The 69435-nt window shown below is 40.5% G+C and overlaps 1 protein-coding gene across 3 annotated transcripts; it reads right to left on the minus strand.

Annotated features, from left to right (window-relative positions):
* Positions 1-569: 569 nt before the first annotated feature.
* Positions 570-43440, minus strand: Ergic2 (ERGIC and golgi 2). 3 transcript variants are annotated; one of them, XM_059256407.1, is made up of 14 exons: positions 42980-43440; positions 36470-36612; positions 34796-34904; positions 32523-32569; positions 31944-32014; positions 29541-29581; positions 17283-17384; positions 16471-16566; positions 9389-9444; positions 7974-8072; positions 5779-5876; positions 2676-2838; positions 1282-1364; positions 570-1137 (listed from the first exon to the last, which is right to left on the minus strand). In XM_059256407.1, the coding sequence occupies exons 2-14, from the start codon at positions 36573-36575 to the stop codon at positions 1075-1077; spliced, it is 1134 nt and encodes a 377-aa protein (XP_059112390.1). In that variant the 5' UTR covers positions 36576-36612; positions 42980-43440; the 3' UTR covers positions 570-1074. The 3 variants fall into 3 exon arrangements, with proteins under 3 accessions (XP_059112390.1, XP_059112391.1, XP_059112392.1); XM_059256408.1 differs by lacking the exon at positions 42980-43440 and adding an exon at positions 42433-42646; XM_059256409.1 differs by lacking the exon at positions 42980-43440 and adding an exon at positions 37926-38136.
* Between the last annotated feature and the right edge of the window lie 25995 nt (positions 43441-69435).

Below are 69435 nucleotides of genomic sequence, written 5' to 3' on the forward strand. Positions count from 1 at the left end.
AGCCTCTATTGTTAGTATAGTCCTGGGTCTGACAGGGACGGAAACCCAGTCTTCTCCCTCAGTCATTCATCCTCCGGAGACTAACCGATGCTTATGCTTCTGCCCTCAAGCCTCCCAAGAGGAAAACCGGCTGGCACACAAAGCCAGCATTTTCTAACAGCACCGACAGGGCTCCCTCAAGTTACTTTAGCTTCATTAGTTCTGCCCAGAGCCCCAAGGGCAGCACTTTGTTCCTGGTCCAGTTTTACAGTGGTGCCTACGCTGCCTCACCCATCTGCTAGGTATCCTTTTTTCAACTCCTCACAAGCATACTTTTCTTCCCCTCAATATTTTACAAATTAGTAACCTTTATCTTTTTAAACTGTGCTTTCTTCTCCCTGCAGTGTCCCATGTACAGCTGTGAGTGGTACCCGTTACATATCATAGCACTTATATACCTGCCCTTGGGAAACTTCACCTTAATCTCTAAGAATTGACCGTTAACAGTCAGGAAAGTCACCAACTGGAGTTCAAAGGAAAGCAGTCACCTTCACCAGAACCCAGTACTGGACAACATGGTCTTGTCAATATGGCTTAACATTAATATGGCTGTAACACAGGGCCAGCCCCTGTTTCCTTTATTAACCACATGAGCTGATTACAGTTTTTTAAAGTCTAGACTAGTTTTCCATATGTTTTACACATTTTATTCTGACATCTTTTAAAAACAAAAGGACGCACACGTTTGCATTTATCAATGCCCTTTTCTTTAAATACGGTCTCACTTCCGTCCTCTAGGCTCTGCTCTCCATGCTGTCCGTTTGCTGGGAGAGCATCAGAGGTGCCGTCTTCTCCTGGCACTCTGGCTGGGCCTCCAGTTAGCTGCATAATTTCTTCTAGGACATTTGTAACAGACACAACATATACAGGACGACTTCAGTTTGTTTTTTTCCTTGGCTGGTTTTTTTCCTTTTTTTAAATAAGCATGTTTCCCGGTTCTCATATTTTCTTTTCTTTGAATATATTGCACAACATTTTATTATTAGAAAAGGTTTTACGTTTCAGGCAAAAAGTTTCTTTTCCACCCAGGAGGTGCTAATGTGTATTATTTTCTAAAAGAGGTAAGTGGTTGTCTGTGTGGCCATCTTCAAAGGGGACCTAAGGGGAGGAGAAGAGAAGACCAGAGTGTTAGTTCTACTCTATAAGACGTCTCTATCACCAGGCTTTATGGGGGCAATCCTTTCTATTTAGACTTAAGGACAACAACATGACTAAGAGACAAAGACGTGCAGTATCACTTACAGAATGGACGGGCTTGTAGGATCCAAGTCTGAAACGACAGCAAATTATTTCCACTATAAATTTTCCAATTCCATGTAACATGCCTGTAATGAGTACAATAAGTTCAAATTTTTAATTAAACAGCTTTTGAAATTGCTATGTAAGACTAAAATACTGCAGATAACTGTAGAGGAATAGGTCATGGAATGCAGCACAGCAGCCTGCAGCTGCCTCTGAGGCTCAAACCTCGAGAGGGTTGGATTTAAAAACAGATGTTTTATCAAAATTAAGTCACATACATAACTCACAACCCTGACACAACCTTTTCAAGACTTTCTCACATAACTTTGCAAATAACATAGATTTAAATGAACTAAAATAAAGCATAAAGGGACCTGCATAAGAAAAGCTGTTCTCTTGTTCTAGAAATATGAATCAAAACAACACAGGGTTCCAAGAACATAACTTGCTAGCTCAGACTAACCAAGGGTTAAAGATGGATCTCTAAAAAGATTCCAGAATCTTGGGCTAAACCCAAAAGCACTACTGATTTAATCAAAATGCCACAAAATACGACTTCATACAGTATATAGGGAAAGAAATTTATTTACATCTGTGATGCTTTCTGGGCATTTGCTCATTTAACCCCATAGCACACTTACAAACCAGTTACATCTCAGAAAAGGTAGGGCCTGGCGGTAGTGGCGCATGCCTTTAATCCCAGCACTTGGGAGGCAGAGGCAGGAGGATCTCTGTGAGTTTGAGGCCACCCTGGTCTACAGAGCGAGTTCCAGGACAGGCTCTGAAGTTACACAGAGAAGCCCTGTCTCGAAAACAAAACAAAAAAAACCCCAAAAATCAAAAAAAGAGAAGGTAGGTGAACCATCTAAGGACTACCAAGTCAATGGCAGAACACGGATTCCATTCTAGCTGTGTCTGTGAATAACACCCAGGACACATGTGGCTTACCACATTATCTTCCTGTATTACTGAATCTGTGAAATAGGTGTGCTTACAGGATAGGAAATATATTTTAGAGTTTTAGAATTTAAAGAAGTCTCCAAATATTAGAACATGAAAATGTGTATATTTTTTGCTGTCTTTTAATAGAGGCATTACTTTATGTATTTTTTTTTTTTTTTGTGTGTGTGTGTGTGTGTGTGTGTGTGTGTGTGTGTGTGTGTGTGTTAGGCCTTGCAAAAGTGAGGAGGGCCTTCGAACGCTATGGCATACTCCATCAGTGAAATATCTTCCTAACATCTTAAGTTTAATAAACACTTTTAGAAATCAGATAAAGAAAGCAGGGCATGGCCACTAGTGCCTACAATCTCAGTGAGAGACACATAGTAAGAGTTCATCTCAAAACAAAAAAAAAAAAAAATAAAGGGAAATTAGACAAAGAAATGAATGTTAACCTGTTGTTGAAAAAATTCCTCCAATAATACCACAGAGTCTTACAAAAAACTGCCAGAAAGGCATGTGTTCCTCAGTGACTGTCACCATGAGAGAACTGAGATCATATTTCATAAATATTCCGGAGACTCCGTGGCTGCCTGCAGCATGGTTAATGATGCGTTCCTGAGAGGAAGGGGAGAGGAGGAAAGAGAAACAGAACGCATGTCATGTGGGTACTAACATACATGCTTTATCAAGGTACAAATGTACACATAACACCCTACTTTCCTCAGGGTGAACAACCCTAGAATTTAAGCTCTTCAGAGACAACTACCAGTGTTCTTGGTAGGGTATGCTTTTCAAAGAATAACCTTGATCCTGGTGTGGTGTTGCACATCTGTAATCCCACACTAGGAAGCAAAAGCTGGAGGGCCATGCATTCAAGAACAAAGCACTGTTCCGAAAAGAAAACTGAATTCAGAACTATTCTTAACTATGTTTGGAAATGGTCATCTTAAACATACCAGTTTATTCATGTATTTACAACTAACCAAGCAATAAAAACCAAGTTTATATTGCAACATGCTCTTGTATTGTTTCTTTGCAATTACTTCTTGTCATCTTATTTCTACTAAGCTGAAATTAAACTGTAAGCATTAGAAACACATACACTGTGGTAAAATCCCCTCCCTTATTACTAACACAGAGACCTTATAAATGAGCCACCAATCAAGTTTCCAACAGTGAATTCATGCAAAAATTCTGATGTTCATGTCGAAGGCATGGAGATCCTATGACCACCTACAATAAAGCAAGCTATCTTGTGGATCAGGACATCCAATAACATTGGAGAAGACTAGCAATGATTAAACTGGGCTTCCAAAACTGACAGTGGCCAGCTCCTCTCCCTCCCTGCACTGTAAAACTCAATACAATGATTAATACTTTAGTCACATATAGCAAACACCCCTTACACAACAGACTTTTTTTTTCTTTTTTATTTCATTTCATATAAATTCTGGAGATAATTTCACATTCAAATACTATCCTTTTTTATAGTTGCATATCCTGCTGGGTAGATTTATAATTTGAGCTGTTTCTAGTCATCTACCACTATAGCACCACAATGAATAACCTCATACACGCAGTATTTTTCTTTTTTCCCCCACTGTATCTTGGAAAAGGGTTTCTAACACAAGGATAGCTTAACAGAAGCAATGCACACACCAGTTTGAAAATGTAGCCGGATTCTCTATAGCCCACAGCAATTCTATAATCCTATACATCTTCTGGCTTTGCCCAAAGCATTGCCAAACCTATACAATGTTTCTTCCCAGGTGTCTGTCAATACTGCTGGTGAGAAACATCTTCCTACCCTTGTAGAAATGTTGGAAAGTACAACACGTACTTACCTAGTTACTGTGCATGTGTGTACACACACACACACACACACACACACACACACACACACACACACACACATATACTTATAAATACATACCTGTGTTTGTTCCCTGAACCATTTGAAAAGTTAGACACTTAACATTTGCGCTCTGAAATAACGTAATTAAGACAACTAAGGGGAACCTTGTTCCCACTGAGGCCTTAGTTATTATCAACTGCAGCATTATCACATGAAGAAGGATGGAATGGAAAGCTCTCACATGCCCTGGAATTCATTTGGACACCAGCTTCTGAGTATTACCAATTTCTTTTTCTTTTTTTTTTTTTCAGAAGGACAGAGGCTGTGGCAGGCTGGAGAATGGCCTTCAAAGACATCCACACCCTAATTCTGGGACCATGAACATGTGACCTCTGTGGCTAAGGGACATTGCAGGCACGGTTGTCAAGGAAGATTCTAGGTTACTGAGCATAGTTTGCCACAGGGTCTTTGTGAGGAGGAGGCAGCAGGCTCGCGGAAGGGGCTCTGTGACCATGCCTGAGAACTTCCCCAAACTGATTTGCAACAGAACATTATAAATATGATGGCAGGAAGTATAAATGCCTCTAGATTCTGGAAATGGCTGGGGAAGGGCCCTCTAGAATCTGTAGGAAACACAATCCACACGGACCTCCAGAATCACACCCTGGCCTATATGCATTAGGAATTTTACACTGCCGTGATCATCACTATGTTTCCATCAACGTGTCCCAGCAGCAGCACAGAACCAATACACAGGTGCTGGTGCTAGCAGCTGCCCTGGTTTTGATCCGATGGGCTGTTTCTTTGATTGACTGCTGTTCCTCTTTCAGCTGGTGTGGCCCTGGCTAAAGAGTGATTGCTGTAGAAGGAAGGAGGGCTCCTAAGAGTATACAAAATAGAAAGGTAGCCACTTCGGGCGTGGGGGTGGGGAGCCTTTAGTTCCTGGAAGTGAGGCAGTTCCTCTGTTCTCTCCAACCCAGCACACATGTTGCAATGTGGTGTCCTAATCTAGACCTCTGCTGTGGCTTCCACAGTCAGGCTGGCAGGGCAGCAGAGCCACAGATGACCATGACGAAGGCATGAGCCATGGCAGTACCCCTGAATATCAAGTGTATTTAGTGCTTCTCCAAGTCATGGCAGACGAGGGGATAGGAGTATTAACAATTTCAAATTTGATTTATAATAATGAAATACAACCTAGAACAGACACTGTTCAAACCTACTCTTCCTCTCCATGAAACCATTAAGACCCATCTACCTGAGGCTGGAGAGCATCCTTTTAATCAGACCCAGCTGCATTGAGGGACTAGCTGAGGAGCAGAGTTTGTGCACATTCAGCGAGGAACACTTACAAAAAACCATCAAGAAACCAGAAAACCTGACAGTAGAGGCAGATAGGAGCTGCTTACATCAATAAAGAAGAATATACAAATCGAAATTCATAAAGTAACTTCTGCCATCATAGTTTAATTTGTAACAGAGGCATGGCCAATATTTTTTTTTAATCTTTTTAAGCTTTAGAACATGCACACTAATACCCATTTCTGGTACATTTTTGCTTAAAATGTTAACTCATTTCAAAACTTCTATAAATTTTTAAATGGGGGGGATGCCTACTAAATTTCCAATCTTATCTTGCAATTGGGGAACCACAAAAAACATCCCTCCCTCAATTATCTTAGCAATTAGGACTCACTTACCCTTTCTGTCACAGAAAACTGATGGGTGTCAGCTGAAATCTTGTATGTGTGTAGCTTTGTTGGCACAACTGTAATGAAATATTGGAACATCTGGTTGTCTATAATAAAAACAAAATATGTCTTCTCATCAATCTGGTAGCAATAGAATACTATCAAATCTACTCTTCTTTTAAATATGACAAACTTGAAATTTAATATTACCATTTGCTTTAGTATGCAGTAGATAAACAGTTTTAAAAGAAAGAAAAGCTGATAACAATATACTTAGGACACAAGAAGTGAGGGGGTGCCCATGCTTGATGTAATAAGTAATTTTAAAAACTGGCCATCTCCTGTGGCCAGGCAAGACTACCAGTGGAGGGACTGGGACACCAACACAGCCACATAACCTTCGACCTACAGTCTGTCCTGCCTTTGGAATATGCTGGGGTAAGGGTGGCACAGAGATTGTGGGAGTAGCCAATCAATGACTGGTCGAGCCTGAGATCCATGCCATGAGAGTGAGCCCACCTGACATTGCCTGAAGTGCCAGGACCCAGAGGCTGGATGGCCCAGAGAACCAGGATAGAACCAAACCAGACAGGAGGAGAGGAAAAAAGTCAATACAATGATACCTAATGATATTCTACTATACTCATAGATTTGTGCCTAGCCCAACAATCATCAGAGAGGCTTCATCCAGCAACAGGTAGAAACAGATGCGGAGACCCACTGTCAAACATTAGGCCGAGCTTGGGGAATCCTCCTGAAGGGGGAGAGGAAGGATTGTAGGACCCAGAGGAGTCAGACACAAGAAAACCCACAGATCAACTAACCTGGGCTCACAGAGACTGAACTGACAACCAGGGAGCCTGCATGGGATTGATATAGGTCCTCTGCATGTATGTGACAGTTGTGTAGCTTGGACTTCTTGTGGGACTCCTAATAGTGGGAGCAAGGGCTGTCTTTGACTCTTTTGCTGGTTTTGGGGATCCTATTCCTCAGACTGAGTCGCCTTGCCCAGCCTTAATACAAGGCGAGGTGCTTAGTCTTGATATGCTACGTTTTGGTGATATCCATGGGAGGCCTGCCTCTTTCTGAACAGAAACAGAGGAGTGGGTGGGGGAGGAGGCAGAGTGGAGGTGAGGACTGGGAGGAAAGGACAGAGGGCAAACTGCAGTCAGGATGTAAAACAAATAAATATTTTTAAAAAGTGAAGACATTATACTCATATTTGGTAAAACAAAGCCCAAGTTAAAACACACAAGGTGTGCAGGTGCTCATATGCATTAGTTCAGGCACTGACAACCATGAATGGGACTTAAGAAGGCAAAGGCAGCATCTCTTCAGAGTAGAAACATTGCTGAAACCTAGATGTCATTGCAACAGTAACCGTAGTTCTCATGTCTGCTAATCTTAAATATATCAGTAAACTGAAGTCGAATTTGCCAGACACTGAAAGTGACATTAGAGCAAAAAGGTAACTAAACAAACTGTTCAGTGATTGATGTTCAATCAAAGGGTCAGTTTATGGTCACCGGGCATCACCACGGTTAATGTAAGTTACAAAAAAAATAATCAATGTCCAAAACCAAACTCACATGTAACACAAGCTTGTAATCCCAGAAGGATTGCTATGAGTTCAAGGTCATTTTGGACTACATTGCTACTTCCAGGCCAGCCTCATCTGAACGGTAAAACACTATCTCAAAATAACAACAAAGTCACCTGAAAACAAGCTATGCACCACTTGCTATAAAACTAAGAAAATAATCCTCAGTGCTTGAGTAAGTAGAGGCTTAAAAACAAATGTACATGACTGCTGTGACACCACACATCTGATTATACACACAACACCACTCCACTCTGGAGTAACTCTAGGTTTCTTGAGTTGGTGACATTCTGCAGGGAACTTCCTACAAAAGCACACAGCATTCTAGAGCCTTGAACCTGTGACAAGAAAACTTCTTTCTCTGGTGACTGTGGAAAGGACAGTTACACCATTACCACCAACACATCAACCCTCTTGTCCTTTTAATCTTTTCAATCTGTTGTAGGACTTACTTTTTAACATTCTAATCCCATTCACTTCTACCACATACTCAGCAGCCATTTAAAGAATAGCTTCACAAGATAGGAGTAAAAACACATCAATATTAAGGTTTTAAGAGCAACTTCCTGTATGTAAATTCTAAAAGCAATTATTAAATACTCACGATCTACAGCAATCTTTTCAGTTCCATCCAAAGGATTAATAATTCCCGGAACAAGCTCTCCAAAAGACAAATGATCTATTCTGTGAGAAAAGTTGTAAGCTAAGATAAAAAGATAAAGGTGGAGAAATTATATTACTCTTTAGAGTATCATGCTACAGGTGGTTTTATACTCTCACTTACTCTCAAAGTCACCTAAAACTTCAAGCTTAATAATACTTAAAACAGCATGTTAAGAAAAACACACAAAATAAGCAAATCCTGATAAAAATGCTGCCTCAAATCTTATGGTTATATATAAATTAATTTCTATTACATGCTCTATTTAATCCTGATGTCCAAAACATAAACTTTCTTGATTCTAAACATCGTATATAAACAAGGCCATGCCAATAAAACACATAGGATGATGTTAGTCAAATACTGAAAATGATTGCAGATATTTTTAATATACACCATTACTATGACCAACTGATTTTTATAGAATTTATTTTGCTCTAAAAGCAAAGTTTAAAAAAAAAGTCTTGCTTGGTACAGAGGTACAAGCCTGTAATCCCAGCACTTGGAAGGTAGATGCAAAAGGATCAGCTGTTCTAGGTCACCCAAGGCTATCTGCAGTCTTATATTAACCAGGCCACATGAAAATATGTTTCATTCAATTCTACTCTTCAGAAACACTTAAATTTTACAATAATCATTGTACTGAAGTAACTGTAATTGTGTGTGTGTGTGTGTGTGTGTGTGTGTGTGTGTGTGAACACAATTGTATCTGAATCTACAAACTGAGGTCAACTTCAGATATTGTCTCTTTGTTATTGGATGTGTACTGAATGACACAAAGCACTCCTAGGTTCCCTCCTAACTTCAGGGATTTCTGGGCAGTGAACAAAGAGAAGTACACTGAATGTACCGATAGAATAGATTTGAAGCAATACTTTTAATTTTTTTCTCTTCTAGATGGATACCAAGTTTTTGTTTCTTTTTGGATATCAATTTTTAAACAGCTTACTTTATTTGTTTGGCTTTTGCTTTCTGTGACAGGGTCCTTCCGTTCACTGACATGATACTCACTATGTAACACAGGCTAACTTCAAATTCATGGCAATCCCCCTGCTTAAGCCTCCCAAGTGCTGGGGTAACAGGTGCCGACACACTTAGCTAACATTTTTATTTACTTATTTTTGAGACTGAATCTCACTATGTAGTCCTGGTTGGCACAGAACTCACAGAAATCCACCTGCCTCTGTCTCAGGGTTGCTGGGATTAAAGGCAGAAGGCATGTGCCAACACAAGAGTCAAGTTCACCTTTAAAGCTCTACCTTGTGTTTGCACTAAAACAAATGAAAAACATACACACACAAAATTAACTTCTCTTGAAAACTTTTCTACACTGAAACAAAATCTCAGAAATTGCTCACAATCATGGTTGACAAGTGCTGCCAAATGTGCATGCCCTCGAGGATGTGGGATTGCCCTGCAAGGAGGAAAAAACAAACACATAACTAACAAGAAAGCTAACCTTCCCTGCATTTAGCAGCCTGTATCTCAGCAAGGCAATAAGCTGAGAACTGCAAAAAGCCAAATGGAAAACATGTGAAGTATTTATGAGCCCAGATGATAGAAACCAAGGGTATTACATGGTCACATAATGAGAACACCATTTCATAAACAATTATCAATGAAACACAAAACCCTAATAATTGAGTTCATTCTGTAGCTCACGTGTGCTTTCCAGAGAAACTTCTTTGCTCACTGAGGTTTAAAGTTGGTGTTCCTAATTTCAAAAATGATCTCAAATGTGTGTGGTAATGACCTAAAACATTTCACATTTCCTCTCTGAAAACACAAATCCATAAGCATGTTTCAACTGAGCCCATTCATTCCCTTGAAGACATTTCTAGAATACTATTAAGAGTCTTCTCTTTATATTTTGTATATCACAGACCAGTAATTTCCAACTTAAGGCAGTGCCACACCAACTCCAGTGTCGTCCATGTGACATGAACAATTATGTCAATAATAGCAGACGGGAGATACGTGTCCCACGGGACTAAGCTCCCTGGAGGTCCCTGGCAGAGTGCCCGTGTTATGCCTCCTTCTCAAAGGAGACATGCTTCATGGATCATGAGCTCCCTGGGCTATGGGTTCTGTATAACTGCTTTTCTGATAATGTTCTAATTAATCTATGAAGCACAGCCAAAATTAATGAATGCTTGGGTTGTGAACTATGGAGGAAAGGGGAAGCTGGACATGGATCTTAATCAGATATAGCAGAATGAGCTATTTTTTAAGACACCAAGCTGCTAGATAAAGTATAAAGGTTCAGACACTTCTAGGGAATGAACACTCACCCACTAGGAATCCTTTAGGAATCCCAACTAAAGTGATTTATGGCAGAAAACATTATCTCATAGGAGGCAGATGGTGGGCCCCTCTGTTGAGGAAGTTCAGCAGGGGAAACTTAAAGACTACAGCAGAACCCCTTCCCCTTACAGGCGTAAAAGTACAAGAGTCCATATTCCAGCAGGTAAAAAGGTTTTATATTAAAGAGATATGTGGTGGAGAACTGAACAAAGACTTAGAGAGGGTCTGCAGCATCCAAATTGGCTAAGTAGGTCATGAGAACCAGAAAAGTAGAAGTGGATAATAAACTAGCGAGCGGCTGAAATAAAGATGAAGGACACAGCTGCAACCGCAGGAAGTCTACACTAGGGACTATACTAAGTTTAAAACACACAGACTGCTCTTTGGGTCATAAAGTTCTTGTGAGTGAAGGGATATGTCTAGCGCCGATTAGTAATTGTGTGCTTGCTATTTTTTAAAGATGATGTAAATGAATTATTGCCAAGCTCTTGTTGTTCCTTGTATGACTTGATAGTTTTCTTTTCTGTATATAAACTACTGATTTGCAGAAGTAAAATTGCAGCAGATTCAAACCACTTCTGAGTGTGTTGTCTGTCTGTCATTCGCCAAATCCTTGCCTTCCTGACTACCCAAGCCCTGGTTCCCTTACGGTCGTGGTACGCCCGATGGGCCAGTCCGTGGCAAGGCAGAATTTCCTAAACTGCCCAACAGATTTTTAAAACTTCCTTTGTACTTGCTCTGGTATCTGACAACTGGAACCACAGTCTGAGCTGAGACATGCTAGATATGAGACTGGAGGCCTTGATTCCCACAGCAACTTCCGCATCAGTCTACTGAAGCTCCAAAGGCTGGAGGAGCCATGCAGAGCCACCACACGTTACTGCAGCAACTCTGCCACACCACCAGTTTATATGTAAATACTGTTTTCCCTGATGATTTTAGGTTAAATTTATTACAAAACATTCTATCAAGCATTCACAAAGTTTAATATCTAAAGCACTGAGCAAAAACAAAAAATGTAATAAAACTTTGCAACCGCTCAAGCATCCAGCTGCTGCTGTACAGAGGCCAAACTGGAATGCTGAGCTTTTATTTTTAACAAAAGTCACAGAAATGAACAACATTAAGTTCACAAGAGCAAACGGAATGACTGCTAGTTAACAACACATTTCAGCAGATGCTACTTCAGGCTGTGGAACTGGAGGTCTCACTTGTTAAAACAGTCTTCTCTCAGCTATTTAACACAGACTATTTACAGACACTAATTACAGCATTATTTTCAATGAAGCACTGATTCGTCAAATCCACTAAACAACATGCAGCACCTATGCCACACAGGATCACAGGAGGCCCAGCCTGTCACCTCTTTTGCTTTTTTAAAATATATATGTTTGATTTTTAATCATATATGTTTATGTGTCTGTATGTGGGTATATGCATGTGAGTGCAGTACCCTTGGAGACCAGAAGAGGGTGTCAGATCCCCAGGAGCTGAAGCTACAGGTGGAGTGTGAGCTGCCCAATGTGAGTGCAGGAAAAGAAACGCATCTCTCTGTGGCAGCAGTAGGTAGCACTCTGTACCACCGAGCCATGTCTCCAGCCCTATCTTGCTTCTTGATTGACTACTGGGTACTAGGCTCACTGTCCTCAGTTGCTGAAGCACTTTCTCACTGAAGCTAATGGTCCAAGGCCAACCTGCCTATAATGAATGTATGTCTTCAGCTGCTGCCATCAAACACACTTCACTAACCTAGAAGTACAGGATCTTTCTTGCTTGGCTCACCAGTAACACATGCAGACACTTGACTGTAACTTCATTTTTACTTAGAAATTCTACTAGACATTTTACTTTAAACTTTCTAATTTCCTGACGGCTGCTTTTCTATGAAGTTGGGACTACTGTGATGAGTGCTTCGTCAGCCTAATAGTAACAACATACATTGTGTTCTTTAAGTGCAGCCACAGTGTCACTATAGTTATCACAATATTCTGTACCCAACTTAGATGATGATTTAAAAGTATGACAACTATGCCGGGCGGTGGTGGCGCACGCCTTTAATCCCAGCACTTGGGAGGCAGAGCCAGGTGGATCTCTATGAGTTTGAGGCCAGCCTGGTCTACAGATCAAGATCCAGGACAGGCACTAAAACTACACAGAGAAACCCTGTCTCGAAAAACTAAAAAGTATAACAACTGGAGCCTGCTGTGGAATGTTCTGTATGGCAAATGTGTTAATAAACAAAACACTGATTGGCCAGTAGCCAGACAGGAAGCATAGGCGGGACTAACAGAGAGGAGAATTGAGGGAACAGGAAGGGAAGGGAGAGACTGCCTACAGCCGCCACCAGGACAAGGAAGATGTAAGGTACCAGTAAGCCACGAGCCATGTGGCAAAGTATAGATTAATAGAAACGGGCTGAATATAAGAGTAAGAGCTAGACAATGATAGGCCTGAGCTAATGGCCAAGCAGTTTAAATAATATAAGCATCTGTATGTTTATTTTATAAGTGGGCTAAGGAACTGCCAGGGCTTGGCGGGACCGGAAGAGAAAATTCCAGCTACAGGAGCCTGGTTTTTACATGGTAATATAATAACTAAGTGCAGCAGTGTATGACACTGGCACCTGCCCTGTGGTGCACCAAGCAACACCACTGTGCACTAAGACCATTACACAGTCAGGTCAACTGCTCCACCCTCAGTATGACACTGTAACGTAAAAGGGTCCTGTAGAAACAAGTAAGCATGGCTACCTTTCAATAAACTTCATCTCTTGGGCAGTAGGGGAGTGAGACAGAATCTCACAATGTAACTCTGGCTGGCCTGGAACTCACTATGTAGACCACACTGGCCTCAAACACAGAGATCCACCTGAGCATTGGGATTAAAAGTGTGTGCCACCACGCCCAGCTAAAACTTCACTTTTTGAATGCAAATCTGAACTTCTCTCATTAATGAAAAAGGTAGTAGGCTGCATCTGGAATCCATTCTGTCATGTACTTACTTGTGATAAGTCTTTGTTCTCTCTCAATTTTAGCCTGTTCTTTATTCTTTTGGTACTATTAAGAATAACAACTGTCCTTTCCTGCTCTTGTTTAAAAATAAAAAGTGAAACACCACTGTGAGGATTTCCACACGTTATTCTTTATTTGTGCTTTATGCAGTAATTTTAGCAACTAAAACACACACATGAAATTTTCCATAATGCACACATCTTTCCTGATTAGTAATAATGTCATTATCAAGTTCTAGTGTGCCCCAACATGTCTTTTTTTTTTTTTTTTTTTTTTTTTTTTTTTTTTTAGTTTTTCGAGACAGGGTCTCTCTATGTAGCTTTGCGCCTTTCCTGGAACTCACTCGGTAGCCCAGGCTGGCCTCGAACTCACAAAGATCCACCTGGCTCTGCCTCCCGAGTGCTGGGATTAAAGGCGTGCGCCACCACCGCCCGGCGCCCCAACATGTCTTAACTAGTGTCTACCTTGTTCTGCAGAACAGGCACTTTGAAAAGAGGCAATGTAATGGAAATACATTACCACTCTATACAGAGCACGCCCGTATTATGAGAAGGACTACTAGCTCCCTCTGGCAGTTGCCTGTGCTTGGTTGAGTGCACTGAGCAGACACAGTTCTGTCCCACTGATACCATCGCTTTGTGTTCCTACTATAGGCCTCAAATTTAGGGACAGGAACTTTTCTAAATAATCAAGTTACAAACTATAACATTAGGGTTGACGTCAATAGTCTCTCACAAACTAAGATCTGTGAAGAACTCAGAATTGTTTTAGATTATGTCTTCCCCTTTTTTTTAGAAAACATAAATTGAAATTTTATGGATTAGCAGCATAAGCAAGCACCTCCCTTCAAAACCACAAATGTTAAAAATGAAATTCAGTTACCCCAATGCTGATGACACTTACTAAAAATGCTTCCATTTTCCTGCCTGTTTTCTGACATATTATCTAACCCATCGGATGGGACCCAGCAGTAGAAGGAGAACAGTTCTGAACCTCAGTAAGGTTGAAGAAAGGCTTTTGGGTTGTGGCACTTACTGGTTTATGAGGTTAGGGATGCTACTGGCATTCATGAACCACAGACAGGAAATAAAACATCCTGCAGAGAATCATATCTCACACAGAACTCTCAGGTGCCCTCTGAAACAATGCATACATGAGAAACTACTGACCTGAGCCTCAACCCTGTTCTGCTACACAGAGGACCCATGGTTGCTTGAACATATGCTAGAAGCTTAGGAAAGATTCACTATCCTGTGTTGTTCAGTGTTCAAATGCTATCCCATCAAAAAATATGGCACTCATCATCTGAGTAGCCTACACGTTTTACCTGGTCACAACTCTATGCCTAAATGCCAAGTATATTCATCTTTCTTATGCATTCTGGTGTGCACATGTCCAAGCACTTACATACTGAAATTCAAACACCATACTCATGCCCTTTGAACAGCTAGGTCTGTCATTGCACTCAACAGGAAAACAGGATCAATACTGAGCTTGACAAAGTTAACATCAAAAAAATAAAAGGTGAGTCTACGTGAGTTTATGAGACACAAACAACAAAAGCTTTTCCTTTGGGGTCTGTTATATATTAAGTTATCATCTGCTGAAAGGTATGAAATTGGGAGAAAAACAGCCAAAAATAAAATATAGGACATAATACAGATGCTCATATTGTGTTTCCCTCTGAACTAGGGCACTGTTTACATGTAAAGCTATAATGAGCACTCTCCATCAAGTGCTGCCTCATGGTGCCAAGGTTTCAAAGTCCCCAGGACCATGCTGCAGATGGGTAAATGAGCACTAAACAACAAAGTTTGAACCTGCAGGAGAAAAGCACAACAAAGAAAAAATAAAGTTTGATCTGATCATTATAATCAATGATGTCTTTCCTGATAAAAATCTAATGTCCTCTCTATATAAACAAAAAAGCCCAAAGCCACCCTGCTGTGGGATGTTCTGTATGGCAAATGTGTTGCTAATTAGTCAATAAATAAAACACTGCTTGTCCATTGGCTAGGCAGGAAGTGGAGGTGGGACAAGGAGGAGAATAAAGCTGGGAAGTGGAAGGCTGAGTGAGAGAGACACTGCCAGCCGCCACGATGACAAACAGCATGTGAAGATGCCGGTAAGCCACGAGCCATGTGGCAAGGTACAGATTAATGAAAATGGATTAATTTAAGCTGTAAGAACAGTTAGCAAGAAGCCTGCCATGGCCATACAGTTTGTAAACAATATAAGTCTCTGTGTTTACTTGGTTGGGTCTGAGGCTGTGGGACTGGCAGGTGAGAGAGATTTGCCCTGACCGTGGGCCAGGCAGGAAAACTTTAGCTACACCACCCTTTGATCAGGTTCTTTTCTCTGACATGCTCTCCTTTATATATAAATTCCTAACTCCCCATACAATTGCAGACTATGTTACATAATGTTTCTTATTAGCTATAATCTCCTTTAAAGCCTCAATACAACTATAATTAAGTAATACCTAATGTATTTACTGGTCAAAGTTTGAATATTCGAGTAGGACTTGAGCACCCAGGGAGAGTAAAGACTTCCCTATTTTTCCACTGTTTGACCTCCAGACTAGCCCTCTGCATACAGCAAGTATCCAAACACGGCTTAGACAGTGAAGAACTCATCAGCTCTCCATGGAAGGAGGAAGCTGGGGAGGGGGACACTCATCCATGGTGAAATCTACCAAGAGCTTTTTGTGACGCTCGATTATATTCAGAGGAGGTGAAATCTACCAAGAGCTTTTTGTGACACTCGATTATATTCAGAGGAGTAAGTGACACTTTTCCTAAGCTGCTACATAAATTACTTCATTCTAGATATCAGTAACGTTTGACTTTTTCTAGAATTACTTAAGGACTCATTTTGATGAGAATTACCAAAGGGCTAAACAAAACAAAAACCTACTCTGAATAAATGAACACACTGATGGAGCATCTAGGGTCGAGCTCTCTGGCTACAGAAGTTACCATAAGATGTTTTAATTCCTATTTACTCACAGACAACACTTTAAGTGCCCTTTGTGGTTACCTGTGCACTACCTGATCAGGAAAAGATGCAATTTTAATCAAGCTCCAACCCCATCTAAAGAACTTCAGAAAGTGAAAAGAACATACTTGCCCACAGTTATGTGAAAATTCCCTGCTACTTTATTGACATATAGATGACCGTGGATTCTGCACGCATCTGGAGTCAGTGATACATCATCTTCCCTGTAAAGCAAGACACATTCAGGTATCTTAATGCACATCTGATACAAAGACCATGTACCGGTGTGAAAATGGCACACAGGGAAAAAAGACTCCTTAAAGACAAACTTTTAGCTAATGTCCTACATGTCAAGATTAAAGTAGTAGTTTAAATCCACTTGAGTTGCTATACAGCTACTATATTTACATAAATACACATCATTATGTATCTTCAAGTCTACCCAAGGATTAAGTTCAATGCAGGAGAACTCTGAAAATTAAAGAGTCCAACAGCAACATTCTTTTCTCATGTATTTCTGGGACTGTGGTGCAGCTGGACAAGAATGAAACTGAGGTCAGGAAAAGGCACCCAAGCGCAAAGTGGGATTTTCTTCCTAAGCCAATATAAATAAGCCTCTGCATATTTTAAACTTGAAAAATCATCTTCATGATTATAACAATTCTTGTTACCTACTCTGACACAGGAGTAAAAATAAATTCTTAACCAAAATATATACAGTCTTATTTTTTCTTAAAACTAGTAGAATTTTATACAGAGATATACCACACATACAAAAGTAAAGTAACTTGATGAAAAGCTCAAAATCATAGGCTAGAATTTAAGGGCAAGATATCTTAAATGTATAAAACACTTTCAAAGAAAGAACAGCAGACCAATACTAAAACGACATCAAAGTAAATTCCTGGTAAACAAGTGAACTTTGAAGTACCTCTCTCACCTTGGTGGCAGCGCTGTTGATGCACTTTTAAAAGCACTTTTGAATATCACGTCTTGAAGGGAATGCTCTTCTTGCAGCCTACTCTGAATCAGCTGTAGCATCCTAAATGTGACAGAACAGTAAAATACACACCAAGCCAAGACTTGTTCAACTACAACAAGGCTTCTGACTGAGAAAAACCATGTTTACTATAGGATTACATTCCAGAACAAAGTTTATCAGCTTTTCTCAGGAAAAGTGAGGACGGCACAGGTAGTCAGAAGCACCAAAAGGCGACTTTGGCTCCGCTCAGTGTCTAAGCTTACCTTTCACATATATTACAAAGTTTTGACTTCTGGCCAGCACTGAAGTAAATGATGTAGATATGAAGAATAAATAACTGCAGGCCATTCTGCAGGGTATTGGATTGGAGGCTGCAGATTATTGAGATACAATCCCAAGGCTTATTATAAACTAGGTCATGGCACCTTTTAATATCACCTGGTGTCTTCTTTCCCAAAAGAAGTAAACTTTATTCTACAGGACCATTCTAAGCAAATATTATAATTAGTCTTCATATAAGTTTTAAAAGAGTCAACAGGATTGTAGAAAGTAAAGACTGCATTTAAGAAACAGTGCTTAAGGGGATGAAAAGATGGCTCAGTGGTTAAGAACATTGGCTGTTCTTCCAGAGGACCTGGATTCAATTCCCAGCACCCACATGATGACAAACCACCATTTGTAACTCCAGTTTCAGGACATCCAATGCCATCTTCTTGCCTCTCCAAGCACCAGACACACAGGTGGTACACAGACATACATGCAGACAAAACACCCGTACACAGAGAGCTGGAGAAATGGCTACAATGGATAAGAGCACTTGTTATTTCAGCAGAGGTCCTAGGTTTGATTCCTAGCATCTACATGGTGTTCACAAATGCCCATAACTCCAGTTCCAGGATGTACATGGTACACAGACATGGATTAAAACAGACACATATGAAATGAATAAATCTAAAAATTAAAAATATTCAAATATCCACAGTAAAATAAATAAATCTTTAAAAAGATGGAAACAATGCTTAGATTCATCTCCTTTAAATGATCTTAAATAAGTAACGAGATAAGTCATAACTTAGCAAGCACGAAGACTACACACAGTGGAGAGAAACAATGACTAAGAGAACGTTTAGGACAATGAAACTGCTCTGATGATACAATGGTGGATGTGTGACATCACACAACTGTCCTCTCAAAAGAGTGACCTCCCAAGTGAACTATAGACCTTGGGTAATGTTGGGGCCATGCAGTCTCATCAGTTATGACAAGTAAGCCATTCTGGTGCTTGATGCTGAAAAAGGAAAATGAGATATGGGAACTCTGTACTTTCCACTCACCTTTGCTGTGAACTTAAAACTACTCTAAAAATTATTGAACTTGAAAGTAGGGGGAAAAAACTTACATGTAAACATATGATCTTAAAAAACACAAATATTTATCTCACAATATACCATATTTCATCACAATGGTAAAAGTATTGTATAGACATAGAAATGAGAAAATATTTATGCACTATCCACCTAGAATACTGGGTTAACGGGCCTGTTTTGTTAACATTAAAAATCAAATTTACACAGTAAACTTAAGTTTGAAATAAACCTTAAATCTAGAAAGAAAAAGCAGACATCACAAAAGGCTGTGTCCAGGGTTTGAAATTTTCTTCTAGAGATATTGAAATCCTAATTATTTAAGGCAAAACACCAACGGAGAGGGCCAATTCCAAAGGTAAAGAACATTTTTGTATGTACATTGTTAGGAAGTGACAAGGCCTTGCAGCTCTCCCTCCATACTAGAATAGCCATTTAGAAGCAGAACATAATTAAGAAAGATCTAAAAACATAGATCTCATCTTCAGATTTATACATCTAAAGACATAAATTTTGGAGCTAAGAGTTTGAGGAAACTGTGAGACTTCTGCTTGGAACATACCAACCAATAGCCAAGTGTGAACTCTGTATGAAGGTATGCAGAGAGACCAAGCATGATGGGAAAGCCCTCTCACTTAATAAAACAGTCTGTTTCCAATCATTACTCCTCTTCAATACTTAGTAGAATCCTAGATAAAAGGAGCCATTGTGGTGGTATTTTACTTGTACTGAAATGTGATTTTAATTGTATGTTAATAAATAAAGTTGCCTGGGGGTCAGAGCTATTAGAGCCATAGCAAGTGCATGGCGGCAGTGGCGCATGCCTTTAATCTCAATACCATAGAGGACCTGGAGGGCTGTACATACAGGCAGTGACGAGGCAGTCACATGTTTGGGTTTACAACCAATGAGAAGGCAGAACAGCTAGACTATATAAAGACATACACACAGGAAGTAGGTTCCTTTTTCGGAGAGCTCTCGGTTGAAGCAGGAAGGGTAAGGCTCTTAGCTCTGACCTCTTGGCTTTCTTCTCTGAATCAGCTCTGTGTTTCTTATTTAATAAGACGGTTAGTTGCATCTACATTTGGTGCCAAACGTGACAAGAATCCATTAAAAACCACTTAACTTGGCTTGGCAGCAGGTCTGGTTTCCCGCTTGGGCGGCTGGCTCCCTAGCCCGGGCCCAAGTCGGCTTGGCCTCAGGCCAGACTGACCGTAGCCCCAAGCGCGGTTAGCTTAAAGCTGGTGCTACGGACAACTCAGGCCTGCCCTGCCGAACAGGGCCCCTGCCTGTAAAGCCAATGCACGTGGTTGGAGCTTAAGGAAGCCAGAGCCAAGCCTTGACTGGGCTCTAGCGGGAACACGTGGCTGGATTCAAGCTCTTAGGCAGAACTTGTGGCTACGCTCGCTCTCGCTCTCTCTCTCTCTCTGGATTCACACCTCGGACACTAGGTGGCTGTTTTGAAATTCCCTCAGATTTGTACTGTTCTACGCGGACTTGGTAAGTCACTTAACATATCAGATATTTTAAAGGAAACTATTTAAAAGAGAAATTTTTTCCACATTTTAAAAAAAATGGGTTTTCTGTGTACATTGGAAGAAAATTGGGCTTTGTTTGCAATTTTAGGCAGTTTGACAATGGAACAACTATATGAGAAGATTAATGTTGATCGAATTATGCAGTTTATTACTATGCTTATCCTCATTTCACTATTTAAAAAGATAGTCAATTTAAGTGCCAGGGTGACAGCTTTAGAAAAACTTGTTAAACCTGTAAAAATTCAGACAGAAGAAATTAACAGTGAAGTTGTTTCAAAATTAGATCACAAGGTTACAGAAAGAAAGCCTGTTTTCACACAGTCACCCTTAGTTTGTCCAGTAACCGTACAGCAGTTGCCTGATCAAATGACTACACAAAATATTTGGGCTCCAATTGAAATGTTAGATTTACGAAGGTTTAAGGAGGCAATAGTATCTTATGGCATGCATTCCCAATATGTAAAGCAAATGTTAAACTCTTGGTCAACATATAATAGGATTGTACCACAGGACTGGCGGAAGCTGGTACAAGCTGTTCTTGAACCCAGTCAAAGGTTTCAGTGGCTAACATGGTTCAAGGATGAAGCTAAAAACATAGAAAAACAATGGAGGGATAAAGGAATACAAGTCTGCCAGGATCAGCTTATTGGAGAAGGTCAATATGCTTCAGCACAAACACAATGTTTATATGATGTCCAAACCCTAATTTTATGTCGAACAGCAGCCTTGAATGCACGGGACAGAGTTGAGGAACCAGGAAAAAAAAAAACTGAGTCATTTACAAAGGTTGTACAAGGCCCAAAAGAATCTTTCACAGATTTTTTACAAAGACTGGCTTCAGCAGTAAAGAGAATGGTCCCGGATTCAGAAGCTAGTAAGATAATAATTGAATCTTTTGCCTTTGAGAATGCGAATGCAGCATACAAAACAATAATCAGGCCGTTAAAGGCAAGATCTGCACCTTTGGAAGATTGGATTAGAGACACGGTTAATGTTGAAGCTCATGAGCATGATGATATGTGGGTAGGAGAAGCAATTTCAAAAAGTTTGAGGAATGTTAGATGTTTTGGATGTGGAAAGCAAGGACATTTGAAAAGGGACTGTAAACAGGTCATTCCTAGAAACAATGTTTCTTCAAGGAACAATGGTAACAGAATGTCCCTTCCTTCTGGAGTATGCAGAAGGTGTGGTAAGGGAAAACACTGGACCAATGAATGTAGATCAACAAGGGACAGACAGGGTAATCCTCTGCCTCGAGCTTCGGGAAACACCCAGAGGGGCCTCATGCAGGACCCAATAGCAAATCCAGTTCAAACCTTTCCTGCAGTCGTAGAGGAAACCCCTACTCAGAGCAATTAAATAACCAAATGCCTATTGGAATAAATCATGCTGGTCAGGATGATGAAACAGAGAAAATAGAAAATTCAGGAGAAAACATAAAGAAAATTTTTTGGCAAACTTCTATTAATGAACAAAGACCAAAATTATCGATAAAAATAAATACGGTGTTTTGTTGTCTGGTCTGGTAGACACAGGTGCAGACGTTACCATAATTGCACCAGAATTTTGGCATCCAACTTGGCCTCTTCAGGAGGTAAATGTTCAACTGTTAGGAATTGGGACATTATCTCAGGTGAAACAGAGTGCAAGATGGCTCAAATGTATAGGTCCAGAAGGACAGAGAGGAAAATTGAAACCATATGTAGCTAACATAGCTATGAACCTGTGGGGTCGAGACTTGTTGCAACAATGGACTACTCAGATTAACATCCCTCCAATCTCAGAAACAAATCATAAACTAGCACATGTTTCTGAGAGAAATATTAGAAGGCATTATTCTGAGTGGTCACCAGCCATCCATATTATACAAGAACAGGGCACAACAACTGATGATCTTCCAAAGACATCAACAGCTCTACCTTTAAAATGGTTAACAAACAAGCCTGTATGGGTCCAGCAATGGCCTTTAACAACAGAGAAACTCCAGGCTTTAGAAGAGCTGGTAGAAGAACAGTTAAATGCTCAGCATATTGAAGAATCAACCAGCCCTTGGAATTCTCCTGTATTTGTTATTAAACAGAAATCTGGTAAATGGAGAATGATTAACAGACCTTAGAGCAATTAATGAAGTAATTCAGCCAATGGGCTCTCTACAATCTGGAATTCCTTTGCCTACTCTGTTACCAAAAGGATGGCCTCTCATAGTTATTGATTTAAAAGACTGTTTCTTTTCAATACCCTTACAAGAAAAAGACAGAGAAAGATTTGCTTTCACAGTGCCTACTTATAATAATTCTCAACCGGTTAAAAGATTTCAATGGAGGGTCCTCCCACAGGGAATGTTGAATAGCCCAACTCTGTGCCAATATTTTGTACAACAGCCATTGGAAGTAATATGTAAAAAATTTCGTAAATCTATAATTTATCATTATATGGATGATATTTTACTAGCTGACTCAAATGCAGATACTTTAGAAAGAATGTTTGAAGGAGAAAATTTTGCCTTGCTGGGGATTACAAATTGCTCCTGAAAAGATACAAAGAGGAGATTCTATTAATTATTTAGGATATAAAATAGAGCTACAAAAAATTAGACCCCAAAAGGTGCAAATTAGGAGAGATAGACTACAGACTCTTAATGACTTTCAAAGATTATTTGGAGATATTTCTCATCTACGAACTATTGTTGGGGTAAAAAATGATGAACTGCATAATTTGTTCAAAACCTTAGAAGGTGACAAGGACTTAAATAGTCCAAGAGAATTATCACCTGAAGCTGAGAAAGAATTGGCCTTGGTAGAAAAGAAAGTACATGAAGGGCACGTGGATCGTATTGATCCAAAGCTGGATTGCATTTTGGTTATTTTACCTTCTAGGCATTCTCCTACAGGAATATTAATGCAGAGGGAAGATATTATATTGGAATGCATATTTTTACCAAATAAACCAAATAAAAATTAAAAACTTATGTGGAAAAAATCTCTGACTTGATTTGGAAAGGAAAATTGATACTTCGTCAATTAGCAGGAATAGACCCAGCAGAAATTGTCGTACCTTTAACTAAGGAGGACATTGAAAAATTACGGACAGAAAGTGAACCTTGGCAAAGAGCTTGCAGTAATTTTTTGGGAGAAATTAACAGCAAATATCCCAAAAGCTATAGAATTGATCTTATAAAGAGAGCTGATTGGATCTTGCCTCGAATTGTACGGGAAAAACCCATATCTGGAGTTCGTACATTTTATACAGATGCCAACAAACAAGGAAAGGCAGGTTACAAATCAGAAAATTTAAGTGGTTCAAAGTCCTTATAATTCAGTTCAAAAATCAGAATTGTATGCTATACTGTTGGTATTAATGGATTTTTCAGAACCTCTCAACATAGGAACTGACTCTCAGTAGGCTAAAAGAGTAGTATTATATATTGAGACTACAGAATTTATCTCTGATGCTTCAGAATTAACTTCACTATTTATTCAGTTATAAGATACAATCAGGAAAAGGAGTCATCCTTTATATATAACTCACATCTGATCCCATACTGGTCTGCCAGGCCCTCTAGCAAAAGGCAATGATGAGACTGATAAATTATTGATAGGAAATGTGCTGGAGGCCTCAGAATGTCATAAAAAAAACATCATGTCAATAGTAAAGGTTTAAAAAAGGATTTTTCCATAACCTGGCAACAAGCCAAAGAAATAGTAAAGAAATGTCCTACTTGTTCCTTCTACAATCAAACACCATTACCAGCAGGATGTAACCCAAAGGGTACTCAAAGGAATGAAATTTGGCAGATGGACGTGTTTCACTTTGCAGAATTTGGAAAATTGAAATAGGTACACCACACTATTGATACTTATTCAGGATTTCAATGGGCAACTGCTTTGAGTTCTGAAAAAGCTGATTCTGTAATCACTCATTTGCTAGAAGTATGGCCATCAAGTGTATAGCTGCACAAATCAAAACTGACAATGCTCCATCATATGTCTCTGTTAAAATGAAACAGTTTTTTGCTTATTACAATATAAAGCATATTACAGGCACACCACATAATCCTACAGGTCAAGCAGTTATAGAAAGATCAAACAAAACTCTAAAGGATATGCTAAATAAACAAAAAGGAGTAACAAAAACCCCCAGAAATGTGGGAGCCCATTCTCGGGTTCCTCGTGGCTTTACTCAGCAGGTCCGCACAAAGGATGATTAGACCACGGGCCTAAGTGCAGGTGTCTGGGATGGTCTGCACTTGGCTGTGCTGGGGGAGGAGGTCTTTTGCTCCACCCCTTGGCGTCTCTATAAAAACCCTGGGGCAGAGACAGCTGGGGCCCGTTGGAAAAGGTTCCAGGCCCTCTCGAGGCTATCCTTTATTTTCTATCTGTTTATCTCCGCGATATTCTCCGCAATAAATCCTTCTATCTAATATTTCCTGCTGCTCGCACTCAAGAAAACTCTGGGAAACTGTGGGGGTGGTTGGGTAAACGCCCCACACAGAAATAGACTGCATAATGCTCTATTAACTTTGAATTTTCTTAATGCCAATGAGAAAGGAACAACAGCTGCAGAGAGACATTGGATAACAGAAAAAACTACAGAATTAAATCATCCTATATACTTTAAGGATGTGCTGACCTCAGAATGGAAACCAGGGTATGTATTACGTTGGGGACAAGGTTTTGCTTTTGTTTCTACAGGAGAAGATAAGCTGTGGGTACCATCAAAATTGATAAAGGTTCGATTTGAACAAGAGAAACCTCTTAGAGGAGGTGATAGTTCTTCAACCAGCATGAACATCCAATTTAAACTAACTTATACCAGTAACACATGTCTTTTCATTTATTCAGATAATAACTTGCCAAAAAGGAACATCCTCAAAATTAGTCTTGGGGAAAGGTTTTTGTTTTTGTCTTTTAGGAGAATGAAGGTTAAGGAATCTGAAGAACACTGGACAAATGAGACAACTGAAGAAAAGGGACAAATCGTCTATCCTAGGAAACAGAGTGAAATGGCGTATGGGTATATATTATCTAAAAAATTTTATGTCTTCCTAAATGTTGGTTTCTGCTTTTCTCTAAAGATTTAACACTATTGGTCTTCTAATAGTCCCAGTTTAATTAAAATTTAAAGCTGACTTTGGAGTTGGAGAATGGCTCTCTCCTTCTTTAAACTCAAGCATGTTGTTAAAAGGAAAATGCAAACTCCCTGTATCATGCCAGAAGAAAAGAGCCATCTTCTGCTATGGGACAGGAGAAAAGCCAAATTAATTAAGGGACTATTCTATTACTAATCTCAACTCTTTGATTCTATTCTGATTCTTTAAACTTTTCTTAAAGTATAAATTTTATATCAATATTTACAAGATTAATATATATATATATATATACATTTTAAACTTTGTTAAGATATGAATGGTCATATAGAGTACTAATTAATTCTAGAAAAAAGGCTTCAATTAGCTGCATATATATGTCTTTGTGTTCGAGTCTCTTTTCAGTTTTCTGCAGGAAATCACGGCCAGGCCTAACATCAACTGAAGTCTCCAGGAAGAAGATGGGGCCCCACAACAACAACAATTCCACGTGGACAATAATAATATCACTAAGCTGACAAACATCATCTACAGATCAGCTTTGAACTACAAGGTGCTCAGAGCAATTTTGAGATGACTAGCTGAGATGATCCAGTCTCAAAGACTACTTGAATAAGGACTTGAGATAAACCCTGAACTTTGGCATTATACACAGACTGGATAATGAAGGATATAGTTACCTTTCCTAGAATTTGACAATTAACCTAAAATTTTTCTTTCAGGATAAAGATAACTTTGCCCATATCCAGCAGGAAACAATTTTAAGAAACGACGCCCACATTCCCAAAGAGGTGGTGTGGGGCGGGTGGTTTTTTGGTCTTTTTAATGGGTTTTGGGTCTGGGATAATTTTCATTGTTTAGGGGGGTTGGTTACAAGTTGTTGTCAAGGGTTAAGAAAAAGGCTAAGCAAAGGAGATTAGATTTAAGGTTCTTGTTTAAAAAAAAACAATTACTAGTTTTAAATATTTTACATTGGATTGGATTGTTTTATATTGTATACAAATTATATATATTGAAATTGATATTGTTAGAAAATGTTATATGTATATTTCTAATTGTACTTATACCGTTCATTTAACAATGCAATTTTCTGATCCTTGAATGTTATTATTACCAACTATTAGGATATAAAGAAATGAAAGTTAGTAGTTAGACATTACAATAGAACTTGTAGTCATATTAGATATGTTTTAAAATTGAGCAGATATATTTTAGACAGGTCATCTTCAAACTCTTCAGAGATCTACAGAATATGGCATTTAAAATGTTTTAATAACTTAGAAAATTTTTCTTTTTTGTTATGACTATGAGACATGTCGGCTCCTGGCAGTATCAATCTACTTCAGAGAAAATATGGGCATTGAAGAAACTGCATATGGAGTTAACTTTCATTGTGGCAAAAGTTAGCCACTGGACAACAAAGTATCCTCGAATCAACAGAACCAAATGGACAGACAGGACGTGAAACAAAGGACTACTGATTCTTGCCAATACAAGTGTGGTTATGGCTTTACAAAAGGCATCTTCTGAGGCCAGGACAATATGGCACCATCCCTGAAGTGGCCTTCACAATTCGGAAAAGGTACAGTGCCCTTTTCTTCGAAGGCAGCTGAACAGGCAGTGGGCCGATGGCTTCTGATGTGCAATGGAACAGCAGCTGAAACAATTATTCTCGAAGAGTAACTAAGCTCACGCCTCTCAAATGTAGACTGGCATTTGATAGAGGGATGTGGAGAAGAACGGGATGCTGAGATGAAGCCATATATACACAGCCAAGAAGAATGGACAGCTGAATTAAAAAACCATCAACAATTTCCAGAATTTAAAATCCTGAATCATGACATGACACTAGTGGAATTCAGGTGTTTCTGGTACATGGACTGCTCTCACCCAATGTGAGGTTGAACTGTTGACCTTGTGTACATCCTACTTCACAAATGAGTCTGTCAGATACACTAAGCCTATAGGCTGAAGATGATGCTCCAGCACTGTGGAGAAACCTCAGGTGACTGTCCAGGCAGCTGGCTGTTTCTGTCAACTCACAAATTTTTTGGAAGTTGCTTGCATGCACTTCCTGTTTTTATTATTGTTAGCTAATATTATTTCCTTCTTGGGTCTCTGAGGGAGTTGAAGATTAGTTAGTTATAGTTGAAGGTTAGTTAGTTATAGTTGAAGATTAATTAGGATAGAAAGTGAATTAGATATATTTTGGACTTACCAAAATAGGATAGATAATGAAATTATCTTTTCTGAATTTCTCAAATACGAATGGATTAGACATTGTTTAGATATTCATTACTTGTATATATTGTATATAGTTATTGTACTTTTGTATATAGTTTTTCTTTTGTTAGTTATAACCCTTTTCTTTTTTTTCCTTTTTATTAAAATAGAAAAGGAGCCATTGTGGTGGTATTTTACTTGTACTGAAATGTGATTTTAATTGTATGTTAATGAATAAAGTTGCCCGGGGGTCAGAGCTATTAGAGCCATAGCAAGAGCATGGCGGTGGTGGCGCACACCTTTAATCCCAGCACTTGGTAGACAGAGCTAGGTAGATCTCTGTGTGTTGAAGGATACAGCCAACATTGGAGACACACGCCTTTAATCTCAATACCACAGAGGACATGGAGGGCTGTACATACAGGCAGTGACGAGGCAGTCACATGTCTGGGTTTACAACCAATGAGAAGGCAGAACAGCTAGACTATATAAAGACATACACACAGGAAGTAGGTTCCTTTTTCAGAGAGCTCTCGGTTGAAGCAGGAAGGGTAAGGCTCTTAGCTCTGACCTCTTGGCTTTCTTCTCTGAATCGGCTCTGTGTTTCTTATTTAATAAGATGGTTAGTTACATCTACAAGCCATCTTGGGTCAGAAGAGGTGACTCGAGGGTCTGCTCTTCCAGTAGTTCAGTTCCCAGCATCCACAGCAGACAGTTCACAACATGGCACACACAGAGGCACACATATAAATAAAAATCTTAAAATTTTAAAGAGGAGACAACTCATGTTAGTATTCCTGGGTGGGTTGTTTGGTTGTTTATCTGTTTGAGGTTTTTGAGACAGGGATCCACTATGTAGACCCGGCTCTGAACTACTGATCCTCTTGCCCTAGCCTTTTGTTTTGTTTTTTTCTGAGACAGGATTTCTCTGTGTAGCTTTGCGCCTTTCCTGGAACTCTCACTCTGTACCCCAGGCTGGCCTCGAACACACAGAGATTTGCCTGCCTCTGCCTCCCGAGTGCAGAGATTAAAGGTGTGCACCACCACCACCTGGCTTGCCCTAACCTCTTAATTACTGGGATTTACAAGTATGCACACACCTGACTCTCACTTCAATACTTCTGGATAAAAGTAACATATTTCATTTCTAGATAGAGCTTTCTAGTAAAAGTGCTAGAAACCCAGAAAACCCAAATATTCACTGCTTTCTTCAACTATATTCAATTTCAATATTAAGATTTTTCCAGCTAGGAAAATTGGTAATTAAAACAAAAAGATTCTTCAAGTGTAGTGGGGATTAGAAAACAAAATGTCTATAAAAAGTAAACAAACATTTAAGCACATTTTTGGTAATAATCGGAAATTGGGTAACCTTAAATATAAGCCATCTTGGGAAGAAAAAGGGGATGGGGAAGCACTTTTTCTGAGAACAAACACCAGGAACAATCCCACCTGTACTCCAGACAACACCGGAGACAGCATACTGACAAATGAAAAACCCGGACACAAAGTTCCTAGGGAGTCATGTGGTTCTTTCTCATCACTCATGGTTTTTCAGTTGCCAAAATGACAAAGCTTTTCCTTTATGCTGTTTATAAAATGAACCTTTTGTCTGTTTCTGAGACAGTTTACATATTTATCCCATGTCCTGAAACTTACTTTTTAGCTCGGGAAAGAGGTAAACTTAGGATGCTCCTGTTTCAGCATCCCAAATGCTGGGATTATAGGTATGTATCATCATACCTGGCTCCAAACCAAATTCTAAACAATGTTCACATACTTTCATAGTTAAAATTTTTTTAAGTTAATTAAAATTTTAAATAAAAACTAAAATTTATTTATGATTCAAAATATAATACAGGAAAGATTATATATAACTTTCCTAAGATCTGATATTTTTTTGAGTTCGTAAGGATTGTTTATATACTAAAATATTTTAACATATGCATAGCTTCCACCAAAAGTGGTCTAGGTTTCTACGGTAATGATATTGTTCATACTTTACCTCTGCCATTCTCTCTGCTGGGGTGAAAGGTCAAATACTGCCTGCAAAAGAAGAGAACACAGTCACTGGCAATAAATCCCTTGCTGTTCACATAGCACCAGTTTAAGTGTTTTTCTATGAACAAGAAACAAACTTACAGTACTGCTAAGATATATTTATGATTTAATCTGTAATGTTTTATTCCAAGATAGCATAAAAAAGCTTTACTAATGATAACTATTTTCCTGTGTACAGTCACTAACATTTATAGGAACAAATGCAAGCTGACAATCAACCAGTAGCACAAAATGGGTATTTTAGGACTTAAAATCACTCAAGCTCACCATTACTGAAACTGAAAACTAATTAAAACTGAAAGGGCAACACTGGTGATGGGGTAGGGAGACAGGTAACAGATAAGACACAGCCTAAGTGGGAACTCAAGCACCCATCGCCCTTCCTCCTGACAGGAAACAGTCACAAAACAAAGCCACACACCTTTGCTGAAAAAGAAACCTCAAAACTTCCCCCATAAAATTAAAAACAAAAAAACACAAAATAAAGAATAGTAGGGAGGACTGGAGAGATGGCTCAGCAGTTAAGAGCACTGGCTGCTCTTCCAGAGGTCCTGAGTTCAATTCCCAGCACCCACATAGTGGCTTACAACCATCTGTAATGAGATCTGGCGCCCTCTTCTGGCCTGCAGGCATACATGCAAGCAGAACACTGTATACATAATAAATAAATCTTAAAAAAGCAAACAGTAAGTAGGGAGCAAAGGCCACAGGGGCAAGGGAGAATGCCTGCCTGGGAAAGCACTTGCCTTGCAAGCATGAGGAACTGAGTCTGATGCAAAACAGCCAAACATGCAGCATGTGTGTGTGATCCCAGCACTGAAGCAGACACAGGTGGGTTCCCCAGAGCTGCTGGCTACCTAGCCAGCTTAGCCTAAGGGTTAAAAGTTCTAGGACAGCGAAAGAGATCCTTATCTCAAAAAACATGGTGGTCAGCACCTTTCCCAATGACACCAGAGGCTAACCTCAGGTCGTGTGTAAATGAGTACATATAAACTATAAAAAAGCACTATAACTGAATATTCTGAAAACAGTATAAAATGCAAATGTCACAGTGTCCAAATGCTGGGATTTGGATCCAAATCTGCAGATCATACTCTAATATGTTGTAACAGTATCTGAATTTATAAAGTAAGTTACATTTACTTACTCCATGTAAAATACTATAAAATAAACTTTGTTGGTGGAAAAACAGAGATCAGAAGAGGGGATTACAGTAACAATTAACTATTTTTCTATCACCATTTCTACTTTAAGAATGCTTTATGGTCTGAATATTAACTTTCTGCCTCAGGTTTCTAAGTAAAACGCAGGACCTCCACTAATGAGTGGTACAACTGTGGAAGCCTGTAGAAACTTAAGGAAGTAAAATCACTGGGCTGGTATTGACTTCAGGTGTCTTATCCCGGCCTTTTCCTGTCTCTGTCACCTGTCTGCATGGCATGAAAGCTCATACATTCCAGCATCCATGATGTTCTGCCCAAGTACCAGAGGCCAAGGAACCATGGCCTGAGCCCTCTGAATCTGTAGGCCAGAACAAACAGCTCCTCCCTCAAGTTGCCTCTGACAGGGATTTTGTCACAGTGACTTAAAAGTAATGAAAACAAGCACTTATCAAAGACAAACATTATTTTCTTGCTGTAAACTAAAGTTAACTCAGGAATCAGAACTAGTCCAGAGGTTTTCTTGTTTCAATCCAGTCAATGAACTGAATTCTACTCTTGTTCCATCTTCAGTCATTATTCTGCAAGTCTGCTTAGTGACAAGAAAATGATTTTTAAAATGAACAAGTAAACTACACGCCATGGGGCCACTGGGCCCCATGCTTTTTCTGAGGCTGTTTCAGGGCTAGTTCTGATCAGCTACTATTACAAGCATACCTACCCTGTAATGTGCTATGTGGTGAGTCAGCTATGTTAAGAACAGCTTGTACTTTGAAACTAATCAGAGTATCAGCATTGGAAAAGGTAAATGCCAATGAGATTCCCTCAGACTGTGATAAGAAAGCTACAGATTAAATGTTCTTAAAGATTTAGGCTTGGTGAAAGTAGCATAGGTCATAAAGTCCTGAGATAATTAAAAAGTGCAAACTTCCATTCTTATGGCAAATACAAAAGGGAATCTAATGGGAAGCAGTCACTTGAAATATAACAGACAGTAGAGGCCTACCCAAAATGCCAGCTGTAGTTATCTCAAGTATTTTATATTAGGGTTAACTTTTCTTCATCACAAGTTGTTCTACAGAGAATTTAGATTACTGTTGAAATAAAAAAATTCAGACAAAACTAAGAGCAAATGTCTAAAGTATTTCCAGCACACATTTTTTAAAAACCATATAAATCAAACTTACTGGTTCATAAGATAGACCATCTGCAGATGCAACCATGGTCTCTGCTAAATCCAGTACATCTGCTCCAACATCTGCATTAAAACAAAGTTTTTACACTCTGCACTCCGATCAAAACTAACATCTGCTATAAAACAACTGAGATAACTTTTATTTGTTCAAAAGTTAAAATAGTAGTATTATGTAGCTTTTGTAGACAGTACTCTGAAATTAAAAATGATTTTATTTTTCTCCTTTTTGCTCTGAAAAAGATGACACATTGTTAAAAAAAAAAGAGCTAAGGTTAACTGACTGACTAACATGTCAAAATTAAATAGCCTCTAAGTACTAAAGATGCTGAACACAGTATCAATCATAAGAATTATTTTAAGGATACAAAGAAATTATAAGGCAAATCTACGAAGACTAAAAAATACGAAATTTTACTTTGAAAGGCTACAATTTTAATGGTATTTAAATATTCAAATATGACATATATTCAGGATCAGTGAGAATTCAAACTGTAGTTACAATGTACTTCTTATCTCTTAAAAGCACTAACATAAAGAACACTGAAACTGGTGGTAGCGAAGATGTACTCACACTGACACTTCATGGCAACAGTAATGTCTATGTTGATTCTCAACTTGCTGAAAGAGAAAAGGGCAGCCATCAGTACCTAGCCATCAGCAAAACACCAGAAATGAAAACCAACACACCTATGGAAAATATGGATTTCAGACAGTAAAACACAAGTTAGAACTTGCATTCCTTAAAATCAGAACAAGAACATTAAAAAAAAATTCTCTTTTGTGTAAACTACCTGATGTGGACATGGGGAACTGAACTCTGGTCCTCTGCAAAAGCAATGTGAACTCTTAACTGCTGAGCCATCCCTCTGGCCTACTATAAGTTCCACTTTGACTATTCAAAAAACATTTCTGCTTATCCATGTTTAACAGTCATCTTTGGTAACAGTGACTCCATAGCCAAAAATTCCAAGAAACTAAGGTTGGCCTATTTAAACTTCAGATAGAACAGTTCTTTAAGGACATGAAACCTGAATCAAACAGGAATTCCAAGTTTTTTCTTCCATTTATCATAAAAACCATACACCATACATTAAGCTGGGTGTCCTTCAATGCCATTTCTTTAACTCTGGAATGGAATTATCAAGTAGATGCTCCAGATTCAAGTATTAGTGCTCAGAGGAGCATTCATGCCCAACAGAAAAACAGCCACCCTTAGACCAGGCCTCGGTCAGGACAAATGAGAGTAAACCACCAGGAAAGCATCGGATGCTTATGGATTTACAGCCCTTTCACTTTGAGATAGGCTCTCACTGTTCGAGAACTTACTATGTAGATCAGGCTGGCCTTAAACTCAGAGATTCATTTGTTTCTGCCTCCAGAGTGCTGAGATTAAGTGTACACCAGCACAGCTTAGCTTTACATGGCCTTTAAACAAGATTCAATCAATGCTTTATTTGCAATGACTAGCTCCTATAAAATTAACTTTCAAATACCAGAATTACAGAATTAATTAAGCATTATGTGGTGGTTTGAATGAGAAATGTCTCCAATAGACTTGCATATTTTCAATACTTGGTCCCCAGTTTGGTGAAATCTTGCTAGTAGAAGTACATTACTGGAGGAGGGGGGCTTTGAGGGTTTTATGTAGCCTACACCCACTTCCTGCTCACTCTCTTGTGTTTGACAATGTGATCAGCTAGTTTCCGCTCCTGCAGGCATGCTATATCTTCTCTGGTATTATGGACTCTAACCCCTGGAGCTGTAAGCCAAAACACCTCTTTCACAAGTTATTTTTAGCCAAGGTATTTTATCACATCAACAGAAAAGTCATTAATATACATTACTAACAGGAGAACGGCATAAACATTCAGTTCTGTGTTTCCTATCAAACTTTTTGCTTCTAATGATTTTTTTTCAACTGATTTCAATAGGAATTAAAATTTCAGAGCATCAGTCTTAAAATTGTCTGGAACTCAAACCACTCGATGTCAATAAATGTAAAGCTCAGGGAGAGCCGAAAGAACCAGGTGGAGGCCAAGAAGACAGACTCCTGACCTACCTGAAACCACAAACAAAATCAAGTGTTTCAATGATGATAAACACAAAGGAAGTAAGAGCATTAATAACGTTCCGGAAAAGTAACCAGGACCTTGAATAGTAACAGATGAGTGATGATACTACAGGCAAAGAGATGGAGGCCGGACAAGAGTTAGTTGTATGACTAGCTCAATGTTATGCATCATCTACAAATTCCGAGTTATTTAGGTCATAAACTCATGAGAAAAGTTCTATACTTACTATTTTCTATTTTACAGAACAGAAAGTCAAAGCACACACAATATAGATTTAGTGACATTGCCCAGAATTGTGTGTATGATATAGCCATTAGCAGAGCTGAGATGTAAAAGAAGCGTAAACGTATCTCTCTACCCATTATCTGCAACCCATCAGAAACATCCAAATAAAGCAACTGAATGACTTTCAAGCTACTTTTGTCTCTTAGTACTTTGTCTTCAAAGGTTTAAAAGTAATTTATATCAAAATTCAGCTTAGCTTAGACATAACTGTCACCACATCCCCAGGCTAAGGAAAAACATGTTTTTAGGTGGGTTTTTGGGGAGAGTATGGGGCTGGGGTTTGTAAGCAAGTGCATACTAAATCTGTTTTAGAATTTAGCCAGTACTTAGATTCTAAAATGCTTCAAGTAATACAAGCAACTAATGAGAATTTCCAGTGCTATTTCTTCAAAACTACAATAAATCAAAACAAAACAATGGATACTTTCAAAGAATGTTATTTTTTAAAATGTGAATCTAAGGGCATCAAGAAGAAAAACTTTGTTACCTAGAAAAATCTTTGTCTACTTCATATTCGTACTTCATCCATGTATCTTGATACACTGAGAATTCCATTATTGTTAATAAAGCCATAGTGGTAAATGCTATTAGAGAAACTGAGGAATCAAAAAAAAGACAAAAAGAATTAAAACAATAAAAAGTAAATAGCTATCTTAAGCAGCATTAAATGAGGGAAAGAAAAGTGTCCAATATGAACATTATTTGAATAAACAGTATAAATGACTTCTCTTAAAATGTTATTGATGTTTTAAACCAGCTCAGAAATGAAAACCCAGAGCAAGCACAAACAGGAACACAAACATCTGCATACTGAGAGAGAATTACTTGTCTTCAGTGTCAACAGCGTCCATCACCAGACAGACAGAAATTAGAGAGTAAGTAATAAAAATAAGCATGCTGACAGTGCCAACTTAAAAATATTCCCCTCATTATTAAGAAATACATGTGCTCAGAGTGCAACTTAAAACAAACTAGGTCCTGAGATGCCGTAATATCTGTGAGCCAGAAAATAAGCTCTCCAAGCCTCTAAAATATTTCCATCTAATTTTTGCAATATCCTAAAAGTATTACTACATTGCAAAATAAACACCTCATCAAAAGAATTCACTAAATAATACAAGATACAAGGCAGGCTGTGCAACAAGAACTGGCACTCTTTTCACTCACAGGGGTTAGAACTAGCAAGCCATTTTACTGCACTTTATTTTATTTACTTGGGCTTTTGTTTGTTTTGTTTTGTTTTTTTGAGCTAGAGTCTCAAGTAGTTTAGGCTAGGCTACAACTGGCTCTGTAATCAAGAATGATCTTGATCTTCCTGCTTCCAGCTCCCTAGTGTTGAGATTACAGGCATGTACCACCATGCCCAGTTTATGTGGTGCTAGGGTTCAAAGCGAGGGCTCCACACATCCTAGACAAGCACTACCAACTAAGTTATATGCACCCTACAATACACATATTTTTTTTTTACCCAATGAGGTTGCAATAGCATATGAAATGTTACCTTATTAATTCATCATGGGGAAAAATAATAGGAAGTATTATTATAGGTATAGACTTTTCTTACATATTTTATCACTTACTTTATTTTAACAAATACTTTTATTTGTACCAAGTGTTGCTCTAGGCACTTAACACATAAAAAGTTACATAATTAATACATTAACCCTAGCAATATAAATACTAACATCCTCATTTCAAGGAAGAAGTAAGACAGATAGCTGTAACTCAACTAGCTCTCACTCCACTCTGGGGATCTTCTTACAGCAAGTCTTTACTGTCACCCAACCCAGAACAGGAACAAGGCTGTCTCAGCAGCCTTCCTACCTCCTCTCACTTTCAAATCCATTTATATGTAAGAATATATATATATTATATGTAATATAATGTATGTCATATATATAATAATATATAAACACAGTAAGGCATAACTGGAACAGTACCAAAGTGTAAATTGTACTACTTGCTCACCAACATTTAATAAACACTGCTAAAGGCACAGAGAGACTGCCAGATGCTACAGAGAATACAGATAGTAAAGGCAGAGCAATCTGGCACAGGATGAGCAGTAGCAAAGGCACTGTAAAGCCCAGCGTTAAGCTCATCCTCATGGCCAGCGCCCACATGTTGGTGATCAGTAAATCAGAGTCTGAAGCGAGCTCACCTGTTCCCCCACTGGCTGATGTCTCCACATAGCTGTCAGGAACCTTGGGAAAGGCATCTAACTCTTTCACCAAACTTAAGGTTTTTTTCCGATTCAGTCGCCTCATCTTCAGAAAAACTTTCCTCTTCCTTCATATAGTCATGCTAAGGAACAAACAGATAAGTGAATATATGACCAATTTTCTCAGAAAGCAGTATTCCCAACTCTCCTTGACAAAAAAAAAAAAAATTTATTACTCTTTTCTCCATTCCCACTCTGACAAAATTATGAGTGAAAGACAATACACAAACACACACCAAATAGAAAAACAATCAAAAGTGGGAAACTGCTGGGCGGTGGTGGCTCATGCCTTTAATCACAGCACTCAGGAGGCAGAGGCAAGAGGATCTCTGTGAGTTCAAGGTCAGCCTGGTCTACAGAGTAAGATCCAGGAAAGGTGCAAAGCTACAGAGAAATCCTGTCTCAAAAAACCAAAAAAAAGTGAGAAACTCACATTTTTAACATTCAAAAAGTGTTTAAATTTAAATGTTAAATTTTAACACTTAGAAATTTTATTTTGTATTAAGTTGACAAATTACATATAATTTAGGTAACACAAGCTGTGACTAAGTTCTCAGACACTTACGATATTAGGAACATGGAGAGCTGATCACACAGACAGTAAGGAAATACACAGTGCTCAAGCCATTTCCTAAGGTGGCAGACTTGCAAATGATCCCAGCACATCTTCTTCAACACATTTAAATCGTCTCTAGATCACTTTCAAAACCTAAGCAGAAACCTACGACTGGCACTGCAATCATTCAATCTCTATTCACTGTGTATGACTGAGATTTTTGTTTATGTGTGTATGGTGTATACTTGTGCATCTGCCCATGCATGTGCATGTGTACATGTGTGTGTGGAAGCCAGAGATCAATGCTAAGCATTGTCCTCAATCTCTCCACCTTACTTTTGAGACAAGGTCTCCCACTGAACCTGGAGCTAATCAATTCAGATAAACTGGACAGCCAACAAGCCCCCAGAAGTCCTCTTGTATCTGTCTCCTCATTGCTGGGATTAGAGGTGCATGCCACCACAGCTTTTAACATGGGCACTAAGGATCCAAACTTTTCAGGCTTGTGCAGCAAAATACTACTCTCCCCTAAACTCAATCCAAATGTAAGTACAGATCTCTGATAGCACACCGACAGCCCAACTCTACATCTCATTCCTTCTCCTCTCCTGACTAAACTGGCTCAAGGTTGTCATCTTTCACGGTACTAAGTCCAAGAGAAAAACTTCAAACTGTAGTTTTGTCTACAATGTTTTGATATCCATATTCTCACTCTCCACCCATGTGTGTGTGTTTCAGGTGTGTGTGTGTGTGTGTGTGTGTGTGAGAGAGAGAGAGAGAGAGAGAGAGAGAGAGAGAGAGAGAGAGAGAGATCATCTTCCTATGAAAACAGTCTCTTACCTTGTCCTAAGAAATTCAACAAGCACCCAAATCTCAAAATCAAAAGCTGAAAAGCCAAACTCCTTCAAAACTCAAGATTTTGGAATTGGACACGATGCTCATTTTTCCAAGTGATTTCCTGATCCCTCATTTTCCATCTAGATTTGGATTCCTCCTAATCTTCATTTTCAGCTATGACCCCTCAGAAGACTATCTCCTTGCCTTCTACAATATATATTTCTTTCCCAGTCCAACACTGAAATACTTCACCACTGGTTTTCCTCCACTTTCTTGTCTTAATGATTAACAACAGTACACACCAAACTGCACAAGCCAGAAACACAGGTTACACCTTCAGACTTAACCTCTTCCTAAGTTTCTTTATTTGCTTTCTTCCCAGGGGCTCAGAAGTCCCTTACCTTAGTTTCCATGGCCACAATTTGTGGCACTGCTTCAATTCACTTCCCTTACTACTATGAATCAATTATTGACAGCCATCACATTGCATATTATCTCTCTTAAAGCCCTCGAGTCACTTCCTATGACACAGTATTTAGATCATCCTAAAATGGCTTCAGAATCCTTCACAAACCAAGTCCATCAAACCCCATGTCTTGCTGTCTGAGTTCTAGCAACACTGAAAACCTTTCAGTGTTCATTCTGCTCTCTCTGCCAGAGTTCCTTGTCCACTCCCCCCAGTTATCATGTGACTGACTCCTCTTCTTACTCTTCTGGGCCTTGTGTGCCTAGAACTGTTTCTAGCCACTACCTGCATATTGTTTTCTCCACAGGACAGTCAGGGAAGGAACCCTATCTAACATCACCTCTGCAATGCCAATGCCTCACACAGCAGGCAGATAAACACTGAGGGAAGGAAGAGAAACACCCATAGCAGCATAGACTGCAAATCCAAACTGTCATATTTGGGTAAATGAACATCTAGAAACACCATCCAGGAGGAACAATTTTGTTTTGTTCACTAGAGAATCACCAGCTCTAAACAGTAGCTGTATAATGTTGAAGAAATAACTACTTCCAAAACTTAAGTATACTTTCAAAGTAAGCTTTATAAATAAAGTTTAAATTATACTATGAAACTATGGCAAGTAGCTGTTTGTCTCACAAACTCCAAGAACAAACACAATCTATGCATTTCCCCTCCCTTGAGCCAGACCGTACAGCCCACAGGGCTACCACCAAGTCTCAGGCCTCCTCTTCGACTGTTTCCTAGGATTACCATTTTAGAAGGAAGCAGGCTGCCAGTCTACTACTTCTCCTGTCCCGTTCCTGCAAACTCACTAACTACTTCCAAGAACCCATTCCATCTCCAACACTTGACACTGTATATGCCACTGCTGTGACATGAACAAGGTATCCAATTGCTGCTCTTTATGAAATCCTACTTCCTCATCTTATAACTCCCATTCAATATTTCATTGCTAAGACTCTTGGGGTAAAAAGTTATGTGTTCTTAATCATATTTCTCATCCCACCTCTTCTCTTTGATAATAATAGCCCTAATAATAGAAATTAAGACATACAGAACAACTAACTTTCATGTTAGGTACTATTGAATACACTTAACATATTAACTTACTCTTCTATACCACAGATGCTACTTTTATTCCTTCTTATAAATAAGAACAGTCATACATTTTTCCCCAGGAAGGTGCAAGTGGTACTATGTAGAACAGGGATTTAGTTCCAAGCAGCCTGGCTGCAAAGTCTGTTCCCAATTCCAGTGCCCCTGCCTTCAGGACTTGTTGCCAACTTCTATGGATATCTAGGTATATTCATAACTTCCCCATAGCTTCTGTACCTGGATCAGTCAGTACTTGTTTTTTCTCCCCTCATTCCACCATTATCTGATGTCTCCAAAGAAATCATGCACAATATGGTGTATGCATGTATGGTGTATACGCATACATGTAGGCAAAATACCCATACACATAAAATAAAAATAAAATTAAAAGAAGAGATACAGTAGATAACATAGGGTTTTTTGCTTTGGATATCCTTATTTAATAAAATTAACACTGTAATTTTATCTGTTTCCATCTTCAAACCCAGCCTTCACTGGCATTATTCTTGTATCTATTTCCATATTGTTCTACAAAATCCAAAGACTAGGAGACTCTGCATGATGTTTCTGTTCACCGGTAGACACTGTATGTACACTTTAGTGATCTCTAACACCACTTCTGCTTTCTTTGCTGTCTCCCCTAAACTGTCCTTTAAAAAAAGTAACAAAAATTAAACCTCAAGGATGTGCTGATAGCAACTAAGACTTGACCAACTGCTTAAGAAATAATAAACCTCTTCCTGTTGAAATAGACACCAACACTCCTGAAAACAGTATATAGTCTCCTTTATCATATCAATTTGAATATAGTGAGATAAAATACAGAACTCAAGAAACTTTATATAGCCTGCTCAATTATTTTAATTACATTTATCGGGGAGGAGCATCTGTGCCATGGCACACATGTAGATGTTAGAGAACAATCTGTAACAATCAGTCCTCTCCTTCTACCATATGGGTCCTGGGGAAGAAAAGCAAGCACCAGGCTCAGTGGCAAGCACCTGTACCACACGAGCCATCTCATTAGCACAAGAATATATCTTCTGTTACCAATGTTTTATGAATTACCTGCTATTTATAATGTATACTTCTCAATGAGAAATAGTTAAATGATTAGCATACCACTACACTGTGGATTAAACTATGTCTTCAAAGAGATATGCGGAAGTCCTTGGCCTTGGTATTTGTGAATAAATCTTATACGGAAATAATCTGGAACCTTATTTGGAAATCACAGTGGATTAGAGTGATCCAAAAAAGGACTGGTGTCCTTTCAAGACCACATGGTGAAGGCCCCAATATTGAGTGGAGAATGTCATGCAAAGACTGAGTGTAGAGTGATGTGTTTACATGGATTGTTCAGAAGCCAGGAAAGCAAGGAAACATTCTGTCTCAAACCTTCAGACAAAGCAGGACCCTTCTTGGTTTTGGACTTTGACTCTTGAAAACTGAAAAGAATAAATTTTCACTACTTTAAGCTCCCTAGTTTATAGTAAATAGGTTTAATCCCGTAAGTTTCTTAATGATAAAAAGTTCACTGGAAAGACAAGTAATGTGCTGTGCAAGTTTTGTGATCTGAAAAACCAACCAACCAACCAACCAACCAACCAAACTACCTTCTAGGAACTTACTAGTTATTACAACAAATGTGAAGATCTTCAACTTCTCAGAATTCCTTACATATTGTTATCTAAGAAAGTAGTACATATGGGCTACACCAGGTATTAATCAAAATAGAAGTGAGGTATTGAGTAAACGTTAAAAGAGACGACCGACAAGTGTCGTTCCAACAGGAGTCTGGAAGTGCTTTCCACCAATAGGAAGTAAGGACAACAGTAGCTACTCAAACAAAGTTCCTAAGACTAAAATAAGGACATACAACTAGAAAAGGTCAAGAGCACATGAAATAATCTACAATGTAAATGTTCTCCAGGAGCAAGAGAATGAGTTAATGAAGAAGTCAGAGAGCATTACTGATAGAAACACGACTGGATGGAGCCACAGAAAGACAAATGTGTGCATTACTAATTAAGAGGGCAGCAGTTTTCCAAATCGAGGAAGACAAGTGTTTGGAGTTTTCCTATTACCCATACCCTTCAAGTGTTTAATCTATTTTAGGGGTTAGAAAGAAACTATTTTTTAAAGGATCTTCTTCAGTCTCTATTGTGCCTAAGTAGCCAAGCCACAGGAAACTTCAGAAGCCAAAACATGACAAATAACAAAAACTTAAGAGCAGTATGGTAGGCACTGTTCTAAATACTTCTATTATCTGAAATACGTACTCTTCCCAACTTCTTATGAGATAGGTATTACCTCATTATTCTCTTTTTATTGATGAGAAAACTAGTACGCAAAAGTTAACTGATAAGCTCTCTGGCATTAAAACAAATAATTAAAATCTAGGAAAACTACTAAAGAGAACTTGTAGCACACAAAGTCTAAAACCAACTTCTGCTAAAAAATGAATTATTTAAACGACTAACCCCGGTGAAAATAAACTTGTTAATTTTTTTCTAAATCTTTCTTGTTCTTGTTCTAGACTACAGTGACTTCCTTTCAGAGATCTCTTATCTTGCCATATTTCTGTAACGTGTACCACGAAGCTGTTAAAATACTCAGTGATGTACTGAAGTTTACTATCAGAAAAAAAGCTTCTCCGCCTCCCAACCCTCACTACAAAAACATGAAACTTCTACTTCTCAGGATCTTCCTCTACAAAGTGAAAGAGTAATAATAACTTAAGGTAACTAATAAATAAGGTAGGCAATAATCCCTCCTCAAACCAGCAGACTCGTTTCTTTAGTTACGTACGCTGGAGTTCTACATATTAGGTTGAAGAACTGAAATTTGGAATTATAACTTCAAGCCAATGAACAAAGCCTATTTTAACTGTCTTTAATTGCTTCCGAAAACCTATCTCGCAACATCGGAACAGCTGTTACTTGCCTATAGTCTGCAGGGCACTAAATTCCACACTTGAAGTTAATGAAATGTTTGCTCACGGAGCTGTCAGATCCAGTCTATGGATACGCATGGAAGTCCTGGAGCAAGAGCTGAGAGCCATCCCCTCCCGAGAGGGTCAGCAATTGACAGCGGGACACACACCACTTGTCTTGGCGTCTGCGCCTGGCCCGGCCCCTCTCTCGGCCTGATTTTTAATTTAAAAGACAGCAAGAGTAAGCACGGCGCTGGCGAGGCCGCCACTGTCCACGACAGCCTGGACAAGACAACGCAAGGCGCGGCCGGCCAGCGTGGAGCCGTGCAGCGGAGCTCCGGGCCGCGGTGCGCCGGGCCGCGGTGCGCGGTCGCCGGCGACACTCGGCAGGAACGCCCCCAGGCAGCGGAGCGGCTCCGCAGCCGGCTGCTCCCCGCAGAGCCACGGAAGTCCCAAGCTGAGCCAGCGCCCCGACTGTGCGCCCTTCAACCGCGCCCACGTCGCCATCCGCCCGGAACTACCGGAGAAAACGGCCCCAGCAGGGTTTCGGCGTCTTACCTAGTGCTACGGTCCCTGCCCACCGCCATGTTTCACAGAAGCCCGGGTCGCCCGAGCCCGGTGTCCACGAAAATATCGCGAGAACAAAAGTAATTCTCACAGCTGATCGAGTTCGAAGGGAGCGCAAGTGGAGACCTCGCGATATTTCTTGTGTTGATGGCGTGTGATGTAATCAAACGGCGCGGTAAACCTGAAAGGGGCGTGGCTACGTGGAAATGAAGTGAAACCACGAGGTCTGTCCTTTTCCAGGAAGGGAAAAGTTAACCTTCCCTCTGACGACGTGAGGCGTGGTTGAGTGGCCTTTGTCTTTGCGTTTTCATTTTTCCTAGTCAAGAACACCTAAACATCCCTTGTTAGGGAACGGTTTGAATTAAACAGTCAGTGTGCTTAATGTTTTCCTAAATCTTAGACCGTAAGAAAACAAGACACCGTTGCTCGTGATCCTTCTCCAAACACTTCATCTTCTCCTGTTCCCTCACAGCACAGGACGTAATAGAGGGGTTTTGGGAAAGAGGCTGACGCGCAACAGTTGGAGAGGGAGCCCATTCCAGCTCCCTTTTCATCCGTCTGCTACCAGATTTCAGTCATGTGTTGTCATTTAAAAATGAGGATTGCCCAAAAGAAAGCACAGTTATAACAAAGGCGTGTTTATGACGAATGCTTAAACAGAGAGCAGTTTTAAACATTTCTTTCTCATTTAATCCTAACATTGCAAAATGATACCATTATTTGCTTGCTTAGTAGGCGAGGAATTTTAGTTTTAAGAGGGGAGTAAGGAGTAGCTAAGGAAGAACTGCCAAAGCGAAACAGGCTGGGAAGTCTTGACTACAGTACTAAACTTTACACTATGTGAACAACAGCCCAGCCTCTATGCAAGTAAGAGCCTGTACACTCAGACCTGGGGAAGGGACAGGGACCAGGAATGTCTGTTGATGCCTTTATGGCCAAGATTATAGCTGAGATAAAGTTGCGTTTTAGACATGTATTAACTCGACACATTATTATGCCCACTTTACAGAACGGTACACCACCTATTCAAATTACAGTGTTTTACTTTGTGAATACCCCTTACTGAGAAAGGAAATCTCATATACCCCAAACCAAGAACAGATACATGCCCTCTGACAGCAACTTAATTTCCAGACTTTCAAGATTACTCCAATTAATTGAAAGTTCCCAGTTGACTTACTTAGGAAACATAGTTGAATGGATATAAACACAGTCTCTGAAGCCAGGATTTCCTAGATTAAAAAATCCAGTCTGACATCTTAATAGCATGTGACTTGGAGCATATTTCATTTCTTTGTATCTCCATTCCCTCATCTGAAAAATGGACATAATAATGTGTTAATGTATCTAAAATGCACCTTTATCTCAGCTACAATCTTGGCCATAAGGGCACCAACAGACATTCCTGGTCCCTGTCCCTTCCCCAGGTCTGAGCGTACAGGCTCTTACTTGCATAGAGGCTGGGTTGTTGTTCACATAGTTACACCTGATCCTTAGTCTCCAGAGTAAGTTTCTTTTATGGTAATAACTATCCCCCCCGAGAGTTAGCTTTCACAGTATAGAAAAACTAACTAATTCACTCCTACTATTTTTAAAAAGCCACAGTTCTCAAAGCTAATATGAACATAAAAATAAATTTCCCCCAAAGAATGAAACTTATTAATCAATCAATCGTCTTTCTTTGTTGTTTTTTGTTTGGTTCTTGAGATCAAACTTGGGGCCTATACAAGTTAGGCTGCACCACTGAGCTACACTGCCAGTGCAACTTGCCTAATTTTATAGGTTAATTTCCATGTAATTGGTGGTGTTATATCTGGAAAAAAAATCTGCTTTTGAGAAAATCCATCCCATTTTGTTTCACTTATTGAACACAGGTTTTAGTGTAGGGTAAAAAACTGGTTCAAAACAACGTGTATTCAGTGAAAATGCTCAAAGTAAATTTTCATGCCATCGTTTTGCTGCTCTGTAGTTTGGGTATGAGCTTTAGCAAGTAAATAACAAAAGTAAGAGAAACTGATATTTCTTTACTATACAACGGCTCACATGTCTCTCAAAAGGATTTTGTGTTTTATTCCTACCCCAAATCTATTCCTTCTCTATATAGAAAAATAAACATCACCACCAACCTCAAATTTGATTGGATTATAGTCTGTGTTCCCTTCCTCTCCCTAGCTGCCAATCCCAGTGGTCAGTTTGTGCTGTGGGATGGTCTGTATGTCAAGTGTGTTGCTGATTGGTAAATAAATAAATCACTGATTGGCCAGTGGCTAGGCAGGAAGTATAGGTGGGACAAGGAGGAGAATAAAGCTGGGAAGTGGAAGCTGAGTCAGAGAGACACTGCCAGCCACCACGATGAGAAACAGCATGAGAAGATGCCAGTAAGCCACGAGCCATGTGGCAAGGTATAGATTAATGGAAATGGATTAATTTAAGCTGTAAGAACAGCTAGCAAGAAGCCTGCCACGGCCATACAGTTTGTAACCAATGTAAGTCTCTGTGTTTACTTGGTTGGGTCTGAATGGCTGTGGGACTGGCGGGTGTCAGAAATTTGTCCTGACTGTGGGCCAGGCAGGAAAACTCAAGCTACAAGTTTGTTCATGAAACTCTGGCCAGCTCCTCAGCTGTACACCAGTGCCCCCTTTTCATGTGCTTCAACTATAGGTGATTACTAGTTTTCTACTCTAATTTTGAGTAGAAACTATGTGAACAACAACCCAGCCTCTATGCAATAAGAGCCTGTACACTCTATCAACTAGCTTTTGTTTGCTGAGACAGACTTGACCTGTATCCCAGGCTGGTCTTGAACTTGGGACAGATCTTCTGCCTCAGCCTCCCCAGTGCTGGGATTAGAGGTGTGAGCCACCATACTTAGCTGTGTGTACATTTTCAGACAATGTAGATTATGTACTTCTGTCATTTTTCCATGTACCAATTTAGAACTTGAAAATCTGAGTTTACTTATTTATATGAGTACATATGTCCAGCTAGGTCCCATCATCTGTTTGTTTGTTTTTTAGTGTTTATGCTCAATATCTGGATGCTCTCTGCACCATGCTTACAATACTATAGTGTCCTGAGTGTGCATCATAATTCACTCTTACCTTGTTTTACAGTCTTGTGTTTTCCTTCTGTTCTTTCCCTTCCTTCCCCTCCTTTATTTCTCTGCTTCTCTACCCTCTTTGACATGATTTCTTGTAGACCAGGCTGGCATTGAACTTGCTATGTGTAACCTTGAACTCCTGACCCTGCTGCGTCCACCTCCTAAGTGCTAGGAGCACAGCTATCCTGTGCTCTTAGAATGCTTTAATTTCTGCTTCAGTCTGAAGAACTTCCTTTAGCATTACTTCTAGAACAGGTCTAGACAGATGCACTTGGCTTTGATCTGGGAATGTCATTATCTGTTCATTTTTACAGAATAGTTTGCTGGCAGGTATTGTTCTTCTTTACCATGGAATCTCACAGCACTCCCAGCTCTGCTGGGAAGTGTACTGTTAGGTGAATTGGGTCTCCCCTGCGTGTTCTTTCTTGTTCCTTACAGCCTTAGGGATCTTCTGTCTTCCACCTGTAAGAGCTTGCTTGATTATACCATTGTGGGGTAGACTTCGTTGACTTAAATTTGATTGGTGACTTTTGCCTTTTCTATAAGATTTTTCTGTCCTCCAGGTTTGGGAGCTTTCCTATTATTATTTCTGTGAATTGACTTTCTTCTTCTTCGGCATTCACAGATCCTTCTTGCACCCCAACATACTTGTTCTTTCAGCAGTTCCCAATCTTCCCATCGCTTTTTCCCTTTCTCATTCTTTTTCTCTCCAGCAGTGCATTTTAAGCTCATCTTCAAGTTCACAGACCCTGATTAACCCACTTGCTTTTGATGCCTTCCATGAGATTCTCAATTTCACTGTGAATATTGTTTACCTTGGGAACTTTTTAATTGCTTTCAGCTTAATGAGTTCCTCTGTTAGGATATTGAAACGTTTCTGTTCCCTTAAGCTCATCAAATTTTCTTAAAACAGTAATTTCAGCTTCTCACTGAGACTTCTCCCATGCAGGTTACTGCCTGAGTCCTACACGAGCCCAGCATTCCCCAAAAGCTTTTGGTGCGAGCTGGTGTGCCGTGTGAGCACCCAAGGGTAAGGTGTTTACTCTAGTCCGACTTCCCCAGGGAGGCTGGTTTTCTCTGAGCTTGTTGTCACTTCCCGTGTTTTAGCACTAGATGGCACCCTGGTACAGATTTGCTGGGATTCTGCTATGGGTGTCTTGTCAATGTTGCAGTTTTAGATGGGAATCTAAGCCCAGGTTTGTTCCTATACAGTCTTGGAGTATTGTTGAAAAGAAATTAGAGATCTAGAAATAGCCTGCCTCCTAGAAATGATTCAAGATTCTCCCTGGTACCAGGTTAGGGTAAGATGCCGCTTCTACAGTTACTGGCCTGTGGTTAGTCTCCTGGCTGGATTAGCCCTCGTCCAGGCAGAGTCACCATGGATAGACTCACTTCCATCTCCTGTGTCACATATGTAGCCACCAATTCCACCAAGCTGTGTGATACACCGAACCCACAGCCTGACAAGATCAGTACAATGATTGAGTTAGGACACAGACTCTCACTGCTGAGGTGGATTTGTATGGTGATACTTTATTTGTCCTGAAATGTGATATTATTTGTATGTTAATAAATAAAGTTGCCTGGAGATCAGAGGTCAAAGCGAGCCATAAGCAGAGTCAGGCGGTGGTAGCACACACCCTTAATCTGATCACATGGCAGGCAGAGTCTCTGTGTGCTCAAGGACACAGCCGTGCATGGTGACACAACCTTTAATCCCAGTACCAACCATAGAGACCTGGAGGTCTGTACAGACAGGCAGTGACAAGGAAGTCATGTGGTTGGGTTTAGAGCCAATGAGAAGGCAGAACAGAAAGGCAATAAAACAACAAGTCAGACAGGAAGAAGCTCTCTGGGGAAGCCACTTCTGGTGGTAAACTAAAGTTTGGCTACTGCTCTGATCTCTGGCTATTTCCTCTGCATTTGACTCTGTGTTCTTATTTACTAAGACTGTTTAGAAATTCGTCTACAGATTTGTGGCCCATGACCACTGGAAATAAACACAGGCTGAAGTAGCTGGCCTGGCAGTCCAACAGACTTAGGGTGCATGTCCTCCCTGGGTCGGCTGCTGTTCCGGAGGCTTTATTGGCAGGCAGATCTGGTGTATGTGTGTGGAGGGGGTGGTTTTTAGGGTCTTCCCAGTGTTGAGATTTATCAACACAGCACTAAGTTACAAGGGAGTCTCATGCTTACAATCTTGCCCCATCACTAACAAATAGGCGTAGGCGGAAGTTTCTGTCCCACCTTCCAGTTTCCAAATAGCCGACACAGAAGCTAAATATTAATTATAAACTCTCAGCTGATAACTCAGGCATATTACTAACTAGCTCTTACAAATTAAATTAACTCATAATTCTTATCTTTGTATTGTCACATGGCTCGTGGCTTTACCTGTCCTCCAGCATGTCTTGCTCCCTCTGTGTCTCCTGGCGACTCCCCTGACTCTGCCCTCCTTCCTCCCAGCATTCTCAGTTTGGCTGTCCTGCCCATACTTCCTGCATGGTTACCAGCCAGTCAGTTCTTTATTAACTGATGAGAATAATATATTTTTTTAGTGTACAGAAAGATTATTCCATAGCAAATAGGTCTCAGGCTATGCTGTTCTATCCCAGCTTGGGACAGCAGCACTCTCCCAAGCTATGCTAGGGCTAAGCTGGGTCATGTCTGAGTCTCACTGCCATAAGTACTTAGTCTTACGGACACACTGGGGTCACACCACAGCTGGCTGTGATGCAGGCCAAAACGAGTCTGTCTCACTGGGACAAGGTCTACTGACACCAGAGAAGTTCCAAAGCCTGACACATGAGTACTGGTGATAACTATGCTACCAAGTTGGGAGACTGGCTGTGAGGGAAACTACTAAGACAGGATACACCAAAGTCTTAAAATCTCCAGGGTGTAAACTGTTTGGGAAGGGAAGTGTGTGCCTCAGCTCCACTCCAAAGTTGAAAGTGCTATGACCAAAACTCCAGTTTGTGTACCAGCTCACAGGCCTCTGCTTGATGTCAGAACCAGGCTAAAGGCTCCATCTCTGAGCTCTGACCTGCACACAGAACCTCCTATTCCTCCCAGGTGCCCAGGCTCTCTGTGGCAGACCTAGCACTGGGCTCTAGTATAAATTCCTGTTCCTTTTGTGTTCCATGTGTCACTGCTAGAGGCTTGAGCCCTGCTTTGCTGGCATAGGTTTCAGGAAATGGTAGAGCCAAAGAGCATCTACCAAAAGAAGTTAAGCAGCTCAGTCTGCTGGAGTGACCTAGAAGTAGGGACCACAGAGCTCTCCATAGCTCTAGGTCTCACTGGTTACAAGTCTGAGCCCAAGTCTTTCTTTCTCTCCTGAGTGGAAGGTATCTCTGCGGCAGGCTGTGTGGAGCCTGAAGCAGGATGACATGGCAACTTCTTCCCACCTTGTTCAGCTGCCTGCTCACCTGTTTCAGTAAGCACAGGTTCTGTGCACACTTACTGATGCCCTTGGCTGCTGTGAGCTAGTTTGGTGGGAGAAGTGCTGTTCAGCCACCCTCGTGCTCTGCCACTAACCCTGAGTGGGAATTTTGAGAAGAATAATTAAAAAAGGAATTGGAGACATGTGAACTGAGCAATCAGAAAGATGTCCTGAATTCTTGAACAGTGCTGCTTAATATATTCAAAGCAATTTAACCCAGTAACAAAAGATGGTTTGATTCCTAGACATAACAATCTTAATGTAAAATATTTATTGCCTGGAAATGTAAGAGTTATAGTTGATTCTTCTCATCCAGAAAAAAAAAACTGCTAATAAAAGCTCTGTAACTATTTCAAAAATTGAATTAAAATTTTATACCTATAAAACAAACCCATTGTAAGCACAACCCAATGATTTTAGTAAAATTGTAGCTGTGTAATCATATCGAAGTTTAGGACTTTCTCACAAGGTTATATATATTTGTGCTTCAAGCTGTAGCTTTCAGCGTGTAAGTGCCAGCCTGAAGCAAGACATGCTCTTCGCCAAGGTAAGTTACAGAAACCGAACGTCACCTTTCTAACTGGAGCAACGTAAGTCCCCATTTCAGAAGGGATCCTGCCCCATTTCCAGGAAGAAAAAAAGTACTGCACAGAAAGGTCATGGTGTGCGTGTGTGTGTGTGTGTGTGTGTGTGTGTGTACCATATGTGAATGAAATATTCTAAACATTAAAAAGGCAAAATAAAGTAGAAGGATTTAAACAAGAAAATGTAAAATGAATCGATGAGTGGGTTTGGCCGAAAAGGAAAAAGAACTAGCCAACAAAATAGAATACAGATGCAAACTATCATTTTATATTCTCTAAGTTGGCAAAAGAAGGGGCAAATGTGAGAGCAAAAAACACAGAGGAGGGGCTGGAGAGATGGCTCAGAGGTTAAGAGCACTGACTGCTCTTCCAGAGGTCCTGAGTTCAACTCCCAGCAACCACATGGTGGCTCACAACCACCTGTAATGAGATCTGGTGCCCTCTTCTGGTCATACATGCTGTATACAAAATAAATAAATAAATCTTAAAAAAAAAAAAACACAGAGGAAAAGGAGCTGTGTGGACTGCTGCTGGGAAGCTGTGATCAGGGACCCTGGCTTTGGGTAACTCAACCTCAGTGAATTGGAGACATCAGAGTACTTAGACTCAACTATTTCTCTGGGTATATACCCTAGAGCATTGTTTTTGAGATGGCTGTAATTAAGTGTAAATATCTGGGGTAAATTTAAAGTCCTATGTGATTCTAAGATGCAAAGAGGATAGACCAATATCACAGAAGAAAATGATTTAACCATTAGACTGAGAAATATATATATATATATATATATATATATATATATATATATATATAAACATTAATAGCTGCAAAAATCTGTGGTTCCAAATATTCACTACAGAAACAGAGAACAAATATAAAATACTCCACAGCAGTCAAACACAATAGCCCATAAGCTTTTTGGGTGAATCTTTAAAACAATGCTGAGTTTACAAAGCAAGTTTAGACTTGATACCAGAAATAAATACAGTAAAATGTTTTGTTTAGGCTGAAAAAGGGTACCTGGTGGGATGGGAACTTGCCATGTAGCCAGGCTGGCCTCGAAGTCATGACTATCTTTCTGATCCTGTTTCCAGAGTGACGGACTGCAGGTTTGTATCACACCTGGCTATTGCTCTCTTTTAATTGGTTTACTTAGATTTTTTACTTTTATAGTTTGTTTGGAGTTACTTATGTATTCTAGAGATGAACTCTTCATCAGGTAAATATCAACGGGCATTCTCTTTCATTGTGTTGTCTTTTTGTTCTGTTGATTATTTTCTTTGTTGTACATAAGGTTTTTTTTTAACATTAGTTTTATATAATTGCATCTGTCAGTTTTGCTGTTTTATGTGTATCTAGGGAGCAGCCAGAAAACAGCCAGCTGTGCCAACCTCTTGACAGTTCTTCCATGGCTTCCCAGTGGTCCCCAGAACTTCAGGTCTTACCTTAATGTCTTTCATCCACGTGCTATAGGCTGAGCTGCTGGTCTCAGAGGGCCATCTCCCCACTACCCCCGTTCTGGTGGGCAGAGCTCCCTTCCCCTACAGTGCAAAGCAGTCTGTGGGTTGACTCATTGCTACTCTGCTGAGCCAAATATGGTTCACGATCTCTGCCATTTTTAAAATCTGTGGCCTTGGGCACGTTCCTTAACCTCCTGCTCTGCCTTGGTTTTTCTTTTACATATTTTTTTGAGATTATAATGTAATATAATACTTAAAGGGGATTAAACCAATTGATGTTTACAATGAATCATAAGTATTTGTTGGATAAAAGTAAACTTCAGCAAAATGTAAAAGCCAAGTGTTAGGCAGATGGGCTTTTCAATACTAGAAGGACTCAGTGGTCGTGAGAAGCCAGCACAAGATCCTTAACATGCCACATTAAATTAACCTAATTTCATTTTTAGAAGATTTAATTACAAGGTGGCTAGGGGAAATTAGGATTAAGTTAATGAATTCCAACTTGAGTGAAACACTTAATAAATGTCTCATGATGCCTGTGTAAGCAAAGAGAAAATAGTAAGTAGATAATTATATGGCTGGGAAGTCTATTAACTACCAGCTGATTAAGTAGCCATATAAGAAATGTTAACCTGGGGGGAGTGTCTTTTTTTTTAAGATTTATTTTTATTTTTTAAGGGGAGAACTCGAATGCCGTCCCCCTCCACCACCATCACAAGCCGTACAGTTGAGTTTCTTAAGTTTGGGGAACTCTCAATGGGCCAGTACATCCAAGCACCACAGATGAGCCTCACCCTAGGAAACTCCCTCCTGATCACAGCACATGCACAAGCGTGCGTGCGTATACACACACACACACACACACACACACACACACACACACACACACTCAGGCACACAGGAAATGGGGGGGACCATTTTGGAGGTGCAACCTTATAGAAGAAATCAGAGCCTGGTCCCACCACCTTGCCCTCATACAAGGATCCACCACAGGCCCAAAGGGACCCTGGCCTCTAAAACCGAGAGCCATATTCGATCCTTTTTCCTTTTTCCTGTTCATCTCAGGTATTTTGTCAGAGGAATGGAATGATGGCTAATGGAGTTTCCTTCTTATCCTGCTAGAGAGTTACAGTCACTCTTAGTTTTTAAAATAGATTTCTTCCTGCTAGTGGACGGGGGGGGGGGGCACCCCAGAACCACCAGAAGTGAGTGTTTTGAAACCTCTCAACCTGCTTCAGTGACTTGAGGGACCATCCAGACTCCCCCTTTCCCACACACCCACCTGTATAGGATACTTTTTTAACCGTCAACACAGAGTTTGTGGCTTCAGTATTAAGTAAAAATCCCAACTTTCTCTTTAGATATATCAAAGATAACCCAGGGCTTCTTGAAAAAATCAAGGCTGTGTTAAAAGGAACCGGGCAGACTCTTGGCCTTGTCAATCTTCATTTTCTGTAGAAGAAACTGATAGAAGTCATATATACCTGCTCCCTCCCTATCCTGGGGACTTTGAGAATTCCTTTTTCCAGTGTTGCTGCACACAAAACACACTGGTTCATCCCAGCTCTGCTGGTGACTGGGAGACCTCATGCCAGGGCCTTGGAGCACTCGCCTGTAATGGTCCCCTTCTTTCTTCATCACAGTTATCTGGAATGTACTGGAAGGAGACTCCCAAGGGGGACCTCATTGCCTTTCATTCTGTGGCTGCAGCTTCAAAGCCATCTCCTCCGTTTGAGGAAGTTTAGCTTCTAGGCCCACACTCAGAAGCTCTGGATATCAGAAGCATGATGGGGCATGAAGGCTGAGAAGAACCTTCATCTTGATAAACATTCAGTGTTGCCCTGTCTTTTGGTCATTCTACTTCAGGACAAAAGTCTCCCTTTAGTCCATGGTCCTTCCTCGTCCAAAGCCTCATACTTACAACCTTCTTCATGGCTTTCTTTCTCTTGATTGATTCTTTCCTTGTCATCCCCTTAAATCTACATTTTGAAACAATCTCTATTCTTTGTATACAGAATTAAAGGTATTATTTAGAATGTTACCTCTTAGTGTTCTTGCTTGTTAATGAAGACACGGAAGAAAGCAATCTTGAACTGTTTTATCGTATGCCAAGAATTGGTATAAACACATGACTAGACCCAAATACAATGCTTTTTATAGGATTTACATAGCCAAGAATATATAGGCTTAGGTTTCACATTACTTGAAAATAAGTGACCCAACTGCTTTATCTCTGTCTCATGAAGAATATACTGATAAACATTTGCCCTGTTTATATTTACCAAACCTGTTTTAATACTTATTCCTAGATTACCCACAAAAACTAAAAAAACAGACAAGTACAATCAATATCTCAGGCTGTTTTCTTGTTAAAATTTTTCCTTGTTCATTGTTTATTCTGAGTTTGTTTGTTTTAATTGCTGTTGTGAATCAGATTGTTCTCACCTTTCAGCATGTTTGTTACTAGTATGTAAGGGGAAAAGCCGCTGATAACAGTATATTGATTTTGTAACTGCTACTTTTCTGAAAGCATTTATCAGGCCTGAGAGTTTTCTGATGGAGCACTTCCCATCTTTTAAGTATAGGATGAGCCTCTTTACTTTTTTGTACCGGAAAACGTCTATATCCCCACAGGAAAGACTCCTCTTTGCATGCAGGGGCATCTCATTCATGAGCATGCTCAGTGCATGGGTATGTGTTGCCTGTTCAGAAACATGGGGGCTAATGAAATGGCTGAATGGAGAGTTTATTATAGTAAACAGGACTTACTCCAAGTCACCTGAAATCCGGAAATTGAGGGTTCTAGTGATTCTCGCTGGTTCCTTGTTTCCCTGGAGGCTCTAATCTGAGAAAAAACAACTCAAGGAAGCATTGGCTGCTACTGAAGTCTCAAGCCTCCCTATGTCCTCATCTGTAAGCATGTGTGATTTCCTCTAAATTACTTGCCTAGTGCCTAATGGCTACCAGACTTTTTCTTTTTTTTCCTATTAAGATAAGTTAAAAAAAAGTAGGGATTTTGAATTTTCTTTAGAGATTTTACACACACACACACACACACACACACACACACACACACACACACACACTGTTGTTTTTTAATGAGAGTCTCATGTAGCCCAGGCTGGTCTTGAACTCGTTATGGAGCCAAAACTGGCCTTTAACTTCTGATTCTCCTGTCCCTACGTCCCCAAGTCCTGGAATTACAGGCATACACCACCACGCCAAATTTATGTGGTTCTGGGGGTGGAACCCAGGATATCCTGTATGCCAGGGAAGCACTCTACCAGCTGAGCTATGCATCAGCTCATATACTTCTTTATTTTAGGAATTCTCCAATCTCCAATCTAAAAGAATTTCTAGTGTTTTATATTAGAAGTAGCTAGAGGTAGATTAAGGTCATAGTCAAGGGTGGTTTGTAGGATTGATTATTCTAATCTGCTTTTTATTGTAAGCCACTACTAAATTGATCACACCCACTGATCACACCCAAGATAACACCCAGTTTTATCATAGTTTAGGGCCAATGATCCTATTACAGGAACATTTTGACCTTGTGAACAGACAGGCAGAGGATCAATCTCATGGCAACAAGAAACAAAGTAGGAGATTCACTCAGGCATTTGCTTGCTTGTTTGGAGGATGCTGACTATGAAACTGAGGGCCTCCTGCATGCTGAGCAGACCACTCCCTCAGCCCAAGAGATTCCGTCTAGATTGTGTAATAACTGGTACAGAAATACATGCTATCATCAAAAGAGGATAATAGCTAATTCTGTGGGTTATTTGCTTTCAAAAGCCCTTTTAGTCAACAGTTGGCCAGCTACTGGGAAAAGAATCAAAAGATAAAAGTTCTGAGTCTCTAGTTTAACTTTAAATCTGGTCAATATGATATTGATGGCATTTGGAGAATATAATCTTTATAGATTAAAGCTTTTTCAGCATTGATTTACAAACTCCCTATATGAATCATTTCAATATTTTTCAGAACTATTGAAAACCCAAGGTTTACTGGTTCATTTTTTTTCTGTTGAAGAAAAATTTTAATTACTTTAGCAATTATTGATTTTTATTTCTTTTATATAAAACAACTCACATATTTCCATTTTTAATGACATGAAAAACATTTGCTCTTTGATCAGCTATTTTATGGTCTGCTATACCTAGTGATATGTATCTCCTCTGATGTGTTAGGACAAATGTCACCATCTCCAACGTCCTTGGGCCTACCCCTTCTAGTCCATTGCCAATCACATGGCTTTTCATAAACTAGTTTCAGTTGTCACTGTTTTATAACAGGTTTTATCATGGGATGAAGCAATTCTCTTTGCTATCTAGCTGCTCACTGGCCTGGAACTTGTCAAGTAGATCTGCCTGTCTCTGCCTCTCAGCACTGGAATTACAAGTGTGTGTCCACCACACCTGGCTTTTTGTGTGGTGTGTGTGTGTGTGTGTGTGTGTGTGTGTGTGTGTGTGTGTGTGTGTTGGGGATCAAACACAGGTCGTGATGCTCGCAAAAAAGGCAGGCACTTTACAGAATGAGGTATTTCCCCAGCCCTGAAGTTATATGAAGCTTTTCCTAGAGGTATATTTCCTATGAATCTGAAGATTGAGGGTTTAACTCTTAGCTGGCTGATTTGCTCTGGACAATTTATTATCTCGGTATCAGAGTTTTTCTTTATGTTTACATAAAAGCGAAAGGTTAAAATACATTTTAAAAACTAACTATAGAAATGTTAGGTTGGAGCATGGCTGATGAATGTGGTGATTCTTGTCAGATGATACTTGGACCTTGTAACCTGTGCAGCCTATTAGTTCTCAATACATGCCAACCTTGGAAGGACTCGGGAGTTTCTTATAATGCTTGAGTATCATTTTATTACATTTAAATGTCACCTATTCAGAAAGATTCTTGCTGATTTATGACATATATATCTTTGTGACCCTCATACCCATATTTCCCCTCTGCTCACACACACAGCTATGGGCCCTCACTCCTGGATCCTCCCTCCCTGCTCACTCCACTCCCTTTGGTGTTTCCATCTAACATATGTTTAATTTATCTTACAATGCCTCATCTCCTTGTTACACTTTAACCTTGGTAAGGACAGGGATTGGGGTCTATTTGGTGGTTTACTAAGTCCCTGGCCCACAGTAGATACTCCATAGATAGGGAGGGAGGGAATTATGCTGAAGGAGAAAGAAGAAAAGCATTCATTGGCATATTTGAGTCATTGACTTTGAAATACTAGTTGAAGAATGATAAAATATTTCCTTAAACAGTAAGAAACTAATGCTACTCTTGAATGAAATGTTAGCTCCCACAGGGAGAAACATGGCATTTTATAGTACAGGATGTTACACAGAGCATGGACGGGGTAATATTTCCATTACAGCTGTGCAGGTCTGCTAGCTATAATCTGAAGAGACACAACAATTCCATAAGGTTCTAGCTGACAATTTCATATCACAGAAATGCTAGGTTAGAAAATTGCAGGGTATTTTCAGTGATACTGCAACAAAGTCAGTTTTCAATAGGCAATATAAAAAAAGACATATTTCCCAGGAAACTTATTTCTGCATGAGAATCTAATATACAGAGAGTCCTATAAGTTGGCAATGGGATAGTTTTAAATTTTCATTTATTTTGTGTGTGCATGTGTGTATTAGCTACTTTCCCATTGCTGTGATAAAACCCCATGGCCAAAGCATGGCAGCAGCAGGAGGAAGCTAGAGCTCACATCTCAACTATAAAACAAAGCAGAGACAGAAAACCAGAAGTGGTGCAATGCATTTAATCACAAAGCCCATCCCCAGTGACGCACTTCCCACCACAGGGCTGTGCCACTGAAACCTCCCCAAACAGGGCTACTTGTTATGAAATGGTGAGAGAGGCCTTGGTGCGTGTAGCCAAGGTGCCCCACGGAGAGTGAGAGACAGAGATGCCAAGCCAAGCCTTGACAGCTGCCCTGAGGTTACCGCCCACCCCCCAACACACTGACATGGGGGACAAGGGAAGTCAACCATGAGACTCCATCCCACTGGAGCTCAGCCCAAGTCAACTCCACCAGGAGCCTGCGTCAAATGCATCAGATGTAGCCTGGGGCCATGCCGTGTGCCAACAGCCTGGACACTGGAGATCGGAATGCCCTGTGGAGGCTTGTCCTCTGTGCCACACCACAGAGGTCCAGCCTCACCAACACTCACATCTCGCTTCTGACCTTTGAACTCCTAAGCCTGCTGGAGGACTGTCAGCGTCTAGACTTGGTGATTCCCATTCCCTCTCTGAGCCTGGGGTAGCACTACAGGTATCTGATAAGTCCATTGACCTTCTACTGGACTCAGGAGCTGCCTACTCTGTCCTAACCTCTTCCTCAGGGCCACAGTTCCCTCACCAATTCCTGTCACTGGGTGGATGGGACCCCCCCTTCCCATTTAAAGAAACCTGGGTGTAGCAGGAATCTTAAAAGTTCTTATTAATAAAAACAAACCTGAAGCCAGGTATTGGGGTGAATGCTGGAAGATCAGAGAAGCAGAACAAGCCACAGCTACCTCACCTTGCCAGTTCCTCAACTGATCCTGTTTCCTCAGACTGGAAGCCTCTGAGTCCTCATCCAGAATGAAACTCAGCTGAACTGCTGCTCCAAAGTCTGAATGCTTAACCAGTCAAATGCTTCTAGTTTCTGGTCTTCATGCCTTATATATCTTTCCTTTCTACCATCACTCCCTGGGATTAAAGGCTCACTTTCTTGGATTAAAGGCGTGAGTCACCATGCCTGGTTGTTTCCAGTGTGGCTTTAAACTCACCGAGATCCACATGGATCTCTGCCCTCCAAGTGATAGGTTAAAGGCATGTGTGCCACCATTTTCTGGTCTCTATATCTAGTGGCTGTTCTGTTCTCTGACCCCAGATAAGTTTATTAGGGTGCACAGTATTTTGGGGAGCACAATATCACCACACCTGGGACTGCCTACGTAGCCGGAAAGCTGTCTCAGTTCTGTTCACTTACTCAACCTTCTCAGATCTGATGGTGTTTGATGACCAGGATTTGTCAATCTTACAGATCTCCCTCAACCCTGGGCAGCTCATTAATAACTTCCCTGTCAAAGGTATAGGCAGGTGTGCCTCATTCACAGACTCCATGGTATAGGATAAAACTGGTTTCAGATATAACTTCAGAGGTTCAAAATTTTAACATTGATAAATACAGTTTTGATAAACTGATGTGGATTTTACTGTTCCCAGCTTTTAGAGACAGGCTAGCACTGGAGAGAGTAGGGAAGCTTCCCTCCTCCTTCACTCACTCTACTACTTCCATTCAGTAAATTTCCTCTGGTTCTAGATTTAAAGATATGTTTCATTGGGCTGAAACCAGGCCCTAGAGAATGTTCATGCCTTTTAACCCAAAGCCATAGCTTTTGCTATGACACCAAGATGTAAATCTGTTCCAGTTGTTTTACAGACACAGGTCCCTGCACAGACCCACCCCTCTTGCCAGACTCATGCCAAGGCCAATCCACAGGAGGTCCTTCAGATACACTAGCCCCTGCACCAGCTCCGAGGATGCCAACCAGGTGAATACTGGCAGGTTGATTTCACCCTCATCCCTGCTTATAAAAGGCTCCATATCTCTTAACTCTTACTGACACGTTTACAGGATGGATACATTCCCACCTCTAGAGAAACAGCAGATGTGATAGCTCATGTGCTCCTGAAGAACACATCATCCCTCAATTCACTGCTGGTACTACCTCTCCAGGCTTAAGCGGGCACCTACCCAGCAACTGGAACCCGGTTTTCCAAGATGTCCCAATGAAGGGCATATCTGCTCTCGTGCCTTGCTCATTCACCCTTGCCTCTTCTATACAATCAGGGCACTTCCTTGTTCCATTCTTTCTGGCAGTTATCACTTTTCCCATGGCTAGCACTGATGGCCCATGATAACAATCTATTTTTCTCCTAGCAACCTGCCATCTCAGCTCCCTCAAGGAGCAAATGCCCGAGGATTCAATGATGACAGACAACTGAGTGCTTCCTCACTCGCACCTCCCGCCATGCGTGACCCTGACTCCCAACTTCCCCTTCCCACTTTGCCCCTGTCAGCAGGAAACAGTCTTGAGAATTTAGCGCCCTTATTCCCTTTACTTGCTATCCATAACTCACCTAATTTTTTTTAAAGGTTTATTTATTTATTATGTATACAGTGTTCTGCTGGCATCTTGCTCCTTGGGCGACTGGATGGTGTCTGCCCTTCTCCTGTATCTCTGCTTGGATTTCCCACCTGGCTCTTATCCTGCCTTGCCATAGGCCAAAGCAGCTTTATTTATTAACCAATGGGGCAACACATATTCACAGCATACAGAAAGACATCCCACAGCAACTACATGTCCTGGGGACCTCATGCTGTTACTGAGCATAGCTCTGATTGCTGCATTCTCGGTCACCACATCCCTCATAATCTATGGGGTATGCGAAAACTCTCTTAACAGTTGAACAAGGAACTCATTGAGGTCAGGGAATAAAACAATGGCAGCATGGCTATTGCTGGCTGATGTACCTTTCTTGCTATGATGGGTTGGTGATCAAAGGCAGTGATTAATTCCTTGTACCCACTTCTGCCCTCAGCTTCCTGAAATAAAAAACTGTTAATGAGTGGGTATGCACCTGAGGATTTAAAATAGAGCTGACTAGTTGTTTTTCATATATAAAAGTTTATATTTGTGATTCCTTTAAGATTTTTTTATAAGATCACCCTTTGAGACAAATAATAAAATAATTGGTCCTTTCTTTGTAACTGCAAAATGCAGCCTGCTAACAAAATAACTGGCTGATAAAAATACCCTGCTTGCTGACACTCTGTTAATCTATAACAAGTTGCTTGGGCATGAATGTATGTGGGTTCTTGGGACTTGTTTTTCACCTGAAATACATGAAATGTTTAATCATGTAAGGGAGATGAAAAACATGTGTTTTGTTTTTTTTAACTTATATTCATTGCAATCATTCACTTAAAAAACAAAATGTAACCACATTGTAACTTTTATTTTGCTGGAAAGATTCTGCTGGGATATATAAGCTGTAAGGGAAAAAAAAATAAAGATAGGAGAGAAGGAAAACACCAGGAAAGATATAGAAAGAAGACATCAGGAAGCAGCTAGAAGGAAGACATCGGGGTAGAACAGAACAGAAAAAGAACAATAGAACAAGCAACAGAAAGAATAATAAAATGAAGATCTAAGCTTTGGCCCTCAGAAAAGTCCTGTGTCTGTTTGTCTGTCCAGTAGTTCGCCTGCTCTGCATCTCCTCTTCAGTTTCTCTGACCAGCTGAAGGCTTGGCATTCATCAGCACCCTAGGTGAGATTCTGACATGTGGGAGGCCGGGGTGTGTGTGTGTGTGTGTGTGCGTGTGTGTGTGCGTGTGTGTGTCCGTGTCTCCCTTTTTCACCAGCCCCAGAGAGTTAAGTTTTACTCCCTCAGGTAGAAAAGTCAAGTTGAGTGGTTAGTTGGCTGACTCAGTTTATCACCCACTATCCCTGAGCTGCTGGAGACTGGTCTTCATGGCAGCAATACTTTTACTCTTGTGTCTTTAAGGTGCAAGGAGATTTCAACATGTGCTCCTGTGATGAGAAGTTTTAAGTGTCATCTTACCATAACCTAGAACCATCTGAGAAGAGAGCTGCAATTGAGGAATTGTGTAGATCATGCCTCTAAGTGTGCCTTGGTGTGTGCGGGGGGTGGGGGGGTAGGGGGTGGGGTGGGGAGGATAGTCTTGATTGTTAATTGACTTGAGAAGACCCACTCTGAATATGGGCAGCACCATTTCTTGGACTGGATCCTGCACTGTGTAAGAGTAAAGAAAGCTAGCTGAGAGAAAAGCAAGCAGGCAGCATGGGTGCATCAGTTAGTTTCTCTTATGGTCTTGATGTGTTTGTGCTTTGATTAGCTGCTGAGAGCTCCTCCCTTGACTGTCTCTCAGTAATGGACAGTGACTGAGAATTGTGAGATAAAACAAGTCCTTCCTCTCCAAAGTGACTTTTTGTCAGGGTGTTTTACTCCAGTAACAGAAACAGAACCAGGACAGCTGCTAAGGGTTTGAATGCAACAGAAGGCCTTTTCCCTAAAGCCCCAGTCAAACAGACAGCCATTTATCTTTCTAGGAGGAATGATTGCTTAAAATCTGGCAAAGGAGAATTTGTTCAACATGCTGGGACATCTGGCTTCCTGCCAAATTCCAGGGTCTGTTCCACTGACTGCTTTCAGCAGCACTTTGATCTGATAACCTCATTCTCCTGTGTCTGTTCTTTAGGACAGAAGTTGAGCATTTATAGAGTGAAAGGTCTGATACAGTCACACCTAACCCATTGCCTGCTGTGCTGTGCCCCAGAGAACTCAGCATCCAGCCTGGGGGGTGAATGGGGGGGCCCTGCATACAAACAGACTTTCCTAAACAGCAGAGTGACAGTAGGCCCAAGGGAGATGAAGAGCTGCAGGGATTGAGGGTTCTACTCCAATGCCTCCGGCTGTTATTTTAGAACTCTTTTATTTGGTTATTATCACCCAAGCAGATATTCCTTGGTCTGTTTTGGTCTAACGGTAAATGAAATGACCCCCTAGTCTCTATTCTTATTGTACCTTGTTCCCTAGTTTGGATATGGCTAATAAAGCAAAATAAAACTAAGCAAAACAACATGTTTGTATAGATAAACATGTCTAAGTTCTCTGCCATGATTAAGAATTCCTGAGCATATACAACATAGAAACATCTGATTTACCATTTTCTTTTTCTTTTTTTTTTTTTTTTTTTTTTTGGTTTTCGAGACAGGGTTTCTCTGTGTAGCTTTGCGCCTTTCCTGGAACTCACTTGGTAGCCCAGGCTGGCCTCGAACTCACAGAGATCCGCCTGGCTCTGCCTCCCGAGTGCTGGGATTAAAGGCGTGTGCCACCACCGCCCGGCTTGATTTACCATTTTCAATGCTAATATTTATTGACTTGAAGGGAGTAACTCAAAGGATACACTAAATGACCCTTACCACCACTTACTGACCTCTGAGTGATCACACAGGAACTCAAAATCATTCATTTACTGGCCAGCCTGAGCTAGAGAGTAACATGCTGCCAAGAAAATCCAAAAAGTAAAATAAAAATAATTCATTTAACTGAGGACACAGAAATCAAGTTTTATGGGCTTTATCCATCAGATTTGTAGTCTATCTTTCCCTGTCCCTAACTCATCCTCATCCTTACTTCATTCCTTCCCCATCTTAAACTGAAATAATATATCATTTTAATCACTTTTTTCCAAACTCTCTGAACTCCACTATGGGAAAACTCTCTGAACTCCTACTTGAGAAAAACTTCTCTGTGATTAAATCCACTTTCAACTGGTTTTCGTGAGCCTCAGTGTCCCCAGGAGAGCAGACAGCTAAGTGAAGTGGGACATGTTTCTTCCCACATTCAGTCACTCACCTTCTGAGTCTCCACACTGCTCATTGGTCTTACTCTCCTCTATCTTCCGATCCCAGGCACTCTGTCATAGAGAAACGCTTCGTGGTTTCTCTGTTTTCTCTTAAAATTGTTAAAACCTCTTTCATAAGCTCTTTCATCTTCTGAGAAGATAGCAATCCAAAGTGAGACTCCACAAGGGCTCACCCCTGACCTGCCTCTGTCTAACCACTTTGCTCCTAACACGCCATCCTTCAGTGTTGGGGCCCAGACCCTTTCTGCTACTCAAGGTTATACCAGCAAGTCTACCTTCCCTGTTTTGCATACTCTTTGGTTTGCTTTGTTTTGAGACAGGGTCTCTATGTATCTCTGGCTAACCTTGAACTTACAGTGATCCTCCTGCCTCTACCACCAGAGTTAGGGATTACATCATGTGCCACCACACCCAGCTGGCTTTTTTAGTTTTCTTCTACTCCTCCTAATCATCATCTGGAGTTGAGTGTGTACATAGGTCAGAGAGGGGCAGAGGTGAGTGAAACACTTGTGAAACAAGGTGGTGGACTACAGAACTTCCATTTTCCTACAAGTTTATCACAGACACCTAACCCTCCATTCACTATTAGTTATTGACTAAAATCCAAAATCCTACAAGTGAAGTTAATAGATATTGGAGGAGGATTAAGAGCAGAGTTAATTCTGATGATAGTCCTTGTCATTTCATACCCAGAATCTTAACCCTGAAGATACCCAGGAAGCTGAGGCCATTGCTCAGGTAGGAGTTTAAACAATTCTGTGCACTTCTCTGACAACCAAGCACCTATTCACAGCTGCAAGACTTTTGCCTACAAAAGCTATGCCTCTGGACTGGAAACCATTGCTAGATGACTACAAAGACTCTCTTTTCCTCTAGCTCCTACCAACCAGAAGGAATTCACAATTTAAGGTTTTATAAAGAAAATTAGATTTTGAGTGTTCTTTCCTGAATACTTTCTAGATAAGTCAGTGGATCACCTGAACAGTTATTTTCTACAGAATGATAGCTACTGTTGTTTTGCTTCTATTTTTTTGTCTACATTTGGGTAGGATCTGTATTTGGTTGAAGGATGTATTTAAAACACCATGAAGCCAGGTGGTGGTGGCGCATGCCTTTAATCCCAGCACTCGGGAGGCAGAGCCAGGCGGATCTCTGTGAGTTCGAGGCCAGCCTGGACTACCAAGTGAGTTCCAGGAAAGGCACAAAGCTACACAGAGAAACTTTGTCTCGAAAAACCGCAAAAAAAAAAAAAAAAAAAAAAAAAAAAAACCACCATGAAAAGCTGAGGACAATGTGTAGTCAGTACAAAAGCAGCCTCTATCCAAGAGCATGCAGGCTTGCAGTTACAGCAGCCACAGTCTGAGAAGTGCAGACCTGAGTTACTGCAGCCATTGAGAGCTGCAGGCCTGAGTTACTGCAGCTACTGAGAGCTGCAGGCCTGAGTTACTGCAGCCACAGTCTGAGAGCTGCAGGCCTGAGTTACTGCAGCCACAGTCTGAGAGCTGCAGGCCTGAGTTACTGCAGCCACAGTCTGAGAGCTGCAGGCCTGAGTTACTGCAGCCACAGTCTAAGAGGTGCAGACCTGAGTTACTGCAGCCATTGAGAGCTGCAGGCCTGAGTTACAGCATTCACACATACTCTGGATCTAGATTCTATAGCCACTTAACAAGGTAAATTTTCTAGAGCCACCCTAATTTCTACACAATGCCAAGAAAAATGAACAAGACCAAATATAAGAAGTTAGGAAGTGACAACTGAAATAAAGAAGAACCTCATTTCAAAGGCCGTTTTAAACCCTCAGAGACACAGGACATAACTTATGAAATTTATATGCAAGATCCACTCTGTGTTAAATGAAAAACATCAATACTCATGAGTTCTGAGACAATGTTTATATATGTTAGACTAAGGATTTTCAAGTTTCCTTTGTTCTAAAGCTTAGTTCAGATCCTAGTAGAATATAACAGAGTGACCTTGAGATGTAGAACAAGGAAGAAAGCATTTCCTCCCCTGATCATGTTTTCACCAACTCAGACATCTTGGAAAAATTTCAGTTGATGTCTTTCCATGGTTCTTTCTCAAAGGATCCAAACTTTGAGGCATCACCACCTACCCAGGAAGTTATCCCAGTGAAGGTCCATGGTGTGAGAAGCATGGGGGCCATGTCTTCATGTCAGCCTTTGCTCCTCTTTTTGAGGGCCAACAATCCTGGTTCCTAGACTGTTGTATCCTTCCTTTCAGCCATGAAACGTCTTTGGAGCCCTTAATAAATACCACCAGACGACTTTTAGATTGAGAAGAGGAAATGTAAGGCTTATTTGACAAGAGTATTAAGACTACATTGCTGTGGGATGGTCTGTATGTCAAATGTGTTGCTCTGATTGGTCAATAAATAAAACACTGATTGGCCAGTAGCCAGGCAGGAAGTATAGGCAGGACTAACAGAGAGGAGAACTGAGAGAACAGGAAGGCAGAGGGAGACACTCAGCTGCCGCCATGACGTGCTGGTAAGCCACGAGCCACGTGACAAGGTATAGATTTATAGAAATGGATTAATTTAAGATGTAAGAACTAGATAGCTAGAAGCCTGAGCCATTAGGCCAAATGGTTTAAATAATATAAGCGTCTATGTGTTTATTTTATAAGTGGGCTGTTGGACTGCCGGGGATTGGTGGGACCCGGAGAGAAAACTCTCCAGCTACACTACATAAGAAAAAAAACTGCATGAAAATGAGGTAGTGTGTAGTCTAGGTTTGCTACTACCCAGTCGCCAAACCATGTCTGACAGGGCTGCATCTCAAGAGGGTACATTTTATCAAGTCCTAAGAACCCAGGAAGACAGGCAAAACTCATCCATGGTATTGGGACCCAGGGCACGTGGCTACTTCTAGGGGAGTGACGAGTCGCAGGGGCTGCTCATGCTGGGACACTTTGACTCTCGATCCAAGTGTCAGTCACATGGGTATGCACTTTGTGAAAATTACTCTGCCTATAAACGTATGATTTTACCGCTTTTCATAGCATTAAAGTGATGTAAAAAACTCAAATCTACAGCTGCAGAATGTCACAGTGGCTTAGAGCACTTGCCTTGAAGAGGATCTGGTTTCAATTCCCAGCCCCGACATGGCGGCTCCCAACTCTAACTCCAGTTCCAAGGGATCTGATGCCTTCTTCTGACCTTCTAAGATAAATAAAGCAAACATGTTTTTTTGCAAACATACATACAAGCAAAATAATCATATACACAAAATAACTAAATAAATCTTTTACAAAGTGAAGGAATCGATATCTATTAATTTGCCATATCAACACCTCCAAATGAAATACCTAGGGACCGAATCCATCAACAGCCAAGCATACCCTGGCACTTCTGTTTGTAGACCAACTCTTATTTCAGTCTTATATTTCAAGACTGTCACTGAAGTTATTTTTCAGCACTTTATTCAAAGCAGGTTCCTGAACGCAGGCAGGGCTCTTGGTTCTGGCGGTAACTACCTCATTTCCATTTCTCGCATGATGACACCGACTCAGTCACGGGTTTTGATATGCCCTTTATTTAGAGCAGTAGCACCAGTTACTGAGTACCTTGCAGATGTTAATGTCTTCATAACCGAGGCCATTATCATGGCCATTATCTGTTACACACTCTAATAAGAAGATTCAATTTTATTTTCAAAGTCACCCTTTAGATTATTGTTTGGTAGTAAAGAAACTTAGTTCTTAAGTTACGCCTTTTTATTTTTATTTTTTTTTAAAGACAGGTTCCTCTTGCTGTGTAGGTAGGTCAGGTTGGCCTTGAACTTGGAATCGTTTTGCCTCAGGCTCCTGCATGCTACTGGGATTACAGGTATGTTCTACCATGCCTGGCTCAATTCTTGTTTATGTACATGCGAATACACAGAAAGGCCTGAAGGTATAAGCCTGTAATCCTAGCTGCCTGGAAGCTGAGGCAGGAGTATCCCAGATTCAAGGTCTGTCTTGGCTATAGAGTGAGTTCAAAGCCTCACAGGGGGTGGTTCGACATTGCTTTCTTGGAGCATCACCCGGACAATGCCAGCTAGTCTGGCATCTGGTGACCCTCAGTGGAAAGGGAGTCTGTAACAGTTTCTGATTCTATCTTATCTATAAACAAATGTCCCCTTTCACATGGGAAGTGAAGCCCTGGAAGCCTACAAGGCTGGTAATGTTGAGGCAGAGTACAGCAATACTGAGCACCTGAGTTCCCACAAAGATAGACATGAATATAACAGGTCAGTTTTATTATACGAGAATATTAAGGTGTATGGTGAAAAGATCCATCTACCTCTAGGGTTAGCTTTCAAAAACTTTCCCCTGGTTATGGAAATGAAGCAAATGATGAAAAATTTAAAAAATGAGGCACACAGACATTTCCCACACTAAAAAGTATGGTTTAATGGCATATGTAAAAAAAAAAGTATAGAGCAGTTATGTGGTAAAACACTTGCTTAATATAGAGAGATGGCTCATGTTCAGGTCCCAGCACCCACATGGAAACTCACAACCATCTATGTAGCTCCAGTTCTAGTAGACCTGACACCTTCTTCTTGGGCACCAGGCATGCAGGTGGTACTCATCTATAAATACAGGCAAAACACTCAAAAACATAAAACAAAATACATATATCTGAGAGGGGGGTTATCAATGGTCATGAGGTCTTAGACAAGTTTATATATGCTGGCCTAAGTATTTTAAGCCATTCACAGGCTTCCTATTTTCTAAGGCTTGGTTCAGATTTTAGCATAACATATCAAAGTGCCCTCGAGATAGGGAACAAGGAAGAAGTTACCCCTGTGATCTTGTTTTGTGTGATAAAATCCATCAACTCAGATACCTTGGACAGGGGATGATGATATCCTTCCATGGTTCTTCTCAGAGGAATCAACCTTAAAGCGCAGCCCAGATGCCCAGGAAGTTATCCTAGTGAGGGTCCATGGTTCACTTCTTTCCCTACAAACCAGTGTTCCTCCAGACTCCCCCTTTCATGAGCAGAAAGAACACATGAAAATATTCACAGTTAAGTCCTGGATGTCACCAATCACATCTAAGTGGCAGCCTTGGGAGTTTGCTCTCATTCACATCTCCTACTCAATGGGAGCTAAATTCATGTATCTTTGGCAAACAGATTCTGCTGTAAATAAAAAGAGGAACCAGTTTCAACAGGATGTGAAATGCAAAAATCACTCACACTGGGACTCATTAGATTTCCATAACTGTGACCTTACTTGATTCAGTGAGGTTGGGCACATTGTGGTCACCCTGCTCCCAACACCAAAATAAAGATGTGTGAAAACAAGAATGGTACCAGAATAGGACAGAGCTCTCTCTCAGAGCAAGCCAACTTTCTCCATGGAAGCCATATGGAATGGATGAAGAGAAAGGAACTTTGGAAGCAGTAGCTCCCCAAAGCACCAGCCAGAGGGAAAGAAAGGCAGAGCCCAAGCTCACTGCCAGGCTGTTATATGCCAGGTCCTCAGCCATATGCTAGGTACTTAGCAGCCTTCTGGTCCCATGGGGAGGCAACACACAGCATGGTCACACCTGGAGGCAGAAGCATCAGGGCCCAGAGCACTGTCCTGCATGCTCCACCATCTATGAGGGGAGGCTCTGCGTCTAGTGAAACAGACAAACTTTCTGAGGCTGTAGGGAGAGCTGCAGAACTCCCACCTGTCCTCGTCAGATGAGTGGACAAGTGACTTACAGGTTTAACACAATCTCAAGTCAGTTTTAACCAAATAAGATTATAAGTATGAATGGATGAGATAGAGGACTTTTTGAAAAAGAAATTCACCCGATTTCAGTTAACAGGCAGTTATGGCCTTTTTCAATTTCTGTGTAAATGTTTACCCAAAAGGGAAACTGGATATTTATAAAATAATGTTTTGTAAAACTCTTTATTTAGGAAAGCACAGAGCCATCTTCAAGCTCTGAGAGAATCAAAACTGTTCATATTTGAAGCATATAATATGTTTGGACATATGTATTCCTGTGAAAACGATTAACTGTCCTCCACACATTACTATTGCTGGTGGCTAGAGTTACCGGGGGTCAGCTCCAGAGGATGACTGTGGTGGTATTGTGTTCCCCAAAATATTGTGTACCCTAGTAAACTTACCTAGCGTCAGAGACAGAACAGCCACAATATTAAACATAGAAGTTAGGCAGTGGTAGCACACGCCTTTAATCCTAGCATTCCAGAGGCAGAAATCCATGTGTTCAAGGATACAGCCAAGCATGGTGACTCACGCCTTTAATCCCAGGGAGTGGTGGTAGAAAGCAGAAAGGTATATAAGGCGTGAGGACCAAAACCAAAGCAATTTGGCTGGTTAAGCTTTTAAGTTTTGAGCAGCACAGTTCAGCTGAGAGCCATTCCGA

This window comes from Peromyscus eremicus, chromosome 3, assembly GCF_949786415.1.
Source record: "Peromyscus eremicus chromosome 3, PerEre_H2_v1, whole genome shotgun sequence".
NCBI lineage: Eukaryota > Metazoa > Chordata > Mammalia > Rodentia > Cricetidae > Peromyscus > Peromyscus eremicus.

Bases quoted from the DNA above. Each gene is read 5' to 3' on its own strand.
- Ergic2 (XM_059256407.1), bottom strand. From the start codon at position 36,575: ATGAGGCGACTGAATCGGAAAAAAACCTTAAGTTTGGTGAAAGAGTTA. The intron at 17,385-29,540 runs GTAAAGTATGAA...TGTCACATTTAG, and splicing joins CAGCAGAGAGAATGGCAGAG to GATGCTACAGCTGATTCAGA. The intron at 16,567-17,282 runs GTGAGAGAGGTA...CTTGCTTTACAG, and splicing joins TCAACAGCGCTGCCACCAAG to GGAAGATGATGTATCACTGA.